The sequence below is a fragment of the Pithys albifrons genome, chromosome 7 (genome assembly GCF_047495875.1).
Source record: "Pithys albifrons albifrons isolate INPA30051 chromosome 7, PitAlb_v1, whole genome shotgun sequence".
Lineage (NCBI taxonomy): Eukaryota > Metazoa > Chordata > Aves > Passeriformes > Thamnophilidae > Pithys > Pithys albifrons.
This window is the reverse complement of record NC_092464.1, coordinates 31,734,353-31,796,133: the sequence shown is the minus strand read 5'-3', so window position 1 is coordinate 31,796,133 and position 61,781 is coordinate 31,734,353. Positions and strand designations below refer to the sequence as shown.

Genomic DNA, 61,781 nt, shown 5'->3' with positions numbered 1-61,781 from the left:
TTTGGTAGTTTTTTGTAGCATCATTACTTACAGATTCTGGAGTTTGCTTACCCTTTTCATGCGTTTGAGACATTAATGTGCTTCATGTGCTTGAAAGTATTAAGGAAGGACTGAAGCTGGACAGTGCCAGTTATTTCATAACAACTTTGGGAAATACCTCCCATTATCTTGACAGGTTTGCCATTTTTTCTGAAGCAAGATAAGACAAGAGAATGTGATGAGCTTAAAGAGGGAAGGCCACATGAAAGATGGATGGGTAGTGTCCGTGTAGACCATAATTTATGCCTTGAGCTTCATGAAATACTTCCAGAAAACACTCACATCTGACTATCATTCAGTTCAATCTGTAATGGTTGCCAAGTTTTTTTGAAGGTTAAAATAGTACAGAGTTCTGAGTAAAGATTTGGAAACATTTTTGCTTGTGTGTATTCACCTAAATGTTTAAGGTTTGGAGTTTTTACCTGTTTTATTTTTTTTGCTAGACTGATCTCATTTGGTGAAAAGATTCTCCTTGCCTCATCAGAAAACAGCTGGCACATTTTAGACCTAATTGTCCAAATAATAAACATGGAAACAAATATAGTAAAGCCCCATTTGACTTTGACTTGCTAGCAAACTAGGGCTACATGCAGTAACTGCATCTCAGTATTGGAAGTTCCTAGACAATTCCAGTTCTAACAGGTGATCTGGACATTTTTATCTCCCCCCCCTCAGTAAATTAAACACAGGAAACCACTTTTTATGTGCCTCTATTTCCAGGGAAACATTATTTCATGTAATAAGGTCTCACTAAGTAGGTTTTGATAATCTTAGTGAAGCATGGAACTACCACGTTACCTTAGTTTCTTTCTCCATTGCAGCATTTGCAACTGAGACATTGACTAAAACATGGGGAAATATGAGAAGAAATGGTGGGGGTGAAGGAAATTCCATCAGATTTTGGGGAAAATCCCAAATCCCAGCCCCTGCAAGTGTCCTGGTGCAACCCTGGAGCAGCTGACTGTCACTGGACAACGGGAGCACTGCCCATACCACACCTCGGAGCTCCTAGGCCAGCCTCAGACTGGCTGGCACACCCGAAGTCCTGACTGGGGTCAGGGGGTGTGGTCACAGGGCAGCCAAAGCAAATAAAAGAAGCAACATGTGCTCCCCATCTTTGTTCAAACCCTGCCATCTCAACCTGGGGAAGCTGGATTCTCACAGGACTCTGGTGGTAGCTATAATTTTCTCATTTTCTCTCTTTACTTCTTCTCCTAATCTCTTTTCTTACTATTTTGGGTAAGTTAGGACTGGATGGGCTAGATTTTGCTAAGTTTTATGGGGTAGCATGGGGTTGCTAAGTCAATGCTTTGTGGAATACTTTATTTTAGTTTTATGTTAACCCTTAAACTTTTGCCAAGTTCCCTTATTTTTGAAAGTTTACCAGTAAAAGTAACCCCTGAGAAGATGTGTGCAGCTTTTCCCCTTTGCACTCTCTCTCAGTGTCAAAAGAATTTATCGTCTCTCCTAATAAGCTGGAGGGTGGATATTGTTGGAGCCTTGTATAGCTTTGAAGTAAAATCCTTTGGTGAGCTTGTAGTTTGTAACTTAGGGTCTTACAGAAGCCCACTCCTGAATAGGCCTACTAATTTGGACTGTGACGGGAATTTGAGGTAAGAGAAAGGTGGTACTATTATTTGACCATCCCAGAAGAAAAATTTATCCACAAGTGTGGAAGACTGGAATGCTAATAGCTCAGACAATCAAGATTCAAGCTGGCAATGTGTAATAAACCAGGTGCTGAGGGCAGGAACACCTGACACCTCAGACTACAAGCTGGGTGTTGAACAAGATAAGGAAAGAAGCAAATCCTACAAAGCAAGGTAGCCTGTCTTTGTCCTTACACAAATGACTCATTTGTGATAACACCTCTAGGGAATCATGGGGACAATTCACACAGAGCCTGAAGATATTAATCTCTGCTGATTTGCCATAATGGACAACTGTATGTAGCTGTAACAACTTAGAAGGTGTCAAAGACTCATGAAACGTCCTGTGATCCAGTATTACACCATCCATTGTGAAACTCCCTGTCCCAGGGAGGGTACTGGGGTCATTCCCACATAACCTAAGCCCAATGAAAGCCACACTTGGGTTTCTTCCCTCATGGCAGGGACTTAATTCACCCAGTACACAGGCTTCTTCCTTCACCACACAGACTTCTCTACAACACAGACTTCTTTTTTCACTGCATGGGGCTTCCTTCACCACTGTGGACTTTTTGTCTCGCTACCCTGGGCTTCCCTTGACCAATCCAGACTGCAATCATCACTTTGACTAGACTGGGACTGTCATCACTGAGAAGACCACAGAAGAGAATCACTGGGATGCTGTTGGAAACCACGGAGTGGTGATATTTTTTCTACTTAATCTGTCTCTCTGTCACTCTCTTCCTCTCTCCCTTTCTCTCCTTTCCCTATTTCTTTCTCTCTCTCTACATCACATTTACTGTTAAAATCTATACTATTGACTTTTGCATATGGTCTGTTTTGCACCTTGATTCAGGCAGAGACATGTCACTAATGATTTTAAAGAACCTGATCATGATAGCCTATTTTCTTTTGCTTGTGCTTTTGGGTTTTTTGTTAAAAAACTGAGATTCAGCTTAAATATGATTCGTGCTAGCAAAGTTTCATGAAAACACAGGTGAATGTTCATGTGAATGTCACTGCTGATGGCATCATGGTTGAGTGTGTTTAACAGGAAAGAGGATAAAAATGCAGTTACGTGTGAGTAACTGGCATCATGTAGGCAAGTGGAGTTTGTGAATCAAGTGAGGGCTTAAGTGTCTGGCTAAGCTGAAAGGAGAAATTGCATCATCAAAGCTTGATGAATGTCAGAAGAAAAAGATACTTTGGACTGCAAAATTGAAGTATAATGCTGAAAGCCAATGGAATTTTCTCATTATTCATTCAAATTTTTGCTTGGATTTTTTTCCAAACTTCTTATCATGAAGCAATCTCTAATGTATTTGAACATATACTAATATATATTTTATGAATATATAATTATATAACCATTTAAGTGTACTCTAATTTATATATTGCAAAATTTATGCTCTCCTCTGTTCCACAAATGGGGCAGATTAGGTATTTTCCTCTCAGAAAAAACATGTGTAACTTTATTTGTGAGAAACAATTAGCAAAATGATGCAAAGATTAAATACTGGTGATGTGTGCAGAGAAATTTATCAGAATCAAAATACACTATCGCATGGCACATCTAAGTTTATGAGTGTAAAATAGTTACATCAAGGCCCTAAGATATATCCTAAAAAAAAGAAAGAAAAAAAAAGAGAGAGAGGGAAAGAGTGTATTAAAACATAACACTGGAAGACTCCCAAAAGAATTGGCATAAATTCATGGAAAAATTTGTTCCTGGTCTCAAAGTACATGTGAAGTAAGAAATTGAAGAAAACAGTCATGTAAGTCTTTACTGGGAATCCTATTTATTCCAACTAAAAGTACATTACTGAATATTAAGAAGTAAATCACATTATAGATGTCTCAACGTTGCTCTAGCATCATAAAAGTGACTAAGATTTCATTTTCCTATTCAGTGTTGCTGATATACATTTCATTTACAGTAAATAAAGCACATGTGCTGGTTTTATAACCAAGACTATTAGTGTTGTATAAAGTGATAGTTGTTTGGTTGAGTCCCCTCTGAAGCAACACATGCACTGCATTGCCAGGTGTCTGTTCATATGAATAACAGATGGGAAAATAGGAACCCTACTTACCATTCTCTGTGTGGTGTCATAAAAAATAGGCACTGTATGGGAATGTCAGAGACATGATTTATTTTGATTCCTGAAAATGTTAACTCCTGGTTTAAAATTCCCCTTATGCAATCCAAGAGTGAACTCCTGCCTCCCAATTCTCCTAATGCACTCATAAGCCATTTTGGATGCAAATCTGTACCTTTCTTTTCTCTTTTGCACATTCAGGATAAAAGGCCCTTCCTCTTCGCTGAAGAACTCCTTTTCTGCAAGTGTGGCCTCCCCAGCACCTTTCTGGTCAGGACCTCCAAAAATCATTTGCAGGACTGACAAGCTAACCTAGCAATCTCTACAAGAAAGATCAGACACATTCAGAGTAAAACTTCTTTCACCTAATGTAAATGTATAATCTGACTCAAAACTGAGACTTCTAATTTAAATTTATCATAAAAAATAAGCACTTCCCCTGCATAGTTCACTGTCTGCTCAGATAGACATTTAGGAAAAAACTCACCTGTTTCCAGAGTGCTTTTAAGGCAATCTGATTGCTTTAGACTTAAATGTCTGCATTTAAGTGGTAAGTGTCCCACAGCAGTTCCTCTTTCACCCTTGCTTCCTCTTGGTAGAATACCATGTGCATTTTCCAGGAATGCTGTCCATGGTGGATCAAATATTGTGGATATAATTTTGCAGTCACTGGTGAACTTGAACAATAATTTTTGCAAAAATAGTCATATTTGGGTCATTCTTTCAGACCTCAAGGACCATAACAAAAGGGTGATTGGCTGCAAGGTGGTTTTGCTTTGGACAACACAGGAGAGACAGGGCAGTAGTAACAGATGATTTTCATAAGGATTAGAAAGAAATGAGGATGTTACTCCTATGGAAAGAGTAGTGCAAGGAAAATTCTGTCGGTCAATTCAAAGAAGTCCACAAAATCTTTTTGTTTAACTAACATGACTTTAAAATATCTTTCTGTGAAGGCATTCGGTAAAGATTGGCATCTTCAGGAGAATTACAGGAAGGCTTAGCAAGTTTGCTTTGGAGCATGTAATACTGATGTCACTGGGCAGGCTGGGGATAACTCCAACGGATGTGAGGACTTCCCTAAGGGCACAACAATTTATTATTTCCAGATGATAAGACATGCTTCATAAAATAGTTTCTGGACATAACTGTTGATGAACCAGGTAGGAAATAAATGCTAAAATGAGGTAACTTCTAGGATCTTGGGTAGATAGAAGCCGCCTGCAATCTGGAGGACAAAGCACAGCACAGAGACAAATGGAAGCAATCCACTGTAAATGATTCAGTTACTGAGTGCAATGACTAATCTTCTGCTGAGAAATTTTTGTTAATTTTAGAAAGTAATCCTTTTGCATTGCTATTGATTTTGGCACTTCCCTTCTCTGTCCTTTTGCGTCAGCTGCTGTGTGTAGTAGGCATTGTCTGCCACAGATTGTTTGGTGAAATTTTGCAAACTCTTCAAATTTTAATGAAACTCATAAATCTAAGCCTGATACACATTGATGTACTGGCATTTCAGCTGACTCTAAAACCCTCCAATTGATCTTTTCTCCCCTCTTTTCAAAAAAAGAAGATAGCTTCTAAAAGTACAATGATTGCAAATTGCACTTTTAATGAAAGTTATCCTACTTGCCAGCATTATTAAATACCCTTTTCCAAGGATGCATACTTTACGGGTTTTAGATTAATGTAAATTGAAATTTTATATGTTGCAGAGCTAAGTGGACATTTGGGAAAAAAATATGGGATGATAAACATTATATTAATTTACTGTTTTTGAAACAGCATTATTCTTGAATTGCTGACAGGTATTTCAAACTGAAATAGCATATCCAGGAGTGAGAACATCCACACCCACTGGGACTGATGCACTTAACTGTCTGCTTGTTTGTATGAGCAATTAACTCTTAGAGGCCATAAAGATAATTGTGTCCTGTGCACTCTAATTCAACTACTTATCCCACCTCTGGGGCTTCAGTCTGTATTCATAATTAACATTATAACTAGAGTAAGGATTGCAAAATTTTAATAAAATTTAACAGCTATGTTCCAGCTACAGTGAAGTGAACTGGTTAATTTTAGTGGTTAAGAAACTGAAGTGCTTAAGACTGTGAAGGAGAACAACTATTTACTTTGGCAAATATAAAGGAAGTGCCTGGGCTAGGTTCTTCTTGTCTAGTCATGAACAAGGCCTTTGGTGTTCCCTGACAAGCATGGGCAAATGCACACAATGTAGTATTTTTGGTTGGAGTACAGGTGAAATTTTTCCCCTGTTGAGGGGTTAGATTTGGTCAATAGTAGATGCCTTCTTAATCCAGAAAATTCTTTTTTTTTTTTGTCATCAAAGGTTTTTAAATGTTTTGTTATTAATACTACACAAATTCAAATTAAAACTAAACAGCCATTCTCTAACTTAAAATGTTTACTGGCAAATTAGGAATAATGCTGTTTGCAAAACAACAAATTGACATAAAGTTTTGTTACTGTTTAGGATGGTACTCCTCAATTTTAGGCTTCCACGGAGACTTCCCAAACCATGCTGCTGCTTGCTTGCTCTCCCTCCCCTTTTCTCTCCCTGTGTGGCAAGTTGGAGAGAAGAATTGGAGGCACAAAAGGTAAAGATCATGGGTTGAAATAAGAGCAATTTACTGGAAACAGCAATGGGATAAGAAAATGAACAGTAACAGCAGCAGTATTAATAACAAAAGTGTATAAAAGAGAGAGTAATTCAGATGCAAAACGCTCACTGCAGAACCTGACTCAATATGACTGCAGCCATACCACTGTGACTGCTGCCTCCAGCTCAGAACTGGTGCCACTCAACCACTCCCTCTGGCTCAGAACCAGGGTGTGGTGGTGCATCCCCCCGCCCTCAACACTTACTTGACTGCAAGGAACCCCTTCTCTTCAGAAGAGACTCCACTTCTCCACCCCCAGCAATGATGGGAGGCGGTATAGAATAGCCTCCAGGTCCTGGCCATGCCTCCTCCTGACTATGGCAAAAATTACCTCTGTCTTGGCTGGAACCAGAACTTGTTTATGATCACATGCTTTTGCCAAAATGTTTGTTCTGTGGTGCCATATACCCCAGGTGTCAGAGCTAAAAGTCTTTCTTATTCCTGTGCAAGAGGTGTTAGTTCTCCAAACGTGCCCACAGTATGGTGAGTCACACTACTGGTGTCACTTGGGACCTCACCCCTAAAATGAGTACAAGGATAGGGATGAAGAGAACTCATTAGCCCATGCTTGTCAAGGAACACCAAAGACCTCATTCATGACTAGACAAGAAGCACTTAGCTCAGAGAGTTGCTTAATGCCAGCACTGATGTAAATCTCCTATGGAATTATTAAGATATGACATCCCATAAAAGAAAGTGAAGACTTCAAAAAAAGGCACTCATGAGGCATTTGGAAGAAAACAACTGAGTCTTTGGTTGATGGGGTCAGCAAAGCCTTGCTCTTAAAATATGTCCTCATAAGCCTTTCTTATCTCTCAGGACTATTTTTTTTAATCTCAATATCATCTAGGGCTTACTGCTGATATAGGTGCTTTTAATACATTTGTCTCTGAATTTAGGTCTGCTTTTAATCAGCAAAGCTAATTTTGAAGCTCTCTACGTATATCCATCTCGAAGGTGACTTGAATGGTCTGAAATAAACCATAAGAGCATAGCATTTTCTATTAGTGCCTATAAGCTCAACATTTTCATCTCTATTTCTCATCGAGTCACTAAAGTCATGCAGCTCAGTCTTTATTTTAGTAGGCATGCAGTATCTATGCTGGTCCTGCACCAGGGAGAGGGTTCCCTTTCATAGTACCAAGCATGTTCTGTGCTCATGGTGAGCCCAAGGCAGAATAACAGAACTATCAAACTGGTTTACACCTCTTACGCACCTTGAGGACCTGTGGCTTGTCCTTGGATCCCTGAGGATCAGGCTGGCTTTTACACATAGAGGTTGAGGCCTAGTAAGATCCTTAGGGCGGGGAACTGTTTCCATTGTTCATTACTGGGAAACTCAAAAAAACCCACAGACACTGGAAAGGGAATTGGGCAAAAATAACCCACTACTAAGGAAAGTAGTAAATACAGGGTACACTCAAGTTACTTGCCTTTTCCATTTTCAAAACAGAATCAAAATCTAGTACTTGTAATTTTAATTCCAGTGCAGAAACAAAGCAGGAAAATGGGAATTAATTGGAGCCCACATTAAATAACTGGGAATGTGTGAGGGCAGCAGTTCTGTAGTATCTGCCTATCACAAGAAAATGAAGAGATCACGTGAGAGAGGTGCCTGAATGAGTGAAAACTGTTCTTGAAAGAGTCCCTGAGAAAAACTGTAAGGGAGAGCGACTATTTATTTTGGCAAACCTGAGATCAAAATTTGTTTTGTTTTGTGTGTTTTCTTCCCCTCGCAGATCCTAATGCTGGAAAATAATAGAAATGAGCAAAGGGGATAGCAATTACTGTAAGTTTTGTCTGCTGCAATCTGGAAATTATAAAGTATTGCAGGTTGCTCCAGGCTATAAATCCTAGCCCAAAGCCATGTGCAAAGCCTTGGAAATTGAAATGCTGCAATTGGGTTTAATCAGCCAAAAAACCCCAGCTGCTGAGTCACTCTGACTACACAGTATATATTCTTCAACTGTTAAAGGATGTATTACACCCTGAGGAATAACCAATTATTAAAGCAGATGTGTAAACAGGTTTTGCCAGCAACTCAAAAAATCTTTAAAATTATTCATAGAATCATTTAGATTGTCAAAGACCCTTTAAATTGTCAAGTCCAACTGTTAACCCAACATTATCAAGTTCACTACTAAACCATGTCCTTAAGTACCATGCCTATTCAAAATAAAGGGTCTCCTATTAAAACCAATTTTAAAATTTTATTTATTTATTTTTTTAAAAAGAAAAGTTATCTCTATGGTTGACATGACTCTGCTTCAGAAGAAGCAGTCTTAGCTCCCCCCCCAAGACTTTTGAAATGACTATGATGAATGCAAATTATGACTAAACTATTAGGTCAGTATTTGAAAAGTACTAAGCAAAACAATGGTGTCTTTTATCTTGATGTGGAAAGCTTGTAACTTTATACAATTATTTTCTGAAACACAATATTGAATCTTCAAGAAGTGTGTGAAGCACAGTAATACCAGAAATGTGGCATAAAGTGGGGAGATAACCTCCAACAATTCTACATATTCACTCCCTTCTCTATAAATTTAATACAAACACTTTTATTTGGAATCTCAGTTGTCAGTAAGAATTGACAGTCATCTTTAACTAAAGACAACTTTATAACTGCATCAGGCTGGTGAATAAACCTGAAGAGCAAACACTAACACCACCTTGCTGTTTATTCATGATGCTTAATCATTATCATACTCTGGTATTGCCTTGGTCCATGGCAGCTGGTATGGTCCAGCATTTGGAGAGCCAGCAAGAGCAGGGTGCCCACCTAAGCTGTGCTGTGGATGAAACTAATTCAAGTCTAGCTCCTTCCAAATCACATGACACTCGAAGCTGCTCAGCACATTCATCCCCTAGGACTGCTCTCTGTGCACCTTCTGTGACCTTCCGTGAGCATGCACTGCTCATTCCCCTGGGTGCATGGGTCAAGGGCTACAGTGGACGCAACAACCAGGCTGCAACACACAGTCCCTGCTTCATCAGCACCCGCAGCCAATGCTAATCCCTCTGTAGGGCTTTTCATGTCATCCCATAAAAAAAAAATTAAAACCTCTGCAAATAATACAAATAATACTAATTAGAGACTTGTGCATTTACAAGGGCATAGTAGTGTCCTTCCTTTGCCAGTAACTGGCTGTGAGTGCCCTGCTCAATCACCCTGCCATTCTGGATCACCACAATGATGTCTGCTGTCTGCACAGTTGACAGGCGATGAGCAATGATGATGCAGGTTCGACCTTGCCGGGCATTATCCAGAGCTTTCTGGACAATCTGCATACAGATATAATGAAAATGCTGTTAGCATAAGGAAAGTCTTCACTTGTCATGGAAACTACATTTGATTTCTCATTCTTTGTTATCACTTGAATACATCTCCCAAGAAATACAAGTCAGTGCATACAGGAGACCCTTATTCTACAGGATTCCTCACTGAGGTATCTGAGCCTGATCAAAGAAGCCTGAGACAGAGAAGTGGTTTCTTGGTCTTCCAGCTTGGCTCAGAACACAGATTCAGTACTTACCATCAAATACAGCTAATAGAAAGACAGCTGAGGAGTATCAGCTGCACATGATGTTTTATACTCAAAGTTTTGTGTTTTTTTTCTATTTGTTTAGTTAGTAGAGGCATACAGCTTCCTAGCATAGTTCAATTCACACCTTTCAGGTGGAAAAGCTACCATGATTCATCTGCTTTGTTTCACAGTTGAGCATTTGTAACACATTTGCATTGATTTTATTCTACAGAAAGCAACTGGCCATGTACATAGACATAAAATTTTACATAATCATCATTACTTGCCTTTTCGCTTTCTGTGTCAAGAGCAGAGGTAGCTTCGTCAAGAAGCAGAACTGCAGGATTACGGACCAGAGCACGAGCAATTGCTATTCTTTGTTTTTGACCTCCAGAAAGTTGGGTTCCTTTATCACCCACCCGGGTATTATATTTCTGGATGTTAAAAAATAAAAATGATCACTTCTGAATACTCTTAAAGGAGGAAGATTAGAAAAGTAAAATTTTATGCATGGGTGTAAAAGTTATTAGTTATTTCCACCTTGAAAGAAAAGACTAGTGTAAGTGGTTTTAATAAAACTACGGCTTTATAAACATCTCTAGTAGAAGGAGTTATATATATAGCCACAGATATTTGTACCTAGTCTGAAAATTTACTCCTTCAAAGACTAGCATATATCTTGAATAGTACCAGCAATGATACAGCAATGAGGTGGCTACAGAGCCTATGATCATAAGAGTAATTAGAGATTTAATGCTTACTGATATACATGAAGAACTTGATCCTGCATTGCTAGTGAATAAAGAATCCCAAATATCACTAGTAGAAATGAAGATGAAATATTTTTCAGCATCATTACATCATTTTCAGGTACACAGAACTACAGTGAAAACAAACTATCAAAACATTTTTCCTTGTTTCAGCCAAATTCCTGGCAGGCATGAAGGTCAAATATGATGTTATTCACTTTTGATTTATTGCCCCTTTGAACTTAAGAAACACTACCTGTGCATGCTTCTTTGATTATAAGAAGACTACTTCATTTAACTAAATTATTTTAGAGAAATAAGATTTCTTTCTTAGAGTAATTTCAGAAGTTTCTGCTGTCAATGGAAAAATATATATAAAAATTATGAGCACTTATTTGTACACAGAGCATCCTCTTATTTCAACACCCAAAATATTCTACTTTGTCTACTACTATATTAGTGGAACAATTGGCTTTTTTTTTTTTGAAATAAAACGGACTTTAAGCTTGAAAGATCCTGACACTTTAAAACATAAATCCTATGCTTTTTCTTATTAAGGGAAACAAATGTGTTTATTGTTAATTTGTTCTATGTACGTGAGCACTACCTAGATTTCTCCATATCATTCCAAATATCTGATCTCACTGTGAAGAGAAGATCACTGTCTCTTACCTCTGGCAGTTGTTCAATGAAGGCATGAATATTTGCTGCTTTAGCTGCTTCTTCAATTTCCTCCTGAGTAACTACCCTACTGTTGTCTCCATATTGAATATTTTCGGCAATGGTGCTGTCAAACAAAATGGGCTCCTGTGACACCAGGCCCAGTCTGGACCTCAGCCATTGTAAATGCAGAGATTTGGTATCAAATCCATCTGCTAGCTAGAAAAAGCAACAGAAACATGATGCCAAGCTGGCTGCAGAGCTCATCCACAGATACACACAGTAAACATGAAACGTGAGTTGTAAGAGGAAGACCATTACGTGTTAGATTCCCAGATGAAATCAAGGAAATATTTTGCATGCAAAATGGAAAAGAACCAGTTAAATAGATGAAATATTTTCTTTCATTAGTTTTTAATTTTGTGGGGGTTTGCTTCCATTTCCCAGCAGATGGAAACAATATGCAGATCACACACTGTTCTTGCAGTCCTTCCAGCTCTTCTGACCATAAGAAGCACGAGGAAGTTGTCCCTCAAGAAGCTGGGCACAACAATAAATATGCTCTGCTGGAGGGCTTTAACTCAATCTTACAACCTTCAAGATTGTTTCTTTAGACTTTCTATACCATTAACAGTGATTGCATCAAAAAGCCCACTGCAACCTTTTGATGGTGACACAGTAACATCTATGTGAGATTACATTTGTGTTATCTGAAGCAGGTATCCATGTCCCTAATTTGCAAATTCATATTGGCAAGAAAGCTTACAAACTGACAGGCAAGAGACATAAGTGTTATGCCCATGTGACCAGGGTGGGAGCAGATTTGGGGAAGCAATGCAGTTTGACATAGTCATTCCTTTCCCTGAAGAGATCTGTGCCCTGAGCCTTCACACCATGCCAACACAGGTGCCAGAGCTGCTACATGTGGGTAAATGCACAGGGCAAGCAATGACAGGGATTTTGGGATTGTCTACAACTTCACTGGAGCCAAAAACTCAGTAACCCACACCACTAAAAAAGGAATCTCAACAGAGATACTGCCATGATTGTCAGATGCCTATGAAAACTTGAAAGATGAAGAGTCCTGTAGATTTAGCTGTTATTAATAGCCACACAAGTCTATTTTTACCACTTGTCCTTCCACAGGGTCATAAAATCTCTCCAAGAGCTGAATGGATGTGCTTTTGCCACAGCCGCTGCTTCCTACTAATGCCAGAGTCTGTCCTTTGTTAACCTTCACACTGAGTCCTTGCAAAACTTGAACTTCTGGCCTTGTTGGATATACAAAATGGATGTTTCTGAATTCAACATTGCCTTCAAAATGGCTCTGAAAAGCAGTAGAGATTTTACATGCTTCTATTAATGTTTATTAGTTTGAAATATAGCAAAACTTGTTAAGACTTGGTTATTAAAGTGAGAGAACTGAGAAAGTCTGAGAGGGTGTTTTCAAAAGTGCTTTTGAAGTGCTTTTACATATTGAATTAAGTGTAGTACTATTAATTACAGGATGATCTGCAGATGTAAGTCACTAGATCCTTATGGAGGAGTTTTCTGTGTGTCTCGTACCTATTTTTTCACTTCATCTTTGAAAAGAATATCATTAGACAAATAAAAAACATTTGAATTTTTAATTTCTAACACATTTAATTGAAGCTTTTCTGCTTGATATAAACGATATCATTTGCTTTCCTGATCTCAGACAGCAGTTTGAGTGAATGCAACACAAGGTCAAAATCAGAGATTAAGATAGCAGAGCTGAATTTTTCAGTAGGTAATTCACTGGCATGTAGGACAAGCTGCGCTTGAAAAAGATTTGATAGTTGTTAATTATCCACTCTAGTGAGGCTAATATTTAAAGACAAGTGGAAGAAAGGGGGCACATACTGAGGCAGTTGTCTCTCCTGTTCTTTAGGGTATGAGTCAGCCCTATGTCCATACTTGCAGCATTGCTAGTACAATGCTCTCACAGAAAGTGATGACCTCATTTATTGGGCTCAAAGTCACAGGCATCACTGGTATTCAAGTCTAGTATATATGGTTTCAAGAGGATATGCAAGTGTGCTCAGAATTTTAAAGGCTGAAAAATCCTGTGTATAAACTTAAAGTTAGAGAAACTGGATAATGGCTTCCTAAGTACAGGCTAGCATCTGAAACATACACGGGAAGTTATTTATAAACTTAGATGAAACTGGATGTGCAAATGTACTCCTCCCAGAACATATAAATTGAAATATTTCATGCAGAAATTTGATAAGTACTGAGGTCAGTCTTCCTAATGAAAATTTTGGTTTAGACGTTAGGGGCTTTTGGGGATTTTTTGAGTGTGTTTTGTGTTTTTACTTTTCATTGTTTGTTTTTCTTTGTTGTGTCATTCCCCCACTTCCTCCTCCCCAACTTTAGAGAAAAACAAATTATTCATTAAGTTCACTTTGACTTTACAAACACACATTTTTACTTGTAAGTGTTTCCACTGTTAGAACAGGATGGATTTTGTCAAAATAGTTCTGTCTCTAAAGGAACTTGCCTAAACGAATTTGTATTTTATTTCTCCTATAAACCCTTACAAAGACAATGCAACATTTATTGGAACTGACATTATCAGTGTTTTCCTGAAATGATATAAGATGTGGATCAGTAGAATGAAAAGGGTTTTTTTTCTTATTTAAGGCAAAACCAACGTATAGACTATACACTTTTGACTGAAATCCAGAAATAACACAGTCCCTAAATGAGAGAGTACCACTACTTTATATAATATCTGGTTTTTCATAGAATCATAGAATGCATAGGGTTGGAACGGACCATAAGGATCATCTAGTTCCTATCCCCCTGTCATGGACACAGACACCTTCTACAACCACAGGTTGCTCATAGGTGCATTCAGCTTGGCCTTGAACACCTCCAGGGATCAGCATCCACAATGTCTCTGGGCAACCTGTTACAGTGTCTCACCACCCTCTTTTTCCTAGCATCTAATCTAAACTTACTCTCAGTTTGAAGTTATTTACCACTTGTCCTGTCACTACATGCCCTTGTAAATAGTCTCTCTCCATCTTTCTTTTATACTCCTTTCAGGATGCAATTTGGTCACCCTAACTTTGTCACCTTTTGGGACACACTAAAAACTATAAAACTATGAATACAGTTGCAGACAATAAACCATTATTAATTTAGTTGATTACAATATTTTTTCTGAAAAAAAGAACCCCTCCCAAGCCCCGCCCCCCCCCCCCCCCCAATCCAAATAAATCCTAAAATCCCCCAAGACCTCATGCCAAAATAGCCGCAATGCTTACCAGTTTTTCACCTTCTTCACTATAACTGTCAATTAGAGGTTTTCTGTCTAAAAGTTGAAAGATTCTTTGGGCTGACATTTTAGCTTTGCCATAGTCTGGTGCCAGAGAAGCAGACTGACCAACATTCATAGCTGCAAATATGACAGAAGAGAAGACTCTAAAAAGCAAAAGACAAAGCAGATTAATTTCAGGGAGAACAATGCATTCATTTCTGTAAATGTGTAAAACAAACCTTCAGGATAAAATATTTCATCATCTTTAGGTTATGGCATTTCCAGAGCTCCCCACCACCTAAAATGTCATCCAGTATTAGGAAGTTTATTCATTCCCACAGCTACTTTTTTGATGAACAGTGATATCATATCACATCTCCGTGTAATACCCTTTGCCTCAAAGGTACATCAAGGGCTAAAGGCTTTTCCAGAGTAGGTATGCTGACCTTGCTTCTCACTCTTGCTGCTTCGCTGCCCATATATTCACCTTTCCCCAAAACAGCCTTTATGCACAAAGAACACTCATAACAAGACTGAATTCCTGAATTTATATGCCCCATTACTTCTGTAATTTGATAAAATAATTTTTATGCATCGAAATCACTATCCTATGTACTGGTTTTGGGGTTTTTATATTTTATAAAGTATACTCACATAAATACATTTTCAAAGTTGGTCAGACAATTAGCAATGAGCCATGCCCCAAATCTGAAGACTGCAGCATTAATAAGGTAGTTTGCACTCTGAGCTACTCCATAATTAAATCCATAGAAAGGAGCTTTTTTCAGAGAATCTCTGATAAAGAAAGAGACTTCATATAAATAAAAGAGAAACAACAGATAATGGGGGATACTCAGACTTCTGGATTAAATTTTTGAAGCAATACAGCTCACCTGAAAACACAACAAATCAGCCCAGAACACATGCACATTCACAACAACCTCTATCAGACCCTTAAAAGCCCCCCACTTCGTGACACAGAAATGCCCTTAGGACAGAAAACTATGAGATCCTTGATCCTCAGTTATGTTAATTTGAATCCCTTTCCTTTGTTTTTATAGGGGGACAGGTCACCAGAGCAGCTAAAGTAAAATAAATTCATGGCTACTCCATATGACCCCTTTTATTAAGGAAACAAGGGGGCTCCAGGGTTGTCTAAGAGCCCCCTTGTGGGCTTCTGCTAGGTCATCCCATCTGAGCAGAGACATCTCATCCTGATTCAGAGAGGGGCCATAATGCTGGGTATTCCCTACAAGGATTCAGAGTAAGACACTATTTTTCATACCAACGCTCTGGAGAAGCTTCATTTTGTGTGGCTAATGGAACATACACCAAATCAGAGTCTAGAAGCCTCTTGGCCTTCATTGTTTCAGATGCTCTCTGAGGAAGAGGAAGTCTCATTTCTAGTCTGAACTATAAATCAGAGACCTGTGACAGTCTAGCCTAGCATCCTGCCCAAATCTGGCCTATTACGAGTTCACTAGACATTGAATTTTAACACTGTTTTGGCTGAGGACAGATTGCAGTACATTATTTTCAGTTCCTTTACACTAGTTATTTTGGTGGGGTAGAGAAACAAATTAGATTTTGGGCTATTTTGTTTAAATAAAACAGAGCAAGGAAAGTCTTGTATCCCTGGTGATTCAAATGCATTTTGGCGAAGACAAGTCAGTGGGATGTAGCAGATCAAATAAGGGAAACATATGAAGTTCATTTCAAGGTTTCAAAGTCATATGAGGGGAATAAAACATTTATATTATAAATGGTGTGGCGGAACTATCTGTTCCTGAGTTAAGTAATATCAGTGAAATACACTGAAATGGAGGGAAAGTATGTCCTATATTATAGGTATATGCACGCAAACACAGTATTCTGTAATACATGTGCAGTGTAAAGAGTACTAAGAAAGAATTATTAAAAAAATAAAAATGCCCACCTATATGGACCGTTCAAACTAGTAACATATTTTTCATAAAATGCTTCTTCCCTGGTCAGCGAAGCTATAGTTCTTATGTTTTCAACCGATTCTGTTGAAATCTAAATTAGGAGATAAAACAAATATGATGTCATCCCTTACAATTGCAATCTACAACTTATCTCCCAAACACTTGATCTCTTCTCTAGTATTTATTGTTTTAGATCAGAAAGCGCTTGCTTAACAGAGAAGACCAAAGTCTATTTTCAGGTGAAGGAAAGCCCCAAGCAATGAAATTATTCACCCCACGGTTGTGAGACATGGTGGGAGCTGAAGCCATCAACATATCTGAGTTCAGAACCTTGGGCCAGCACACCAGAAGCATTCAGCAGCATCTGCTCTAAACCTTGGGTTGTGGCCCTGATGAATTAAACTCCATTTAAAAAAATAAGAAGCAACATCAGTCACCTGGACATAGCTTACTCTATTTCATGGACTGCTCTGTTTCCTGGAAGAATGCTATCAAGTGAATGAAGGCAGTACCCTGAAACTCTCGAGTGCTTTAATGGTTTGCCTTTATGACAGAATAAAAAAGTATCAAGATTGCAATGCTTCTGGCTGCAGCAGAATAGTGGAGAGCTACATTGCTCACCCTAGGCACAAAGCACACCAGTACTGGGGCTATTGCTACAGCTGTCATTGCACAGAAATCTGCTATGGAGACTTTCAAATGTATTTCTATTGTTTAATTTACAGATGGCTTGTGTAATCTGTGTTTTGCTTTTCTTGGAGATGTATCAACATTCCCCTCAAACCCCACGCTGCCTTGTCCCCTCTACCTCTCTTCATTTATCTTGCACAATTGAGTCAGCTATAATATAACTACAATGTTGTCCTTAAAAAGTGATCTCACACCATAATCCTGTCATTAAAATTAAAGAACTTACTCTTCCAGCCTCTTCCAAAGCTTTTTGATCTTTTGCAGCATGACCAGACATGGACTTCACACTCACAGCATTTGTAACAATAATGTAAGGAATGCAGGCCAGGATAAGCAAGGTTAACTGCCAGCCATATACAAATGCAATAATGATGGCAGTCACAAGGGTAAAGACAGCCATAGTCATCAGTGCAAGTCGGCTTCCGGTTGCCTAAGAAAACCCCAGAAACCCCCCACAAACTTGTAATTAGATTTTTCCTTTTATTACTTGTATCACCACTTCAAATTACTATATAGTCAAGGCCAAAGGTTCAGCTGAAAAATGAAACTATGTGCAGTCTGTGTGTAGACATTTTGTACCTACTTATGTAAGCATTCCTAGAGATTCCTCATTTCTGCCAGCATTCAGGCCTTTAAGATTTGTTAAAGTAGTCTAAAGAGTTGCTCAAAACAGTTGCCTAATAAATTATGTATCTGAGACTACTACCCAAGGCACAGAAGACTGTCACCACTGTCACAGTAAGGGCAAGTTGGTGGTTGGGTGTCCAGCATTAGGCGAGGGGACTTGATTGTAACAACGGCTATCCACTGACCCGGCACACTAACAGGGGTGGAAGAGACTCATCCTCAAGTTCTCAACTGCTGCACTTTGGGTTGGGTTCTCAGATGAAAAAAGCAACAAAAAAAAAACAACAGAAAACCCCAAAACAAATTTGGCTACCCTGCAGAAATGTTTTATCTCAGTGGAATAACAAGTAGAAAGGATAAACTGCTACTGAAGAATGCCCATCTCCTCCCAACCAGTGTAACCTTCTCATCAAAAACATTTTAGGATGAGAGATGATTATCATCCAGAATCTGGGTGGGTTCTAATCTGCAGAACAGAGTTCTGCAAACAGCCCTGTGGATATAGTTCATCTTCCAAAATTTGGCAGGATGGAAAAAAAAGCTAACAAACCTTGGGCGGGAAGCAAATATTCTTTCTTCTCTTGCCAAAGACTTTTTTACCCTGAAAAGGCTTTTCTTGTTCAATAAAATTTAAAATAGTAATAAGTAAACCAATGCCAAAATGAATTGTTGCCATATGTTCTAGGGGGTGCACATAAAGATAGATTTGACAACTTCAGCCAGTGCAGCATGAGGTACGGTACTGACTTACTGACAATCTGCAGCAGTCCATAGAACACAATAGCTTTGGAGACCAATATCATACCTTTAGTTAGTTGTTTTTTTGTAATTAGGGGACAGTATGCACCCTTTCTTGCTACTGTCCTGTCAGAGTGAAATAGTTCAGTGCCACCGAAACAAACTGAAACTTTTAAAAGACGAAAACAACTAAATTTTGTCAAAGACTATTTTCTCACTGCAAGCCCATAATGAAGGAGGACAAAAGAGAAATAAAAGACCATGGAGACTGAAAAATTTAGGGATTAAAGGATTTTTGATGTATGAATTTGAAAGGGGGGGGGGGTTGGGGAGGGGAAGACACCTTTAAACAAACTAGGACATTTTTCCCCTCAAGTTCTGCAGTGATTTCTCCTACCCTCTATTCCACCACCACCCCCAAAGAGAAGGGAATAAACAGAGATGTTTGGCAGATTGTCAGTGTTTGTTGATGTGGTGAACAGTCAGAGGAATTGTGTAGAATTTGCCATATTCTTCTGTCAGTGTCCAATTGCCACCTCTTCCATACCAGCACCTTGAGTTATTCCCTTCCTTGGCCCTTGCCCTCCCTAGTGTTTCTTATTAATGCAAGGGTATTTCTTACAGTTTGGTCTGTTTTTAGTGAAGCAAATTCTGTGGGGATGGGAAGAAGTATTCTCTTCATTGAGGTCATTAAGGGTTTGTATCATTTGCAGATGTACTCAGATGACACCCACAAGGTGTAAAAACCGAGTGTTCAATGACTGTATTTCAAGCACATAGGCAGATTTCACTTTGCATGGTGAAATGGTCTATGGTTATTATATACTTAGTTTAAAGACTTGTAGGGATGAACAGGAAAGGTACATGAACATCTGCTGGATTTTTGATAGTGCTTGCAAATTATCAGCCAGGAAACCACTTCCAGTGTGTCTGCAGCATGTTACGTAAATGCATCTGCGAGACCATGCAGTAGGTTTACTTCCTTGTGTTCTGAAATAATCTTGTTGTCCCTTGCCAATAACAATTAATATTTGTAAGGAAAAAAATTACTTCAAAAGCACACACACAAAAAGAATCAACATACCCCTTTGACCTGGGAAGCATCTGTAGCAAGACGAGTTAGTAAAACACCAACAGCATTTTTCTGATCATCATACCATCCAATCTCCTGTAAGAAAAGACATTGAGTTTTCTTTCAAAAATAACAAGAAAGCACAAGTCATGATGGCTAACTGAATATTTTTTCTCTGTATACAACCTTCCCAAGCGAGCTAAAAGAAAAAGCTTAAAAAGCATTTTTCTTTTGAGAACATCTATTTGTTCACAATCAAAGGGTTATAAGCTGAGATATTTCTCTGGATGTGCCTATTTTGAAACTTTTATTATAAACTCCTTTTACTCAGACATTCCTTGGGTCTGAAGAGGTTTACTGCTCTCTTCTTAGAAATTACCTATTCCATCAACCATAGAATCATATAATATCCTGAGCTGAAAAGGACCCACATGGATTTGTACATACTAAAAAAAAAAATGATGCCCTTTTACTTCCAAAGGCTATGACAGGTGTTTTCTTCTTTACCAATTTATTGTCTTCTAGTCCCTTTCAGATGTTTCTATGGACACACAGGTTCTTGTTCCCAGTGGGTGTGTGGAGTGTCAAGTTATGCATTCACAGAATTCTGTGATACTCAAAACTTCTATGCAAGTAATAAAATCACAAAATTTAAAAGGAAGGGCTTAACATAAATAATTTAACTCTTCTCATGGGTAACAGGGAAAACTGATTTTATTTTCTGTAAAAATTATCAGATTTTCCATTTGCTATGCATTCCCTTATGTATCTAAATATAAATAACTAAGTGGATTAGACTTACATTTATATATTACATATTTGTATCACAACTACCCAGGCAAAGGGAGATAAAACTTTTTTTGGTCATTGTTGCACACACAGACAGCTGCACACTCTGTGCATATTAGCATGCCAGAAATATGCATGTTTGCAATGACTATCCTTCAAAATTAGACTATTTGCAGAAGCAGCATTCAGCCAAATTACACATGGATTAGGAGATTTTTTGGGAGAATCAGTTTTTCCTAAGCTAGTGGTAAGAGAGACATGTTTCTGTTTCCTTTTCTCCAGATCACACAGTTGAAACACAATGTATACCTTATAAGAGACTGCAAAAGGCACCTGGCTCTCTTGACACCCTAGCTACATAATTCATACCTGCTGAAGTAATGCTCTGAAGGACAAAGAGCGCAGTCTCATTGTTAGCATTTCTCCAGACTTCCCAAACATGAATCCCTGAGGGAGGAAAAAGAGTGACATTTTCTCATCTGATGCTGTAACTCCGTTAATAAATCTGCACAACAAAAACAATTACAACAAAAAGCCTCCTACAAACCCCTGTGTCCTGGGAAAAGCACCATTCACATACTTGGAACCTAAAACTCTGTTTTCCCACAGAAAGGGAGCAACATAGTGAAGAAAGCAGAAGCTTCATTGTACTACTTCATTCCTATGCTCCAGCAGCATTACAAGATAAAACAACCTAATCCAGTCACTGGCCTCCCTGCTCTGACTGCTACCAGAGACATTCATTCACAGTAGTCATACCAAGGGATTTTATGATATGGGTATCGATGGGTGCGAAGCATTTCCTGCAATCTGTGAAGGAGTTGTAAGAGGACAGCAAATGGAGTTTACTTGATGTTATGGAAAGCACTGCCTGCTATGGAAAGTCTATTTTGTACTTACTTTGGCAAGAGACTATACACTGTCAGTGAGAAATGTCAGTATTAACTTTGACTTTTAAGGTCAGACTCTCAACTTTGATTTCAATCATGCTGAATTCACATTGCCTTCAGTGGCTTATTTAAGCCAAGACCAAATATAGACATACGTCTTTAAGTAAACATAACCATAAACCCCACATATCTCAGAAAGAGCCCTGGCACTTCTGCATATTTTTGTAAGCTCTGATTGGTGTTTTGCTTCTCAGACTCCATTGATATGTGTTATACCTGCAGCCTGCTGGGGAATTAAGAACTTTTAACATTTCAGTGTAGTGACACTTACTTGGATTATGTATGCTGCTAAGGTAATCACTCCAAGTAAAAGAAACATTAAAGAAAGTACCAAAGTGTTTTTACTCCTCTTTACTGGATCTCTTTCTTGAAAAGCCTATGTGAAGAAAAAAACCCAAAACCCACAAAAATGAGTACACAGACAAGTATCAGTTACATAAACCAGCCTTCATCTCAAGAAGCTTGTCTACTTTAATTTCTCTTAGCAAGTATCCTGACTCCTGAAATCAGTCTGCAGTTAGCTTTTTGTTGAGAATGAGGACACAGTCCAGCTTTCCATTTAATCTACAACACACTGATTTGTTATCCCAGCTCCATCAGTGTTCCTCCTCTCCTCTCTAGTCAGATGCAGTTCCACCATGCTCCACCTCCAGAGGATCCCTTTAACATTTTTCAGTGGATTCATTTATACAAGTTAATCCCATCCAGAGACTTACATAGGAAGAACTGGCTGAATAGTTGAGCATGAGGGAAGCTCAGGACTGCAATGTTCATTTTCTTCAAAAACCCCACTCCAAACAAAAACCAAACAAACTCAAAAACTGAAGCATCCAGAACCCCCAAACAAAACAAAAGAAAAAAAACACCAAAAAACTTACCCCAATGATTTTTCCAAATATAACAGCAAATGCAGGATGGACCCCACCTATGACAGCAGCAGCAATCACTCCCAGTAGTACATAGAGCCACTCAGGTTTGTTCAGAGCCAGGATTCTTGAGTAAGGCACATCAGGAAGATTTTCTTTCTAAAAGAAAAGAAAAGAATCAGTAAAAAGCTGCAAGTTTTCCTTGGAAAGTTGCAGAATATAAAATTCCCCAGACAGTAGGCTTTGAGCAGTGTAGTGTCTTGATAAACAGCTGAAAGCCTTTTTTGTGCACTCAGAATGAGCAAACATACTGGAAGTCTTGCTTTGTCGTTTCATATCCTAGAACGTCAACTGCACTGTAAAAATTTGGAGGCAAAAACTCAACAAAAGGCTAAATTGTGAGGGGAGAAGGGCTGGGACAGTTAATTGAAAATCAAATGGGACTGGTCAGCATGAACGGCAACCAACATTGCAATTGTTACAAAGAACTGAAAGACTCACTGTTCAGAGCACAGAAAAGATGCCTCCAGTTGAGCTAAATGCTAGTGGGCTGGCAGTAGTACAGTTGGGGTAGAGAGGTCATTCTTCTCTTTTGCAAACTATAGCCTATGCATCATTACCAAAAGCATGAAAGAGGCATATATGAGTCACTTAGCCTGTACTTGCTTTGAAAGTACAAAAAATGTCCTGTCCTGCTCTATGAATTCATTCAAGTGCCTATGTCTCCACAGGGGGAATTCTGGAAAAGCAGAAAATGAAAACATTGGAAATGATACAAAATATTAGTCAGGATTACAAGCAAGTTGCTCTTACTTCCTAGTTATTTTATTTCATGTTTCAGATGCTGCATGAGGGTGGCTAACCCTCAACTATAAAAGTGAGCTGATCTTTCTGAAATAATTACAGCTGCTGGGTGCTTAACTTCTTAATTTTTTCTGAATGTGATGAATATTAAAGTCTTGAGCATAAACACCCACTACTTCCTCTGAGGTCTTAAGCAGTATTAATACACAGCCAAAAAGTGTCTTTTGAAGCTGCATAACTTTTTATGTGATAATGGGATTGGATCCAGCTCCTTCATTCTATTTTAAATATGTATTAGCTGGAAGCTATATTTTAGTGAGAAGGAATATCTATAGAGAAGAAAATTATAATAAGACTTCCATAAGTATTTTAAATAATTAGATGATGTATTACAGACAAGATCCTAATATCCATAGATTTTAAAAAATTCTGTTTTACCTTGGAATTTATATTTTATTTCTTCACTTAAAGGGTCCTGAAATCAAGTAAAAAACTAAATAAAAAAAATAAGTCCATCAAACTTTTACTCAACTTTGACAGAACAAAGTTGTTTCTAAAACCTGAGCTTCCTATATGACTTTTATTTCTGTATGACATTTGTCAACTAAACTGTTTTATCTGGAAAAACCCCTCCAGAACCGGAACATATACTAAGACAGAGAGAATAATGGATCTTTTATTTTAAATGTTCTTCAAAATATTAGTGTTTTGATTTTTTTTTATTTGACATAAATGTAGTATGATACTCCAAAGTGCCTTGAATTTTGGTATGCACAGCTCAGGGATTACATTATTCACCAACATCTGCTGCAGTGTGTACTGGGGAGTAAAAAATCTTGCAAATGAAATCTCACAACTAATTTTAATTAGATATAATTAAAATATTAATAACATTGAAATAATACAGTTAATTGTATTAAGCATGATAAAACAATAACACAAGTTTTTTCCAGTTCCATGCTAACTTAGTAATGTTAAAAGGAAGATTTTTGATAAAAGAAATTACAGTCTCCAGATTCCAAGGAAAAATGCTCAATCTGGTGTGTACTGACTGTAATACCATCAGACTAAAGGTTGTCTGGCAGCCAGCTATTGAAAAGTAAACAGTTACATGCTTTTTGTTCTTGCTGTTTTCTGGGAGGTTTTTTGTTTATATTATCGTTAAAATTATAAAGTGAAGTTCTAATACCAACCTCTAGTTCCTTTTTCTTCTTTTTTCCAAAGGACTTCTTAGATGAACACTTCTTGCTTTTGTATATACTGGATCTTCTTCTGATGCTGCCTCTCTCAGGGATCACAGATTCGTCAAAATGATCTTGAAAAGTTAGCTCTTCGACAAGACTTACATTTTCCTCATATTGTTCAGCCTCTGTGCCTTCACTGTCTTCTGATGTACCATCATCTTGAACATCATTGCTACAACCCTAATGACAATTCAGGGTATACAGTTACAAGGCATTTTGAGTAGAAAGAAGAGTAAGTTTTTTTCTCATGAATACTGCTGTTTCTGTTGTGGGATTACTGTTGCCTATAGGCCACATTATTTCAGTCTGCAATGCTAGAGCAGTGAATTACTGGACCTTATTCCCCCGCCCCCCTCCTTTCTAAGCAGCTTATGGAATCCATCTTAAATCTAACACCTCTGTGGTTATACCATAGTTACATAGTCTGTGCGTTCAACTCACTTGTGCTTTTGACATATTGGGTTGTGTAATTATGAAACACTTATGGGTAAACTCCCACAAATTGCAAGCCTGTGTCTGTGACCAGACTAGAGTGACTGAGCAGCTGTCAGCTGGACAACATGCAGGAGCTAGAGAGGAAATGCTTCCATCTATCATCATTCACAGCTTTGTAAAATGAAGAAAGAAAATAAATAAATTCACCCTCACCTGTTGTGTTACAAGAGAATAGTAGACTCCCTTCTGCAACATGAGTTCACTATGTGTTCCTTGTTCAACCACGACACCTTTCTCAAATCCAGCAATAGTGTCAGCAGTCCTGATGGTAGACAGTCTGTGAGCAATCACAATGGTGGTACGTCCAGCCCGAGCCTTACAGAAATGAAAAAAAACCCCCGAATTTACAGATGTGCAAGAAAACAGCTTAGAAGTAAAACAAAGTAATTTTAGTCATTCATAATATAAAAGAAATTAAATTTCAATAATAATTCTTTCTTCTAAAGGAAAAGATTTTTTCTTCCTGGTTTCTTGTCTCTTGTTTAGCAGTCTAAGAACACTTTCATTTGACTAATTCAGGCAGAGAAAGCCACATTAATTCTTTTTAGACAGACAAGATAGGTATTAAAGACAACAAGGTTATTGGACTTTTTATGAAACTTGAACTGTTGGAGCTAAAGTGCTTTATAAAGTGTTTCCATGTGTGTGCAAGGATGAGAGGGAAACAGTGAGAAAGTTAGATCTTTCTGAAAATAAAGCTAGGATAGCAAGTATATAAAGAACAGATATTTTCTTTATATACTGTCCATGCATATTTTTGGAAGTACAACAACAGCATGATTTCTGACAAGACTAAGCAGGAAAGCATAGAGTGAAGCACAACTAGGGTCAGAAATGGATTAGAGACACTTCCTAAAGCACTCTCCCAGTCTTTTGAAATGAACCAATTTGACAACAAATCCTGCTGGGATTTGGCAGAGAGAGCTGCTGAAGTCCCACTTAGCAGGTTACATGTTCCGCCTCTCTCCAGCTCCCTGACGCAGACTAGCGGCACACACAGTCCACATGCAGCAAACTAACATGTGCCAGCTTGCAACTTCTGTAGAGGTCAGCTTCCCTTGTCCTTGATGCCTAGAGCAGATGGTGGCTTGGAGGTAGGAGGAGAAATCCAAGGGGACCTCAAGTAACAAGTATGCTCTGTAGTCCAGAGGCCTGCTGGAAGTTACTTGTTACATCATATGGGCACAGGAAGAGGGGCATGAAGAAGATAAGGGCAGCTGCAGCAGATGAGTACTTCCACAGAAATTTGAATTCTTCCACTATGCCTACCATCATGTTCTCATGGATCTGATGAAGTCACTCAAAGCCTGCCACAGGAGATCTGCAGTGTTGTTTTCATGCTTGTGCCCTAATGCACAGTGCCTTCAGCACTGCAGCTGGGAGCTGTGATCAGAACAAGCAAAATGCTTGAAAAGATTCAAACTCATCTGAAAAACAGCAGACTACAGGCAGGTGCAGTCTGCTTGTACATGACTGTTCAGAAACAGTGAGCACTAATGAGGTTAATATTTCTGCTCTTCAGCTGTAAAAATAATGAACAGTATCAGCACCATTTTTCCACTCAAGGATGTTGAAAAGAAATTTGGAAATCCCATTTGAGGACTAGACTGATGGACATCAGAAAGCTGTGAAAAGATGATTAAGTTACAATTCAGGGCTAATTTTCATGTGCCCTGGGAACATGCTGAAGGATGAGGAATTCTATATAAAACAATCCACTTAATTGAGTGATCTCCCTCTATGTTATGCATTAAATGAACAAATAAGCTTCGAGAAAAGGTATTTAATCATGCAATTAAAAATACACAGAATAAAGCTAAACTGTGTCTGAAGCAGTAATTTTTTAATATTAAATTCTGCAGTAATTATATCATGGATATACAAGTTAGATTATGACTATTACTTCTGCATCTACATGTTACTTCAATACTAGTATCAGTAGAAGCATGTGAATATAACAGCTACATTTTGCCTCAGGTTTAAATTGACTGGCAATGAAAATGGCAAATTCTGTGTTTCCCTTAAGTAAGACTAGCAATTTCTATCTCTCTGCATAACTACTGGAACAAAAAGCAAAATTTTTTCACTTTGTTTTTGAAAATACGTGAAAATAAATATTAGACATAAGAAAAAACATTGAAGCCCAATCATGAAATTCTTTTTCAGTCAGAGCCTTTAGGTCCCACTACATGTTGGTGGAAACTGTTGATGAAAGATGGCTGTGAAGAAAGTATTGTGTACTGATCAGACATGGGTAAAAGCTCTGACAGCTCTGCTCTGCAGCAGCACCCACACTAGAGCTGTGGGGCTGAGAAAAACAGGTGTGGGACAGAAACTAATATATTTGTAACTGACTCTGCTTTTGTCTTGTGGTTTGCACTGTCTCTAAAAAATAAATGGCTAAATCCCAAGAGCTTTCTGAAAATTATAAAGCAATTATTCAATGAAGAACAAATACTAGGAATATCATATATGCATTTCTATTAATCTACCTGAAGAACGCTATTCAGTCCTCATACCATGACATGATAAGATGCCTTCAATATGTGACCAGCAAATGAGCAATTATGATTTGAGAAAGGGAGTGCAGGACACCTAATTTGCAGTTCTACATGACTAAGTGTATTCATAATTAGTAATAATGCAAAACCAAAACTGCTAAAAAACAAACATGATTTCCATGTAAATTTTTCATAGTTCAAATTCCCTGTTAAAACACTGAAATTGATATCCATCCAAATTTTGCTTTCCAGTGTCCTTGATTGCAACAGAAAACTGCACTGAAAATTGTACATTCATTTTTCTTAAGTGCTGCTGCACCTTTACATGGCAGCTGGTAATTTCAGTAACTTGAATCCTACCTTATCAAGAGCTGCTTGTACTATAGATTCACTCTGAGTATCTAATGCAGATGTAGCTTCATCCAGAAGAAGAATTTTGGGATTTCTTGCTAGGGCACGGGCAATAGCTATTCGCTGCTTCTGTCCTCCACTCAGCTGAGCCCCTCTTTCACCTACTATGGTGTTAAATTTCTGAGAAAGAAGAGAACAAAACAGAAGTTGTGAGACATCTCAAATGAAACCCTCGCCCCTATATGCCATGTAAATACTCAGCTTCTAGACAAGAGGTAGCTTGTTGACAGGCAGAGCAAACATGGACTGTATCCATCCAACTAGTCCTTAGCCAAACTTTCCTACCCACACTGCATACTATATGCCTAACTTTGAACTTATGGTTCTTTAAAGACATGATCTTTACTGCTCACTCAGAGAGTGCTCCAAACCTTGGGTTTTGTCAGACAAGCCTGTAAAAGGCATCTCTGTATTTACTGAGGACTGCCTACCTTTCCAAAAGTCTTTGAATAAATAGGGGCACACCAGGACCTATAAAGTTGCATCCTGAACCTGAGACATCCCACTTGGAGCCATGGTTTGGTTCTTACTGACTGCATCACTTACTCCAAAGCGGCAAGTCTCAAAATCCACTGTTAGCCTTTTATTATACAGCTGTTTAAGAGTAAATATGACCAACTAACTCTTTCTGAGAAGAGGGATCCTTGGAACAGACATGTTGAAAATGGCACATGCTTGAGAGATGGGGGCCAGGCTCTCTAAAGCAGCAGAAGGATTTGAAATAAAATCTCAGGTGGGCACTTTCCCCACATTTTAACTACAGGAATAAAAGGAAGGACATATTATTCATTTATGAGGATGTGTTTTGAATGACTGATCTCACTTCCCACCCCAACCCTAAAAGGAGTAAGGCTCAAAAGCTGTGAGTCTCAGACAGAGGGACAGCTCAAGCTCCTAGCTGCTAAAAAGGGTCTTGGTTCAGGGAATGCTTCTTTACTTCCACTCAGTTCACCCATTTCCTATCAAATGTATGGACAGCTCCTGACAAAGGGTTTTGGATTTCTGGATCTTCTCTTTAAAAGCCCAACTCTTCCCATGTCTCATGAAATGGTTAGGGATGGCAATATAGCTGTGAAGCTTTCTTTATCCTAAGTTAAGGCATTGAAATTTTTTCCCAGACTTAGGCACAAGTCCTTTGAGAGCAATCAAAGGCACAGTATCTAGTTGAAAAACTGCCTAAACTGAAAGCTGCTAGAGGTTATAAGAGTATTTTGAGATGCTATACTATATGGTAAATTCCCATGCTCTTCTCCTCAGAAAAAAAGGACACTGGCCTAAATGGACCTTCCATTCTTACACTCAAAAGAAGTTCAAGAACTTACATCAGGCAGTCTAGATATAAAGTCAAAAGCATTGGCTTCCTTGGCTGCTCGCTCAATTTCAGCATCAGAAATGTCTCCTCTGCCATAGCGAATGTTCTCAGCTATTGTGGTTGCAAACAAAACAGGCTCCTGACTCACAATACCAATATTTTCTCGTAGCCACTTTACATTAAGTGTCCGAATATCCCGACCATCTAAGGTAATCTGGGAGGGAAACAGTATGTCAAAGAAGTTGAAAAAAATGCACTGTGTTCGTAATAAAGCAACTAATTACCAGTACTTGAGTATCAGCTACTAGGTCAAGAAAGAAAAAACAATGTTGTCTTAAAGTAGGAAACTGTTGAGGCAGAAGCTAAAACTGCAGTTTTTCTTTCCACGGCACAAGCTGGAAAATGGTGGAGAACAGCATAAACATCGGGTTGTGGTTTGTTTGTTTGTGGGTTTTTTGTTTTGGTTGGTTTTGCTATTCTTTTTGTTTTCTGGTTGACTGTTTTTTTTGAGTTTTTCTTTTTTTCTTTTTTTAATGTTTGTTTTCCCCCAGCAACCATCTTGTTCCTGGCTTAAGACTTTTCTAGCTTCTTTGCATAGCTGTTACCCAGTTCTCATGCCCCTGTGCCAGTTTGTTGTCCTCACAGCCACGGCTACGCAATTGCCTCCATGGCTGTGCTTTACAACAGATCAAAGAAATAGTCCAAGTTGACTTAACAGAAAGGGAAAGTTATTTTTAACCTAGATAATTTGCAATGTGGTCTTATGAACACTGACAGCAAAATGAGGCATTGGGGCAGGAATGAACAGCCACAGAAGCACTAGGTTTAAAAATATGTTGATAACAGCTGTCCTGGCACATTATGCACTGATAGTTCAATGTTTAATATTTGAAATGTTTACCTACATTCAACTAGCAGTAGCAACTATGCTCTACTTCAAATATCAAGGGCAAAAAGTACACTTTCCTTAAAAAACATATTGTTTTCCTTTGAAAATTTCTTATGAGAAGTATTTACCATTTACTGACTGCATTTAGTGTTTAATGGTAAAACAGACATATGATGCATAATGATAGGAGATTTTGCTGTGGGTTAGCAGTGAGAGAAAAAATGAACCAAGCAAACAGCCACTTAAAATAGGAAAACTTGCACCAGATTTTAGTTTATATTCAATGAAAAGGAAGCAAAATACAACAGAATATTTTTGGATTATGCTTTGCTTAAGAAAGTTTACAGAACTTTAAAATTCAATTGTTTTAAATTTTTAAATTATTTTAAATTCAGATCTTGCATTTACTCAAGGGCTTGTGGTACTTGCTATTTGCGGCATAGTACTGTAAGAAGGAGCAGAATAATGAAGTTAAGCCAACAGGAGAAATTATTTGAAACTGTGGAAATATGAAAGGTGTAGAGAGATGCTCAAATTCAGTAAAAAAATGGGAGACTCATGCTTGGTTTAGTAACTCTCAGTTTTTACAGTTCGCATACAGACACTCACTTCTCCCTGGTCAGGATCATAGAATCTCTGCAGCAACTGAACAGTAGTGCTTTTTCCACAGCCACTGGAACCTACTAAAGCAATAGTCTTCCCAGTTTGAACTTTCAAGTTTAGGCCTTTGAGGATCTGGGGAAAAGGGAAAAAGAAACATATCTTAGTTTGACAAGTTTGGTTAAATAACAGTTGGTCAAGATAACTAGCAATAATCCAGGCAGTAGTAAGTGCCGCAGCCTGAAGGTATGGCAATATTCGTAAGTTAATTGTATCTGAGAATATTCTGGAGCACTGATAGGAAAAAGGCTGCATTGTAAAGAGTATTAGTCTTTGAAACAGGATGGTCACATGCAACCTGCTTTTTTGGGAATGGTTCCTGGATCCTTCTGGCTACCAAATCAAGCCTGAGAATTATTTGGAAATATTGATAACTGGAACAGGCCAAGTTCATGCCAAGAAACATTTTAAGAGTTCCCTTGCATAGACCATTGCATTCCAGTGCCTGGGAAAATTCCCCAGCACACTCCAATCCACTAATATAGACACACAGCCACAGTACTATAAACTTGATAGCTCATTTTCTGCAGTTTCTATGATCTGGTAGCAGGCTTGGGATCTTCCATTGTCCTGCTGTCCTCCATTTTCCAATGCTTAGCCAATGGGATAATATTTAATTATGAATCTCACAGAAAAATACTTTTCAGGTGCTAAACATTACCACTGAGAAACAAGCCTGCCTTCTTCTATTTTTAGAATATAAATGGATATTCTGACAAGGTCACTGATGGAAAGCCCTTAGTAAATCCCAATCTTTATTGTTAACAGCCTCAGCAACCAAGGGAGTAGCTACAGGTTAATGGTATCTTTGTTGCTATTTTCACATTTAGGAACACTGTACCTCAAAAGATGTCCATGTCATATACAAGTAATGCTGTGTAGTTGCCAAAATATTTGGCTGCTATGGAAACTGTTCTTGTTTATACCGGGATGATTTATAATTTTGCCTACACATGTTTTTGCAATGAGAGATTTAAATAGTTGCAATATTCCTCTCCTTTCCCTTTATTACATCCAGCAGGGTTTGTATCTCCAAGAAACTGATATCCTGGTGCCTGCATTACCAAGCATGAACTATATTCTGGATACCATAGTATCTCCATATGCAAATATTCACAACCACGTAATAGGCTATTTCTAACTCTTTCATCAGGCAAGGTGTTGCTAAGATTAAAACTAACAATAAATAGACTCCTTAAATCTCTTTAATTTGGTTCAATGTGATTAAGGGAGATTATACTGTGTTTCATCAATTGCTTACAGGATTGTGAATAACTTTTACACAGCTCTGCTGGCTCTATTAAATAACATTGATGCTCCTACAACAGAGAGCTGCTGACTCAGATTTGGGAATGATGACAAATATCTCTTATTTCCCTCCTGTTTAGCATGCAGACCCATAACACAGCTCATTGGCCTGAATAGCATTTTTAGGAAGAAGGATGAAGACTCCCTTCTGTCACTTCATATTTCTGATCCAAGAGGGACAGAAGACGCATTGCACCAATTTCAGTTAGGGAGAAAGTCCATTTCTGAGTCTGCCCTTCAGCTCCTCCAGTGTCCTGGAAACAGATGTGATGCCCAATGGGACAGACCTCAGATGACGGAGGTAAAAAGAGCCATCTGAAGAAATAGCCAGTGATTTGAAGTTGCCTGTTCTTGCCACTAAATCAGCATGTCCTACTTTTAATTGTTGGCATTTGAAATCTCTATTCCAATATTTTCTTCATCAAGTAGCAGCAACAGCATAAAACTCTTTTTTCTTTCACCTTTATCTAGGTGTTCAAAAGATTATAAACTGTTGAATATGGCAGAGAGGTCATACTAACTATGGCCACAAAACTAAACACTGACATGATGCACATAGGTCACTGAGAAGAATTGAATTGGCAAAGAAGAAGGACCACAGTTTATTGAACAGCAATTTTATACATCCACCTGAAATAACTTCTGACTTCTGAGTGTATATTTAGGATGCTACCAATCCATTTGGTAGCATATTGTTGTAAATCTTACCTCACAGATCATTTTTTGCATAAGATATCACAGGAACTCTGAATATTCAAGGACCTGGAAGAAGCAGCTTCCCACCTTAACTGTTTTAACTCTGGAAGCTTTAATGACAGACATATTTTGAAAAATCTTACTTGATTTATCAGAGTGCTTGTTCACAGAAATTGAGACTAGGAACAACACGTATCTTTAGATTTGTCCTGCAGAAGAGAATTCTGAGGAGATAGACAGTGACAATAGGTCTAGAACTTTGTGCACTATTGGGTGAATAATAATGCCCTGTCCTCCAAAACAGGAATGCATTTTGCATTCAAGAACAACAATATAAGACAAAAATATGGACACATGCTGAAGAATTTCAGTATAGTAATCTAAACCAAACACTTACTTTAACATCAGGTCTGGATGGGTAACTGAAATGGATGTTTCTGAATTCAATTTCTCCTATGAGTTTGTCCGGTTTGTAGCCTTCCTTAGAACTGCTATCTATGAGACGTTTCTGGAAAGAGGTTTTAAAAACTGTTATTTCACTTTTGGAACTGTTGCTCCTGCCAGATACATTGTTCTTTATTTTCTCATCTCCTCGTTTACACTGCAGTACACCGCTGCAGAGCTGCTGCATTTTACTTGCAGGATACTGAATACAAGGGAACATGTAACTGTGAATTCTACTTTGGTAAATACAGAAGATTTTCAAATGCAACAAAATCCATAGCAGAAAGTCTGTGACTACAGAAGTTAACTGCACTATCCTGTAGCCAAAACATGGCCCTCAGTAATCTGTACAGGAGGATTTTGCACTCATATCAAGAATGGTGTAGCCATTTCTTCATGAACTTTTTAGTCCTACTTTTCAAAAATATTTTATATACACAGATACGCAATTGCCACATAACACAGCAAGACCAAGATAATATTGTGGAAAAACTTTTCAATAGCAACATCAGCATTACAGATTATTATTATTGTAACTTTCAATAGAAGTACTAATCCCTTCTTCACCAACTCCCCCCACAATAAACCACAGCTCAGCTGAAATTCTGCACATACATTCTTTTAAAAAAAGCAATATAGTGCTTTTCTACTTTCCACCTGGATCTGAAAGTCTAATATGAGAGAAATGCCTCAACCGTGTATCTCAGATACACGTTAGGTTTCCCAGCATTCATTCTAACAAATAAAGAGGTTGTTTTCTTTGTATGAGTGGAAATACTACGGATTTCTGTGGTAGGCATCTGTTGAGTTTATGGTTTGGGGGCTTTAGAGTGCTTTTGTTACATTTCTCAAAGGGGAAAATAAAAAGAATGGGAGGGGAAGTTGAGTGTGGTTGAAGGATTTGCATTCTACATACTTAGATATTTACCTTATTGATAATCTTATATACTTCATAGGCAGCCCCACGTGCCTTAGCCACACTCTCCAGGCTGGGGGCTCCCTGGCCTAGGGAGAAAGCTCCAACGAGCACAGCGAAGAACACCTGGGGGAGATGCAGAGGAGCATTGCAGTTAATGATTACAATGTCACCAGTGCCTAGAGGTGCACTTGAAAGATTTTGGCAATTAACCCCTCACAGGAAAATGAAACACAAAAGTGAAAGGTGGATTTCACAGTGCCTCATGTCCACTCCCCATTTTCCTGGGGTAAATAACTTCTGACATATGCCTTTGTGAAATGCATTACTTTTCTTTTGAATGTTCTTACATTTTCTATTATGTCCAAATATCTTTCTCTGTTGTTTCCAGACATTCCCAAAGTTAGGAGGCTCACAAAATTTAGTCCAGATTTTCTTAACTCACAATTCACTTAACATGCCCTGAAGAACCATATTGAGGAGAGCTCATCAGAAGTCACTCAAGTGTGGAAATTAAGCATGTAGCCAAACTTCTAATGATAATAAGATAGCTAAATGTCCTCAAACCGTTACAAACATAAGACATATTGGAAATCTACTATAAACACACACAGTGAAATGACAAAATGGACAGAAGATATTGTGGTTAAATAAGATCTTGAAAACTTCTCAGTACACATTAAACACACCAGTGAGATCTACTTCATCTGTATGTCTAGGTAAAAATCTGTTGGCAGTCCCGATTACTTGTCTTCACTTCTAAACACCAGCTCTATGTTGCTCATTGTATTGTACAAATAGAGCCCAAGATAAGTGAGAAAAGTGGAGATATTTCTGCCTTTGCATTGATTAGGGTGGGAATTCAAGGTGCCCTGTTCAAACTTGCTATATCACAAGCTAGGCAAAAGGAATACCTTCCAGTTCTTTTATAGTAAATGAGACTGTAGCAGCTAATTCAGCAAGCACGTGGCAGAAAATAGATACACCAGTTGTGTAACTATTTTTCTGAAGTTACAGAACATTTTTCAAAGCTGCATTGGTGTACTTACAATTAACACACGGCCAATATCATAATGTTCATCCTCAGCAGTAAGCTTGGTTCCATACCAAAATGCAAGTGCATAGGACCCAAAGATAAGAAATTGTGAAACACCTAGAGATGTGTTGGTGGTAATGGATTTCTTCACTCCAACACGTTTAGCTGTCTCTAGGTTAGCATTGTACCTGAAAGTGGATAAGGAAACCATTAATTTGACAGGTACTACCTGCCATTCTGATTGCTATTTCCCACCACCCTTTTCTTAATTAAAAGGATTTATGTAATAAAACTAAAATCTCAAAGAGAATACAGATTTTTTTTTTTGACAGAGCACTATTAGGGGTATAATTCATTTGAATATATCTGCTCTGATATATGCTGACAACATTGGCATACTGTTATGGAAGACATATTTAGAAAATAATTGAACACCATGACTTTGTTATCACCATGGACAACATGATACCACTCTTGAACCACTTGTTTCCATTAATCCTGAAAGAAAACCTTGAAAAGATTTTATCAGCATTATCTATCAGAGGCAAGGTGTAGTCTTCCACATTTAAAAAAGGCAAAATAAAAACAAAACACCCCAACAAACCCAGGCACTAGGGAAGGAGGTAAATGAGAGAGACCTCTCTCTGGGGGAGTTGTTCTCTTACTGGCCATTCTGGGAAGTCGAGTACCTTTCCCTTAGGTTACCTTACTGATTAATTTTGCAATATAGGAAACAAGCAGACGCAGAAGATCAGTGACTGACAAGTTCAATGTGTGAATTATTTTTTCTAAGGATACTTAAAATTCAATAATCTGTAGTTTACAGCTAATAACTTTCATTTACTCAAGTTCATTATGGAAAGTGTAGCCTTAGAATTGTGTATCTTTTTACTTTCAGCAACATGCTCAGCAACTTGCACTTTTCCCCTCAGTATGTATTTTCTGTACAATACATCTCCATAGCAGGACAGCACCCAATTCTCTCAGCTGGGAAGCAATTTAAAAAAAATGCATTAATTTTGTTCACATGAATTTCTCACATGTCACCAATGCTGTATTTCTTAGTCAAATATATTTAAATGTTCTGACTTGGTTGTGCTCTTCAAACCAAGCCTTTGAGTCAGCAGCATCATAGGTCTTCCAGGGAAACAGGCCCTGGATTTGAGCAGCGTGACAAATACTTGTGATCACTCAACTACCGAGGAAAAGCCAAGCCACTGCCAGAAACAGAAGATGACTGAAGGTCCCTTGTAAGAGTAAACGTGTGGTCAGTGGAGGCATTGTGCAGTGAAAGGATGCTTTTCTAACTCCCAGACTAGCATTCAAGTGCTGCATAGGAGTCACAATCCACAATCTGCAAAATGCCCTAGTTAGTCCCTGGAAGGAGATGTTTCTAGGACAGCCACCAACACAGGGGCTTTTGGTGGGGTTTTTTGGTTGTGTTTGTTTGTTGTTTGGTTTGTATTTTTTTCATGAAATGGAGGTGGAGCTGTAGAAGAGTCTGACTGGTCAGCCAGGGAAAGGAAAAGCCTTACTGGCACAGAGTTACTCAGGTATCAGTTATTTTTGTCTTTAGACATAGTTTGAAGCAGCTCCTACCATGTAGTTTTCAGACGTAATTGCAGAAGATGGGAAGAAGTGGGAACAACTGATCTAGATCATCCTAGGGCTGTTTTTGTCTTCCCTGTGTAAGCAGAAAGTGTCTTAATAATGTGGCATCTTAAAGACAATTGCCAGTATGCAGAATACAGACCTATGAGGTAGTCAGAGATCAGTCCTTAGAAGCAAACAAATGCAGGAACAGGATGTAGAACACTGAGCTTGGGCTGACCACCTTAGGAATTTTGCATGAGACCAAGGCAAACATAAGAGTTGAAAAAGATACAAGAGTTTCATGAATCAGGTCTTCTGAGTTGCCTTGCCTAGCTGCAAGGGATCAATGATGCCCTTTATTTGTATATTGAATGTTATTATTTCAGCTTGTTGAGTTATCTGACATGTATGTGAGTCAGTGTGTGACCAGCCACAACTACCTCAGTTTTTAGATGTGATTAGGGCCAACACTGACCAACTACAAGTGTTATTTGCAAATCTTTAAACTTGTAAAAGCCAGTAATGTGATTTTACTTAAGGCTATTATAGAGTGTAGCTTGAATATAAACTCAAAGATCAGAAAATAGCACATGTGCTCTACAAGTTAAGCAACTGAACACATGCTTTGTTGCATCTGACTACCAGGTGAAGACAATTGTCCCACCACTTTCACATTCACTTCCACTCCAGATGTCAGAGGAGAAATTGTAATCTATGCTGCAGTGATAACACAAAATTCACTGACTAGGTCTGTTTACCCATTTTTTTTCAGGTGATTTGTCCGCTTACAGAAAGATAAAATGACACCAAGGAGAATCTCATTCCCCTGTTCCTCAAATAAAAAACAAAACAAAACAAAACCCCAAAAACCCAACCAGACAAAAAAACCCCAACTCCCCACAAACCAAATCAAAAAAAATTCCCTTTCCATATTTTCAAATATAATTATTAATTAAAAACTTACTTTTCTAATGCTTTCTGCTGTCCATTGAAAGCCACAACAGTCCTGATTGCTGTTAAAATTTCTTCTGCCACAGCTCCTGCTTTGGCATAAGCAGACAGCTCTTTAGCAGTAAGGGATGCCAGGAGCTGGAAAGTTGAAAAACCTGTTATTGCAACCTATTGAAAGGATATGTATAGGATGAGATTTTAAGAAAGTGGAGGTCAACTCCTCTGAATTTCCCCCAAATCCAGCTCAACTTATCATTGCATCCTCATTACAGTCAAATGGCACACATGCATCAGATGAGCTTCATGACTGATCCACTTTTCTCCCATAATGAGGACAGCCATAAAGTACACTATGAAGTATGTAGGGTCAGGGAGGTGTGCCATAGCTGCTCTGGAGAGTGCCAGTAGACACTGAAATATGCAAGTCAAATGCTTTAAAGCCTCTAACATTCTTCTTCCTTGCTTATTTAAAATGCTTTAAGGAGGAAAAAACCCCACCCCATAGCATCATATATAAAGTAGCCACTTAAGAATATGAGCTGTACTGATTAATATGGCTACAAGAGTACAAAATGGCAAAATGTTCTCCTGTCTGAAAGGGAAACCTCTCCAAATATTTCACTGATTTTTGTCATTACAGTCTGCAGCAGCTGTATATATGTCCCAGGCTCTACTCTGTACAAAGCATATAAATTGGTAAATCATTTGCAAGAGACATGCTAAGTGTAAGTGCAGATGGAAAGAGCTTGAAAAGTATATGTCAGGAGGGAAAAGTGAGGGTCACAAGCATGTGCCTGGGCTTCCCCAATACTCTTCAGGAGTAAATCACTGTTTAAGGAAGATGCTGTGGTGCACATTACTCTCCTGTCACATGGCATAAGGACAGAAGATGCAGACAGAAGGAATATGACTCACAAGTATGTGCTTGGGAACCCAGAGAAAGGCTCCAAAAAGAACAAAATCATAAAGGAAAGTATGGGGCCAACCTCCCAGCTTAGAAGTCATACTAATTTCCTTCCATTCTCTCCCCTTTCTTATGCATGAGAGTTGTAATGTTTTTCTGGTCTTTGTGTATTAATCCCCACACACTTACAGTTGACCAAACTGCTGCTGATGCAGCAAGAAGAGGGCTGACTGACAAAATCACCAGTGTCAACTTCCACCCATGGATGAATCCTATAATAATCCCTGACAGAAATGTGGTAAAAAACTGTAAAAATATACAGATCTTGTCTCCAATGCCTTGGTGGATGGTGTTGATGTCCCTTTAAATAATAATAAAGAAAGATTTATTAGCTTGGAATGCCTTTCATTGTGACTCCCTCCCCCTCTTTTCATGCTGTTTGGCCTAATGTCAGAAACTTTGCCATTTTCTAATGGGCTTAGTGAAATTTCTAACCACAGCTGCTGGAGTGTACTGTTAGGCTCTTCTGTGGCCAAAATACAGCAGAAACCTCCTATTTTTAAGGGTTCATCATTCTCTGCTGCTTCTATACCCTGTCACTAACTTACAAAAGATCTAGTTGCCCTATCTGCCATCCAAATGAAGAAATACAAGTAAATATTCAAGCAGCCTCCTCACCCAACATGACCACTTACAAAGGATTTCTTTTACTCAGCTCTGATGCATTTTATGTTCTTAATTTTGGCTACAGACTCAGATGAATGGTTATCTCCATTCCATCAGAACACTATTTGGAATAACTTCCCTTTTTCATATAAATTTCCTTCCCCTTTTTCTCTTCCCAGAACATACAGATACTAGAGTTGAGAGTGGCTTCATTTAAGCTTCTTACACCTTTAAGGGCACAGCTCTGATCAAAACTATTTTAAAAACTAGAAAAGAAATATTAAAAAAAATTCTTTCAGGCATATATCCCATAGCATCTTGAGGCTTAAAACCTTCATCCCTAATCTAAGTTTACTGAAAATCTCCAAAGACTAACTGACTGGGACAAAGTCCAGCCTGAGATCTGACTGGATGCAAGTACCAGCTCATTTCCATTACATAAAATGTCAGAGATTTCAGTGTTTGCAAACTAGGTGGAGACGGCAGAGGTGTTTATCTAGTACTGACTGCCATGTACTTCATGGATATTAGAAAGCCAGTGTCAGGCATTTCACAGTAAAAACCCTTCCAATGCTTATAGCGCAGAAACTGCAAAAATGAAGATGAAAAGAATAATGAATTTCTCAGTCAGAGCTGTAATATTTCACAATTCAGGTTTGGTGGGGTTTTAGCCATTATTTTTAAACCTGTTTATAGGCTATTCCACAGAGAAAAATAGCAGTTTTCTTTCAGATGTCATACTTAGGTGTGGGGAAGTGAGGGTGTAAAAACAGAACAGAACCCTCACTCCGTCAGTCTCGTGTTCAGCATTCCTATCTGGGTGGTATCAAACCAAGACATCTCCTGATGAAGCACTGCAAAAAAGAACTTCTGCCGGATCCTTGCTGTTTGCCTTGTAGCAGCAACCAAAAATGTCCAAACTTGGATGGTGCTCAGGATCAACACAGCAAAGCCGATTCCCACGTAATAGTAAGCAAACCTGGAATAAGGGAACAAAAGGCCATGTGACCCCCCTGTATCTTGCAGGAGATGTTAAACACACAAAGCAACAAGTAGCCTTGATTTATCACACCAAATTAAATACTGAAGCCGGTGATGCATTGTTGGCAAACATTTGACTTCTACTCAAAGAGAAAATAGAAAAAGAAAATCTTCGAATCTTACTTTGTCATTTCACCTTCTATATCCACACCTGAAACTGATGGGCAGCTGGAACTGTTTGCTGAAGTATCTGTGAAAGGGAAATAAAAAGTAGTAATGTTTGTGAAAGTGTTCTATGTAGAAGTTAATTCATGGCAATATGAGGTCATCAGTTTGGGAATGTTTTGTATTCTGCAAATGGGGCCTTAGAAAATACAAAATGATTTGGCAAATGTACATTTACTTTTAAGGAATTAGTGCCTGATAACTGATGATAGAGGATTTGGTCATGCTCCTTACTATCTCGCCAAAGTTGATGTTCATTTATAAAGAGCACATCCAACATGTTAGTTTTGTCCTGGTCTTGTCATTAAAGATTGATTGAAATGACTGGGATATTTCCAGTAGGATGAATGTTTCTCATTATGTACTAGCTTAGATGTGTACAAGTGCATAGTCTGAGGTAAAAAAAAGACTCCTAGAACCTGTAGCAAAACATAAACAATATGTAGAGAAGTCCAATTTTAACTTTTTACCATTTGATTCCATGCCACTTAGTACAAAGCTGTTTGTCATCTCTCCAAAGACAATGATCATAAGTGGCATTCCAGTACCATTTGCAGCAGCTGCGATCAAACCAACTACCATCAAAAGGACATCCACCCAGTCAGCATAGCGAAACTATGTGAGCATTAAGAAACCCAAAAAGACAGAGAGAAGAAAAAGTGACATTACATTTGACAGTTCATGCATTTGCTACAGTACAGCAGAGTTACAGAACAGCTTTGTTTCTACCTACATATTCTATAAAGCAGCAACATTCCAGCTGAAGGTAAACTCAGAATATAAGAATTTTGTAGTAGCCAAACACATCTTTAAATCAGTACTCACTAAGTCTGCTTAGGGAATATTGGTGGAACACAGATTCCCCATTTGGAAAGAAACTACATGCTTGTGAGTGATGATGAACTTTATACAATATATTGTATTTTGTGTTCCATTAAGTTACATGTTTACTAAGATAATGTCTTTACAATGTAAACAGGAGCGAGTTATTGACCAGAACTTGGCTTATTCTACCAGTAGAAAGTGTTTTTAGCAGAGATAGTTATCTTAAGGATTGTCTACCCTTGAACATTGGTTTAAAGAAGGATGTGAATTTAAACTGCCATAGCTATCCTAGGATTTGGTTAGTCTGAAATCAGATCATTTTATTGCTGACTGTCCTAAACCTATTACAAAATGTAGATGGGCATGGATAAATTAGAGAAGAATAAAACTTCTCTTGCTCCCAAATAAGCAAGTCCACATGTAAGACCTGTTTGGGAATAGCTGTTGTATAGAAAATTGACATAAAACCATATTGCTGGTTCAGAGACCAGATCCCTCAGATGTCAGATACAGGAGAAATCATTTCTAGCCAAAGGCAAGGCAAGGGCCTGTGCTGTATATATGACCTAGAACAGCCTCAGCAGGGATGAGCTTCATATTCCAACAACTCTAATGTTGAACTGCTGTCAGTGCTACCAATCCACCGACAGGGGAATCTGACATAAGAGGGGAAAACTTAAAGAGGTCTCAGTAGGTCTCAGGCTTTTCATTGTCTATTAAATCAATTCATAAGGACCTCACAGTGACAAGTAAAGAAAAGAAAAAATAAAACAGACCATCAAACTAGACACTAACCAATTCAAACGTGCCAACCATTTGTTTCTCTGACTTCTCATTTTCTTTCCTAGAGGAAAATACAAAAGACTAATTAGGATGAGGTTTTTTTGATTTGGGGATTTGTCGTAAGGCTGTACTAAACTCTTCTTCCCCTGCCCCCATACACCTAGTACATCAGGAGCCATGGCTAAGTTTCAATAATACCTACATTTTTCTCTTGGGCTTTAATTTGTCACTTTGTTCAAGATGTTCTTCATGTTGGAAAGAATGATTGTCATATCCTTTGCTTGCAGATTCTGTTAAATAAAAAACAGACTTCTTTTAATGTAATAGTCTAACTATTGCACCAATTTCATGCATCTTTCACTGCTGATTTTTTTTACATTTAAAGATAGTTTTTCTCACATCCTTGGAGGAGTCTGCTGAATTTTTCTTGAAACTTCATTGCTATTTAGTTCATGTTTACTCCAGAAAAAAATGCTTCCACCTCTGTTTCCAAGATGGAAGTAAGCTTCATTTTTATGATTAAAATTTATTTATGCAGAAAGACTATCAAAGACTAAAAGAAAGAGTTAATTAATTCTTCAAACACACACATGAATGCAAATGAGAAGCCCTAATGAAATGAGTGGATTTGCTTATAGTGAAGGTTATAATTGCTACAGGTAACACAGAAGAGGTGGAAGTTAACTGCAGAAACTTGTGTTTGCCTGGAATAACCATCTTCATTATTTCTTTCAATTGCAGTGGTTTTCACATGTCCCACTTCCTTCATGCTAGGGGCTTCAGAAACCTACATGAAGCAGGAGTCCTATCCCAGGAATCTTATAATTCTAAATACATAAAATGAGATGGAAGAAGTATATAAAGAAATTGATGAGTAACCACAGTAGGGAGCCAGTCATAAAACATGGAAGAAAAGGGTCTCCCTACACCAGCCACTCCATATTTACATTTACCTTAACTTCTGACTTGCTATGAATAGAATTTTCTATGCAGTTTTTTTACAATGACTGGTTTAGACAACCATTTAAAAGCATTAATGTGTTTCCAGCTTACCTTACCTCAATAGCATTTTCATGCCCAGGCTAGGACTCTCCTAAATAGTTTCATCCACATAAATGACTTTTGTTGAACTTGATTCAATGATTCATGCAGAAATGTTTTTTAGGTGTGGCTTTAGTTTAGTAGAAACTCATTGTGTTATCTCCTACAAAACCACTATAGCATTAAGGAAAGTTTTATAATGCATCTTTAGATTCAAAGCTATGAAATATATTCCTCAAACATACATAGGGTGTTCGTGCCTACCAGCATCAGAGATGTCCTTTTCTGTGGAATTTAAAAAATGATCTTTCATTGTTCTTCTTTATTGTTTGCTTATGAGAAAGTCAGATTAAACAAAACCTGCATTTAAAAACCAACAAAACACTTAGAATTAGTTAATATTTAAAGAGTTCACATCTGTGGGTTTTTCCATGACTCATTACATTTTGGTCTCAACTTTATTCTACTTAAATAGAACAACTAAGAATAAAATAAAATCTGTATCAGCATGACAAAAGAACTACTATTAATGAGATACTAGGAACAGCACACACTTTTACAAGGAGACTTGGCTCAGTAGCCTAGTTAGTAGTCTTTTATGTTAAATCCTGAGACCATAGAGAAAATATTGCGGATGATCTATTACAGAGTAGAGGGTTTCTGTCATTACTTTATATTTGATTAGAACAAACTAAGCAGTCATAAGACAGTCATTATTACAATAATGAAGACATGCACTCCTCGTGCCATAAAGTACTATGAGAGATTTAGAGGCAGTAAATGACTGGTGCTCCAAGCCTCCCTAAACTCTTCTTCCCGGTCTATCAAACATACTGGTTAAAAAAACAAATAACAAAAAACCACCCCCAAAACTCCAACAAAAAGCCACAAATAAATTTGATGAAGGTTAAATTAATAATGATAACAAAATGCCTAACCTACCTCAGATCAAATGTATAACACCCTTTTAGTCCGATTCCTGACTGTGTTTTTACCCATATGTTATTTTATCTTACCTGCACAGCCCACGCTGCGCCCACACGCGTGGGTAACTGTGGCCCCCAGCCCGCTCCGGTGCCTGCGGGGCGGGTCACCTGCCACCGCCCCGCTTTTGTAGCGGCGCACCGCCCTCCGTCCCTCGGCTCGGGTTTCAGGTGAAGGTCGGTGCCGCAGCCTGGCAGAGCCCCTGAGGAGATGCCACCCGGAGTCTCCCGGGCCCCTCGGAAATCGCCTGTTTCCTCCGGCCCTGCAAACCGCACACGGCGAGCAGCTCAGTCCCCTTACTGGAGCATCGCTGCCACCCTGAGTCCCACAGAATGGTTAAAGTTAGAAGGGCCACGGGAGGTCATCCAGTCCAACTTCCATGCTCAAGCAGAATTTCCTAGAGCAAGTTGTTCAGGACTGATCAGAAGAATTTTGAATATCTGCAGGGAAGGAGGCTTTGCAACCTCTCTGGGCAACCTCTTCCAGTGCTTGGTCACCCGCACAGTAGAGAAGATCTTCCTCATATTCAGGTGGAACTTCTGTGCATCTCTTTCTGCCCATAGCTTCTTGTTCTATTGCCTGGCACCACTAAGAGCCTGGCGCCATCCTCTTGCACACTCCTGTCAGATATGATAAGATACCCTCCAGGTTTTCTCTTCTTCAGGTTAAACACGCTTAACTCCCTCAGCCTTTCCTTGTAATCGAGGTGCTCCAGTACTATTATCTTCATAGCTCTATGCTGGAGTCACTCCAGGAGCTCCATGTCTCTCTTGTACAGAGAAGCACAGAACTGGACACAGAGTCTCACCATTACTTAAACTAGAAGAATTTTAGTTTAGAAGCTAAGCAGAAGTCAGGGGTTATTTAAATGAGTCTCTTGTCCAAGGAAACATTCAGGCTTGTGAAAGCCATCTTCAAAGTCATTCCTCATTTGCAGAACTGCAACACTGCATCTGGTGAATTTCAACTATGAGTAAAGATATACTGATGAATTTGAACTGAAAAAAGTTATTAAAAGAAGTTTTTTCTTTTTTTCTGCCTCTAAATGGCATGAAGATCAAAGCCAGCTAAATTCATTATTGTTTTTAAAGAAGCTAAGCATCACATTTTGTTCATTTATTTTCCACCTCTTCCCCACAATTTGTGCAGGGTTTTGTTTTATCAAAATTAATACTGTTTCTTGTTTAGGGTTAATTCAGAGAGAGATTTGTTTTGGTTTGGATTTGTTTTTTTGTTTGATTTTTGGGGAGTTTTGTGTGTTTTGGTTTTGGGTTTTTTTTTTTTTTTGCACTCTGAAGAAATCAGGTAAACGAATTAGATTTTCTTCACTATCTGAAAAATAACAGTTCTTCAGCTTCCCACCGGCATGTATTATAGTCTATACAATTTGCTTCCAGTAATGCCTTTAGTGCTTATGAAAAATAAACTCCTACTTATTTTTCTGTCTACTGAAATGCCATTATCCCAAAGCCAAGTCCCAAATAATTTGACTAGTTACTCAGCTGAAGTGATCCTCAAGTAACAAGTTCAGATCTCAGCCCAACATCAGCTTCCCTTCCATTTTCTTCCTTCTGCTCAGGATTCAAATTATGTTTTATACAGTGGTTTATGATGCCCTGGATGAAGTTCAGAAGAAAAGACATTATGAGATATCATTGTCTCCTGCACATTGGGACCCTATATGTTCACTTTGAGTGAAACTCCTGCATATAAGAACTATGACTTTTTTAGTACTTTCTTATCTCATGAGCAATACCCAGGGGTTATATTACCAACTTATATTTTATATTAGGTATATATATATGTAATTCTTATTCCATTGGAGAAAAGGAGGCTTAAGGGACACCTTATCACTTTCTACAACTACCTGAAAAGAGGTTGTAGTGAGGCAAGTATCAGTCTCTTATCCCAAGTAAGCAAAAGGGCAAGAGGAAATGGCCTCAAGTTGCGCCAGGAGAGGTTTTGTGAAAAATTTCTTCACCACAGGCACTGCTAAGCATTGGAACAGGCTGCCCCAGGTAATTGTTGTGTCACCAACCCTAAAGGCTTTTAAAAGGTTTTAAACTGCAGGCATAAGGGACATGGTTTAGTGGTGGACTTCACAGTGGTGGGTTAATGGTTGAACTCAATGAACTCAGAGGTCTTTTAAAACCTAAATGGTTCTGATTCCATAAGTCAGTGTCAAGCCTGCATTATGCACATGCACATATGTGCTGTTTTCCAAAATTAATGAAAGGCTTTGGCTTCTGCTTCTGTGAAGAATATGAATTTATAGACTTTTGAAAGAGGCAAAACAATCTAAAGTACTTCATTGTCGCAGCCCCAAACTTCAGAACTGCATGCAGTATTTCCTTCACCAAAGACAACAGTTTTGTTTCTTATTCATCTCAATGACAGTGAGAACATCGCAATCACATCTCATTATTTGTTAAAACAGGTGATAAAATATTATATTCAAGATAAACTATCTTTGCATTTAAAGTTCTAGACATAGAGACATCCCACCAAGAAAGCAAATGCCTTGTGAGAGACTGAGACCACACAGATAGAAAAGTAGAATACAGGTAGCATGAACAAAAAAATGACTTGGACTGGTTTTCAGAGCCGCTAAATACTCACACATCTTAGCTGGCATCACTGGCAGTTAGAGTGTTTGGTACCTCCAAAACACAGACACTTTCAGTTGTCAAAGTGTTATTATCAGTTATTCACATACAGTAACTATGAAGTGTCAATTACAATTCAGATCCATTGCTCTACACACCACAGACCTGGTAGGAAAGAGCCCCAGAGTTCCCCTGCATGGAAAAGTCAGTCCAAAAAAGGTGTGCAAGATGAGCAGGGCAAACAACTGATCATGCAGAAAAGAGAATTATAGGGTGCTGAGAAAAAAAACTTGTTTTCTTCTCTCTCCTTTCCCTATTTCTTTTTTGGAAGTGATGCTATACTCTATGCAAGTTAATGAACATCTTCAAAGGGGAAAAACATATACAAACTATAAACGACCAGATTAAAATAGAAAACAAACAAAAGGAGGAGAAAGAAATGGTCTCCTGGAAAAAGATTTCCCATCAGAACTGCTGAGGAACATGTACTCATAGTCTAATTATGGCTAACTATGCTATGTGCTTGAGTATGAAATAAATTAGCATCCTCTGACATTTTTGCAGGAGCAAAAATTCATGTGTGAAACAGAGAAGGCTCCCATCACTAAAAGAAGTCAGAGAAATAACACAAAAAATTGGAGTTTACAATAATACTCTTGTACTTTTTGGGGAAACATATTGATGCCGAAAGGGTTTTTGTTCTGATTTTTACATTTTGTAGATTTTAGGAACACAGTAGTTGTAGATTTTTAGAGGGTTAATATTTCTAACAGTTTAAGTTTAATGCCTTTCTATCACTACCCCTGTCCCAGAACAGGGAGCTCAAATTCCTTTAGTTAATTAATCTTGTTTAGACTCCTTTCCAAGGTAAAGAGCTGAAGGATATCAGAAGGCCTACAGAATGAAACATAAACATAGGTCAGAGTGACCCAAAAGCCAGAATTGGATGAACTCCAAGAGACCTTTGTGTGCCTGAGGAAGAAGAGCTGATGAAGACAGAGGGTCCTGATGACCCCAGACCCAATTCCAGGGGGTTGGACCAGGGGTGGGACTGGGGCTGGACTGAGAAATGTGTAAAGCAATGATTGGAGGGATCTTATTATAAAAGCCATGGAAACAAGAACTGAGACACATGCATGTCATCCTGTATTCCTGTGGGCTGTAGGCCCTGTGTTATTAAAGGACCTTTACTTTTTATCTTACCCTACACTAACGTGGCTCAAAGTCCTGTTTTTGGGGGGAAGGGTCATTCACGGCATCATATTAAAATAAAATATCATAATGCATTTTGGAGAGGAAATACGATTTCTTCTTTTATCAAAAATATTTGTATATTTTTGAAAAATACTAGTGGCTTCTGAAAAGTAACCCATTCCAAACAAGCAATATACACCTATGTGCCTCCTTGTCTGTTTCATCTGTCCAAAAGTTGTTACTGACAAGAAGAGCAAAAACACAGTCAAGTATCATTAATTAACAGCAGCCATAACTGATGTTACTAGAAAACACATCTACTTTAAAGAGCTATTAACCATAAGCACAACATTATTAAAAAAGTAGCAAAGAAAATACCCAACCAGAAAAAACCTGTAACACAAGCTGCAAATGAAAACTCATTTCCCAAGAAAAGCATCAACCATGAGAAGAACGCAACACATGGTATGCAAAGCCAGTAGACACCCAACTTCATTGAAACAAATGCAAAGAAGTTGTAGTGTATTTTACAGGTGCTATAGCTCTTTACTACTTTTTGACTCCTGCAGCAGACCAGAAGAGCACCAGAAAAACACCTAAACTGCACCCAGAAGCCACATATGGATGATCAGGGCTGGTATTTGACCTGTTACCTTAGTTACATGCTGTTTCATGCAACTGGGCTTTCTAATTTATTTGTCAGAGATCAGCCCAAAAATGGAAAATTGGTATTGTAGATTTTAGGGGTGAGTCACCATTAGCTGTTATCAAATCCCTTACATCTACAATAATTCAGGGACATATGTATTGTACTCAAGCTCAACAATAATATTATTAATCATTGGTAGTAGCTGTAGCCACAGCTAAGTATTTGAAGTTAGGTTATTCAGTCATATTTTGGTGGCTCATTAAAGAGGGAAGCTAACTAAAATGTAATTATCCAAACTGAAGCAATGCTATGGATATACTGCTGTAACATTGGCAACTGCAGAACTACTGTGAATTTGGTGCAGCGGATGGAGAAGGTCTGGGTAGAGGTAATTGTTGGAAAAACTAAAAATCAGGTAAAGAAATATGTCCCAACACTTGAACTTTCTCAGAAAGACTGAACTGTGTTGTGCAAAAGTCCTAATGCTGTAACCAACCAAACCCGTTATTTGTGGTTTCCCAGAAACTTAGAAGCAGGAACACATCTGATTCTTTTAATGAAACAGTTACATCAAGATAGTTATTTAATTATAACAGTTTCTAACAAAACAGCTTGCAAGAATTTATCGTGGCTAAAATGGTTTTAGAAGTTCTCTGTAGTACATATTTTCTCAAAGAATAAAAACAAGGAAATGCATTTTGTTCTCTCCTATGAAGTTTGCAGGTCTGTTATGAGACATTTAAATAAGTGTGAAGAATTTGTCAGAATTACTATAATCCTTCTTGCCTTTAAAAAAGGGTCAAGTTAATAGGGTTCATTCTTTTTATAATAAGCCTTTTTTTTTTCTCTTCTAAGTAACAGAGTTGTACAAGAGGTGAGATCGTAGTAAAGACGGAAGGCAGTCTTTCTGCTGAACACTTTGGTTACCTTGAGCAAGAAAACTGATAATGCCCTATGGGGATAATTCAGGGGACTGGATGTCATTACACACCTATTTCAGAAAGGCATGGAGAAAGAAAAGGAAAGGGTGGCAGAACTGCCTTATGTAAACAAGTTCTTAATTCTAGGGCCTTCCCTCCTGTATCATGAGAAGGACAGCCAAGGAGTTTTGGTCCATCAGACAACATGGACAACAACTGTTGTCTGTGGACAACACAGACAAGTGGTAAAAAATGCCTCTTAAATTCTTGGAGAGTCTCAGGAACAGAATTTTCTTTCAAGAGGTGAGAGAAGTAACTGGAGATGGGCTTTTTGACATTTCGTCATAAGTACAGAGAGATCAAGGAAGAAGCCTTGCATGAAAGTGTCAGTGACATTAAGAAGTTCAGGATTCTTTAGGAAAAAGAGAAGATTGATAACAGAATAGAGAAAAGTATAGGATTGTTGTTATTCATGGAAAGGCAGTCTAAGGGCAAAGGGGATAAAAAGTGCTGGTAATTAATACAAATTTGTTATGGACTTGAAACACAAATAAGAGATCTTTCACGCAGAACCACAAGATCCCTGTGTGGTAATGATCTTTCAATAAGTAGAGGTTGGGAAAGACTTTGTAGGCATCTTTTCTTCAGAATAGCATCTAGGAGATATTCTGCAAGGAAAATTGAACAGAAGCCAACAGTGTCAAACTGTAGAGAAAAAAAAGAATAATTCTCAAAAGCATATAAATGTCATATGTGGAACACATGGAGTAGTGTCTTCCCTGTGTAGCACTGTTAAGTCCCCTCAGTTGGAGTGCTGTGTCTAGTTTTGGTTGTTTCAAGACAAATGTGGGTGACAGGAATTAGGGAAGAAAGCAAAACTGAAGGCCTGTAAAAGACATGACCTCTGAGGAAAGATGGAATTGGGTTTGGTGTAGTGGAAAACATTCAATTCATTTTAGAAAAATCCAAGAGACTACTGCAAAACCAATGTAATCCAGTGTCTGCCATGTCACTGACTCTGTGGATAGTTAAACATTGCACCAGATAACTGATGAAATGTTTGGCATCCAGATTGTTGAATTTTTCCTTTTTTTTTTCTTTTTTTTTTTTTTCCTTTTCAAGTCAAACAGTTGTCTACAAGGTAAAATGTATAAATGATTTTGCCTTGAAGATTGGGGGAAGATGATGCACATCTTATATCATGAATAAAGACATGAGGTTAGATATGAACTGAGTCTGTGGAAAAGCTAGCAACAGTTTTGTTCAGGGCTTCTTCTGCTGAAAGATGGGAAAGTGAGCAAATGGCACAGTGATTATACAAATTAGTCTGTATACTGGGGTGGGTCATTTTCATGGAATATATATTAATTGCCAGGCTTCTTTTTGGAGTGTATCTAGTAGTTCACTTTCAGATGACAATGGGGTTTGGTTTAGATAGTAGTTTATTTATGAGAGTTCTCTAAAGAACCAATTTTTATAGAACAGTTTTGGTTCTTTCTGCCTTCTGCTGCTATGGAACACTGTCCTTGTGCCTTCATTTCTGCACTGTCATAGATCCTGGAGTATGCAATGCATATCCTTAACTTTATTCTATAAAATTATTTCTCTTTGTTTTTGCTTTCCATATAGCATCACTGTGATACAGCTCTGCACTCATACACAGCACTGTGGATAGTTAAAAGGCAAGAAGTAAACAGTATGTCTTAGGGGTTTGGGTGCACCCCTATGAGATGCCAAGCAAACTCAGATGAAGTGTAGCCGTCCAGAGGCACTATTTCTGAGCAAAATGGATAAAAGCTGTTGAAACCATGAAGGCCATGGAGCTTTTTTGAAGTTAGATATTCTTAGCAGTGTAGACATAACTATGGATGTGCTTTGTTCACTGGTAGGGTTTCATAGTGTTTTACATAATCCTGGGATGAACAAAGCAGTGTGAAGTTAGACCTTTCTGTTTCTGAAAGATGTTATTCAAGGACTGAGTCCCATCTCACATCAAAACCTCAGGTGTTAGTGAATTGTCAACAGTTCATACAAGAAGATGTTAAGAAAATATCAGATGTCTTGATTTACAAGGGTAGCATCAACTAAGCTACTTTCTTTGACCTGAATAACATTTTAAATGTGATGCACAATGCTGGACAGGGTGTGAGCAGCAGAGAGAATTTAATTTCATTTATTTTTTAATCTCAGGCTCTGAGAGGAAACTACAAAATGACAATTACTTTCTTTTAAATGTTGGTATATCTCAACACCACACCAACTCTTGAGGACAAGAACCTCTCCCTCTTTTGCTCTAGCTTCTCACCCTCCAATAATATAACATTTTGTAGATATATATAATTTAAATAAAATTACTGATTCAAACAGGTGTTATTTATACAGGTAATGTGTGTTTATTACTAAACAATGTTCTGATTAAATGTTGATATGCTCTCAAGGGTCAGTGAATGCAATAATTTTCATCTAAAGGAATCAGTGTAAACGTCTCTCCTCTATGAGCATGCATTTCATGACTTTTATGGGTACTTCACTGAGTGTTTCTCTTACCAGGACAAGCCATGGTTAAAATGAAGGTTTGTTGTTTGGGGTTTGTTTTCCCCAGAGATATGCGCAGACAGTGACCTTTCACTTTTACTATTTAATCTAGGAAAAGAAAAGCTGAAAAGCAGAGGCAGAAGAAAAGTGTTTGAAGATACATGTGGAGGCATTTAACCCTAGCTAAAATTAAATTTTAAGGGAAATAAAAATGGTCTTCCTATTTAAATAAAATATACAGACACCTCCTTTCTGGAGACAGTGAGTATATCAGAATTTGGCTGGTGCTGATGCCATGCAGTTCAGGAACACAGTTTTTCTTAAAACACCTTCTCCGCCACCCAGCTCCACATCATGGTTGTCCCCTATTCTGAGAGATGCAGCACCTGCTTGTGCAGCTTCCCTCACTTCAAATCCACATTTTTCCTTTGTTTAGAAGTTTCCAAAACTTTTTCCATGCCTTAGGTGTTGAAAATCCTAGCTATCCCCTACTATTACACCTCATAGTCACTTCCAAGTTATATGGTCCCTGAGGGCAAGAATGGGAAAAGGCAGACCAGGATGAATGAGAAATTGTCTTGGAACAGAGGACTAGGTAAAATTTCTGAAGGCAGCCGCCTTGTACTACTTACATGCAAAAGTATAATCAATCACTAGAATAAATTACCCTAATTATAAACCTGGCTTGAATCTCTTTGGTTAGAGAAGGTGTTGCTTCTGATCATGAAGTTGCATTATACAGTCACAATATTATTTTGCCTTGGGATAGTTAGGTTTTTTCCATGACAGACCATTCACTAGTACTTGGCTACATTCTCTTCTAAGGAAAAATATTTTGGCACTTAAGTCAAAAGCAGCAGGATTTCTGCCAGCCAGTGGTTCCTGCATTTCTGACTGCAGTGTCTGGTGGCTAGTCCTGATGTTGGCTATTATGGCACTTAGCTCTGGTTCAGAGGGAACAAGACTGACCAAAAGGGCTGGGAGGGGGAACAAAGTATTGCACCTGTCTGTTGCATAGATAACATGTGATGAGAGGCAGAGTGAGAACTCCATGTCCCAAAACTGACAGTCAAATTCCAAGGCTTAAGAGGAAGATGCTGGCATCTTCTAAATTTCCTTCCCTTTCAAGTAGGTAGGCTCTCAGTTATCACTACAGTCTCCTTTTTCTATTTCTTCCTCTTCCACTTTGAGATGTAATAGTATTCACTCACCTTCACTATCTGAATACTCTGCAGAGTGGGAGCTAAAACTACATCCTTTTGCTGTAAGTCCCTTATCCAGTCCTTCAACTGACAGGTGAGCAGAGTTTAGGAACAAGATTTGTCCACTATAATATTTAACAATTTACACTCCCAAGACTGAAGGAAGCCCTTCATGTGGACAAGGGAATGGTCAGGCAACTAAGGGGGCTAGTGAGATACAGATTCTGGGTTTTGTTGTGTTGATGTAAACTCTAGATCAGGACTCTTTGTACTGTTTTCATGCAGTGCTGAACTTTTAGCTCTGTGTTTGCAATCTTAAACTAGTTATGTAAGTGTACACTTCTGTATGCATCACTGCACAGCCATGCTAGGGCAGTCACCAAACTTTCCTTTTGTTATATCACTTTCTAAGCAGATTACAAGAATTCTAAGGAACTTCTTCTTAGACCTAAATTAGCATGGCTAACAAAAAGATCTGATGAAAGATATTTCTTTTGAAGGAGTATTTGATGCTTCAAAGGTATGCACAAGACCATACATGAATATCTCTCAAAGATGCATGAAATTATTAGGTTTTTCAAGTGAGCAACTGCCTGTCAAAAAAGATTAGTTTACCAGAGACTAGTTTTTGAAATATATTCCTTTATATGCCTGTGATTAGAAGAGAAGGAACATTGAAAAAAAATTATAACTTCTGCCTTGTATTTCTAATTCTTTTTTTCTTCTCTAAAGGAAGTCAAATTATCTCTGCTATACTACCAAAAGCTATTTGAAGCTTCTAAATGGTCTCATAATTGCTTAATGAATGACTTAGTAGAGCAATAAATTCAGGTAGTGCATCAGTTAAGTAACTGTCCAATAAAATAACTTACATTCAGAGAAGCAATACTTCATTTTAAGGGATCTTTAGCTGCATTGCAGAATGATAGGGAAATAGACATTCTACAAAGTAACTATTTGAGATCAATTTCACCAAAAGTAAACTCAAAGAAAAAGAAGAAATTCCATTTTAAAATGGTTGCTACTCAAATGCTTTTGATTTGATTTATAAATCGATACAAATTTGTTTAGGTCAATGAAAAAGGTTAAAAAAAGATTTTTTCCTCCTGTTTCTCCTTATAGCAGTCTATGTCATTCACTAGGTCTCAGTTATACTAATCTGCTGAACTGATACTTATGGAAATAATTAGAAAATCCCAGCTGCTCTACTGATTACTAAATATCCTTGAAGTCAATATGCACTCTGTGTTTCCCTTTTTGATGCCATTCAGAAAAGCTTTTAATGAATTGCAAGTAAATTCTTACCATACGTCTGAGAGCACTCAAGATGAGCTTTCAGACAGTATCACTGTGAATGCATTGGATTTTTTTTTTTAATATTGGGTGCTATCCCTTAACCAATAAAAAGACACAATTTGAACATTTATCATTTGCATTTACACCTTCACACCATTTGTATTGTAATACCATGGAATACAATATTTTGTAATGTTGCCTTACCTATAAACCTGATAAAAATGAATCTAAGCTCACAACCCAGTTATTTTTTCCTAAGAACATGGAGATTTATGTATGTTTTAATCAAGAAAGCTACTATTGTCTCTTTTCCAGACCCAGACCCCAGCATGAACATACCTAGTCTTAACCAGAGTCCAACAGGGAACAATCCCTCCTTCGCCAAAAGCACACAAAAGTTCAGCTGTGGAACAAGAAAAAGCCAAGATTTACTGAAGGGCTAAAAATGGTCAAGAGGGAGGATAAGAAACTCTTCTCCTCCAGCAGTTCATCACTCTGTGGGATACAATGTTGCATTGAAGGAATCACAGTAGTCTTAGTTGACTTTGGTAAATATTATGGACTTGTATTTAGTGATTTGAATATTTGCATGCAAAAAGTCATGTAGTTTGTTATGTTAATGGTCACAGATATGGAAAAAGACTCACTAAAATCTAGTTTAAAAAAAATTCTCCTGCTTTGATGGTCTGTTTTATAAAAGCCAGGAATATTATTGTGTTGGATAAAATCTGTTGTTATTGAAGTCTTCAATAAAATATCATTACTGAAGAAGAAAGACTGCACTATTACAGGCAAGACTTATTCTACCCATTAAGATAGATTTAATACAAGCAAATAAAATAATACCGTTTATCTACACCAATATAACATAATATTTTCATTGTAACTGCCAAAAAAGAGTTACTAATTGAGTAGAGAGTTAAGAAGAGAGGTATATCATGTTTTCCTTTGCTTTTATTTCTATCACAGTGACAGTGAAAAGCATGATGTAACTTTAAAATTCCACACAGGTGAATGGTAGGAAGGAGAAACCATGAAGTAGTTCTAAAATGCTGCTGTCATGACAGCCTCAATATTTCTATGGCACTGAATAGAATTCAGGTTATTTCCTTGTGATTCCTTTGGATTTCAGTAGGAATAACACTTGGTACTAAATGTGGCATTCAGGGAAATTTTCAAAACATATTTAAAATTATTTTATGGGTACATTAGTTTTATATAACTATGAAAAGGCAATGGGTTTACATATATATATATATATTTAAATAGTGTTTTCCAAATAGCTAGATTATTTTTATATTATACAAAATATTCCATTCCAAAAGCTTTCTGAAAAATATTGCAAAATAAAGGTTCAAAGTAGCTTCCTTAAGATACTATTTTAAGCTTTGGGTACAGAGGATACATGAATATGGAAATTAAGGAGTGTTATTGTGTTATCAGCATCTGCTTTTATGTGCATATCCTGAATTAAACTAAATAGAAATTCTTTCACCCGAAGCCGGAGGGTCCACAAGAGAGGCAAATCAGACACTGTGATTGTTTCAACTTTTATTCAAAGCTAATTGGGAATTAAATTGAAACTCCACACAAAACTTTCCTTATATCCCTTATTCTTGTAAGTATATGATTCCTCTGGTAAATAATAAGAACTTTGCTCTAAATCTTTTAGACAATAATCATTAGACATGAGATGGTGTAAAAAGTTGTGATTTTTTTGATATTTCAACTCTTCTACCTCTATCTTGTGTGATCATGGGCAGAAAATTATCTAGCTATGAGACTGAATTTACGAAATAAACCTTTCCTGATCCACAGAAGTGTTGTAAGAATAAAAAGAAAGGGTGAAATGCCCAGATCCTACAGACAGAAAATTCAGGTACTAAACATCAGGCAGCAAAGGAAAAAAATCCATTTTTTTTTCTTCAAAGGAGGTGAACTGTGAGCGGCAAAGCTCAGAACTACAAATTTTTAATTGGGAATAGCAGTTGCCCACAACTGCTTTTCTTTGCATTCTTAGCATTTCTTTGCATTTCCTTTTCATTCTTAGCATTTCTTTGGTGTTAGCAGGCATGTTAAAGCCAAGTTTAACTTTCCCAATTAACAAAAGAACTTACTAGTGTAAATCACTTATTCAGATTTTGCTGAATGTTATGATGTATGAAAGAAGCTGCTGACCTTTCCTAAGGAAGCACAGAATTGTACCAGGCAGGCCAAGAAAGCTTGGCAAATCTGGAAGGCTACAGGAGGACCTACCTTTGTTTAAAGCTCAGACATTCTGTAAAGCATCATGTATGCTGTAGACTGTGGAGGAGCTACTACTGTGTTTCATGAAAAAGTCACCTTCCATCCTTTATTTGCTCTCCCACATGTTGAATGATTTACTTAAAAGAGAGGAAAAATATTTCAGTATCTGTTTCTTAGCTCAGTAATAGCCCAAACAGTAAGGCTATAATGGTGGGAACATTGTGGGAAAAGGCTGAAGAAGTTGGTGAATTATCAGTATGCAGGGTCACGCACACATATGAGCACACTGAGCCTGACTACAGTAGGCAGCATTTGCAGGCTGGGCTCTAGCTGAAACATGTGATAAAAATGTGAAAGGCAATCTAATTAAAAACTTAATTTGCTGTGTTGAGGCCATTCCTTTTTACCTCCCACTATAAAAGGCATGCCCTCTGCTTTGCTCTATGCAGTATGAACAACCTGTAGAAAAGCACTGTGGCAAACAGGATACCTCCTGCTCTAATTCCCAGGGCTGTTGTTTTTCCCCTCTGTCCTTGACCTCAAACAACTTCTTTCTGCCACCCTTGGCCTCACCAGCCCTCTTGGGTGTTACTGGCAAGGCTCAGCTGTGCTCATCCCTGCCATGTGCCTCTCAAAGGTCACCAAGGACAGATGCCTTGCTGCTGCACTGTGTGCCACCAGTGAGTAAAGGCAGTCAGAGTCCCAGTCGTGGATCTCTAAGAAGTTGCAGAACAATCTGAAAAATCCCTGGGCATGAAAGAAAAATCTAGATGTTTCCCTCCTGTCTCTGATCATGCTTAGTATATCCATGACCCCCTCAAGAGTGGGAACAATTTTATTCTTGGAGCTGTTATTTCTTAACACCCCCAAATTAGTGTCTTTTGAGTTTGATAATGACTGTCATCTGAGACTAAAGAGGTTTGGCAAGGATTACAATATTGACTGGATTTCAACTAGTGAAGCAGCAAAACCTTTTATCTACATTATTTTTTATCAAAAAAATTGGAAACAATGTCCAAGTGGATGATTAAGTCAATCATAGTAAAGTAAACCTAGCCAAGACATGCTGAGTGCTAGCACTGAACTCCAACTCTAATTTAAATTAGGCATTTAAATCTGGAACACTGTGGTAAAAGCATAATTTGAAATAGACATGTGAAATGGTGGGTTATGGGGTCCTTCTGACCAAAAGGCCCTTGAGGCTGTTATAGATGAGATATAATTGGTGATCAGTTTGCCAATTTTTAGTCTGCACTTTGCTACTATACCTGATCTTCATTTAATGTGGTGTTTTTCAGAATCAAATTACACTTAAAATTCCTGGTAACAAGTTACTAGCAATAGACAGAAGTTTATGCAGTGGGAGGCAGATAACGGGGTATAACCACTATCAGAAAGAGATAAAATGCCTTCATCCACCAGAGGGACCATAAATAGAAAGGGAAAGCACTACTGGTTTGTTGGAGGAGTCAGAAAAATGCTGAAATAAGCAGTTCGTGTCACTTCTTATCACTTAGGATTTGCAATTATTTAAGACCCCTAGTACTCCCACACCTTCAAATGGTTACTGTTCTCTCCCCTGTAGACTGGTTTTGTAGCCAGGAAGCAGGAAATTCCCTTGAGCCAGAGGGGAACGTTTAAGTCAATTTTCTTAACTGCCTTATTTGTTTTACAACTCCCTTACAAAATGCACTATCACTGCTTATCAGAGGGTGTTTTATGTTTAATATTTTCAAAGAGATAAAAGGTTATGAACCAGGAACCTGGCCCTGACATTCATACAAGGTGACAGAAACAGGGAGTCAGGTTCATTTCAGCTTACCTTTCAGAAAAGCCGCCCTTTGCTATGCACATCACACTGTAAAGAACACTCAAAGCAAGACATTGTGATGAGCAGGACACATCTTTTTCTGCTGTTAACTAGTTAATCCAAACAAATATCACTGGCAGCAGGGCAGGGCAAGCTGCACAGCAGTTTTGCTGTGCAGAAGGTAGGAGTTGCCTCTGTGCACAAGACAATATTTAGAAGCCGGTCCTTGTTGGGTACAGCTCAGTAGATCTTGTACCGGGTTAATGTATACCAGCAGGCAGAGCTCAAAGAACAATCTTCACATTGTGTTGGGTTTGCTCTGTCATAAATACAGGGGAAGTACAGTTACAGCACTGTGAGTGGAATGGAGTCTGTAACATCACAACAAGCTGATGTAAGGATGCAAAAGGTTGAAAAGGGATGCAAAAGATTTACAGGTGTTTTCCTATTATCTGTGTTTTTTGCTTTCCAAGAAGAATTTTTAGACAATTCTCTGTATATGAACATCAGAGACCACAGTTTTAGCTGCCATAGGTATGGTCTTGCCCAGCAACAGGCAAAACAATGTGCTCTGCAAGATGGGGAGATCAACATTTTGGTTTCAAATTTGGAAATGAGTGTATTTTCTCAAAAATAAACCCAAACCTCCAAAGCTACTAGTGAAAAATGATCGGTTTTTCCTTATCGAAATTATGTTTGCTTCAGGGAGGTCATACATGATATTGGAAAGTTGCCACCCATTTCATACGAAAAGAAAAAGGTTTTTCATACAAAAAGAAAAAGGTTTTTCATACAATGTAGAGCCTTTCCAGCCTTAGTGATAGTGTGACAGTGTTTTTGGTGTAGAAATGCAATGAAAAATGTAAATTAATTTCTGATAAAACGACCTGCCACAGAAGTTGTAATTTCTGTACACAGTAATTTACTGTGTATAAGGATAAGGATTATTGCCTATTTCTTCATGATTATATCTTCAACATATTCTGATAAGTCTATGCATGAGAAATCAGAGTCTGAAATACACAGGAAAAATGAATTTTCTATAATTTCTTCCAGCACCTGGGAAACCACACCCAGGAAATTTGGAATTGTTAAAAAAAAAAATGGTTCCCAGTTGTCCTTCTGAAATCTCTTCTTTTAACCAGATTCCTGACAAATTTGACATCTGCTGTATAACAATTGAAACATTTTTTCCTATCAGAGTAGTATTTCAGCTGGAGTTTTCTAAAAGACATTTATATTTTTTTAACTCTATCTGAAATTATCCCCATGCCCAATTTCCTTGTTATTTCCAATGTCTGGGTTGGCAGGATCTTACCTTCAAGGCAGTAAGATTTACTTTAGAGTCAAAATAACTTCAAAATTCCAGGCCTTCTAGACAGAGGATTTCTGAAATGCATGTCACTTCCTGAAAAAAGTAGCATCTCAGGAGAGGTAAATTTATTATTCTTGTCTGATAGAATTTAGATGTTTTTCAAAAGTTTCTCTTGAGCCACTGAGATCTCTTTTATTCCATTTCATATATATACATATTTCAATTATTCTACTGCATATATTTCAGATCTCTCTTCAGAGGTATGCAAGAGCCAGTCCTTTACTATTTGTTTTCTATAGAACATGTCAAAAGAAGAGGAAGACAACTGAAGGCTGTGAGAGGGTTTGCACAGGTCTCACAGATAAACATTTGTTAGAACCAGTTTTTACTCCAGAATTACATGGACTTTGAATATAGTAAATACTTTGGCAAAGGGAAAATAGAAAAAATGCAATGAGATCTTTCTAAAATTAATAACTTTTTCATGGTTAGATCACTGGTATCTTATGTGAGGAAGATGTATTGTTTCCAGTGTACCTGCCATTCCCTTGATTGATTTGCACACTGCATGAAGTGCAAGTCAAACTGAAGCAAGTGATAATTTGCACAACTATTGTGAAGCAAACACTGGCCAAACAAGGGGCATCAGTATGAAGCTTTGTCTGAAGGAAAAAAGTCTAATGGGAAGTGATAATTTTCTGCAGGATCTCTTTTGCTTTGTGGAGGAGGCTGTTCTCCAAAACTGTTATCCTGTCCTAAACAGGGGAGAATTGCAAACTGACTTTATATAAGGTTGATCTTACATCACACGAAGTTTGGGTAAGTATTTCCCTACCAGTCAGAAACTTTCTCATGCTTCAAGATCCTTTCCCAGGTGGATCTTTATGCTCCAAAGCAACATTCTTATGAATGATTCTGACTTTACCTGTAATTTGTAATGGTAGTTATTGGATGCACTGTGACAGATATGGACATGAGTGCTGCTTAGAAATTCAATCACCTCCTGACCCACTTTACTGCATTAGTGGATGTGGTCTTGAAAAATAAATAAAACAAAAATTTCTAGCTTTTTAGCTAAGCTTGAAACTCATGTATTTGACTTCAAGTAAAGCAGGACTATATGTCTTTTTCTCTCCCACATATGTAGTTTACTTAATTTTTTTCATAAGCTGTTATCACTAATCAGCATTAGTTTCAGTATATCAACCAAAAATAAAATAATCATTTAACTTCAGGGAAACAAAGCAGAATGAATCATTCATATAAAGCATTAAAACATAGTTTGCTCCATTTACTGAGTGCAGTTCCTGTCTCATGGAACATTTGTTTCTTACTATTTCAAGCCCTACTCGGCAGGTTAATCACATGAGACCACAACTGCACTGCAAAAATCATAAGGCTTTCTAGCTTTGTATTTATTATATGTTTAATACCGGAAAGAAGATAAAAACCATGGAAAACAGAGTCCGTGGTATATATCACATTAAGGGGAGATGGTCAATACAGAAAACTTGCAGACACAATGCACCCTTTAAGGAAACTAATTAAAAAATATTCATATCCAAAGGAGGAAAAAAACCCAACCCCAAACAAATCAAAACCAATGGCCAAGAAATTTTAAAGCAGATAGTACTTTTCCTAAAAGTAAGATATCTACCACTGTCGCCTTCACTGAAATGATGATCTTCTTGTGATGCACCATTCAAATGTTAGATAATGGAATTGGATGACACAAAAGAATGTATTTGGGTATCCAGCATTTTTGGAGGTTTGCTCAGGTTGGCTCTGTTTTTAGCAAAGTTTATTTTTTGTATCTGCTTATCTAAAAATTGAAAGACCCAGCTGGGATTGTGAGTAGAAAAGCCAAAGTACTGCCAGAAAAAATTGTGCTTATAGTATTTCTGAATCACTGACTGTAGTTAACTCTCTAAAGGAAAATTGCTTTGAAAAAGTGTAGCATTCCTGTGCCA

General features: G+C 38.0%; 1 protein-coding gene across 12 annotated transcripts; it reads right to left on the bottom strand.

Annotated features, from left to right (window-relative positions):
* Positions 1 to 8,655: 8,655 nt before the first annotated feature.
* ABCB5 (ATP binding cassette subfamily B member 5) lies at positions 8,656 to 58,706 on the bottom strand. Of its 12 annotated transcripts, none has more exons than XM_071560882.1 (32): positions 58,509 to 58,706; positions 56,696 to 56,823; positions 54,779 to 54,842; positions 44,070 to 45,653; positions 43,318 to 43,413; positions 42,215 to 42,302; positions 42,025 to 42,073; positions 40,875 to 41,019; positions 40,363 to 40,429; positions 39,986 to 40,177; positions 38,722 to 38,893; positions 37,642 to 37,766; positions 35,098 to 35,272; positions 34,061 to 34,174; positions 33,086 to 33,196; positions 30,634 to 30,759; positions 29,146 to 29,349; positions 27,773 to 27,943; positions 25,065 to 25,226; positions 24,366 to 24,596; positions 22,381 to 22,527; positions 21,774 to 21,878; positions 20,922 to 20,999; positions 19,776 to 19,859; positions 17,553 to 17,756; positions 16,627 to 16,727; positions 15,345 to 15,485; positions 14,698 to 14,854; positions 12,531 to 12,728; positions 11,414 to 11,620; positions 10,280 to 10,426; positions 8,656 to 9,750 (listed from the first exon to the last, which is right to left on the bottom strand). In XM_071560882.1, exons 5-32 carry the CDS (start codon positions 43,364 to 43,366, stop codon positions 9,553 to 9,555), a joined length of 3,948 nt encoding a protein of 1,315 aa, XP_071416983.1. In that variant the 5' UTR covers positions 43,367 to 43,413; positions 44,070 to 45,653; positions 54,779 to 54,842; positions 56,696 to 56,823; positions 58,509 to 58,706; the 3' UTR covers positions 8,656 to 9,552. The 12 variants fall into 12 exon arrangements, with proteins under 12 accessions (XP_071416983.1, XP_071416986.1, XP_071416991.1 ...); XM_071560885.1 differs by having other exon boundaries at positions 44,070 to 44,299; XM_071560890.1 differs by lacking the exon at positions 12,531 to 12,728.
* Between the last annotated feature and the right edge of the window lie 3,075 nt (positions 58,707 to 61,781).

Bases quoted from the DNA above. Each gene is read 5' to 3' on its own strand.
- ABCB5 (XM_071560882.1), bottom strand. From the start codon at position 43,366: ATGAAAGATCATTTTTTAAATTCCACAGAAAAGGACATCTCTGATGCT. The intron at 24,597-25,064 runs GTGAGGGTGAAT...AATTGTCATTAG, and splicing joins ATTCTCTTGTAACACAACAG to GGTTGTAGCAATGATGTTCA. The intron at 16,728-17,552 runs GTAAGTTCTTTA...CTCCTAATTTAG, and splicing joins CTTTGGAAGAGGCTGGAAGA to ATTTCAACAGAATCGGTTGA.